A 60,948-nucleotide genomic window follows, 5' to 3' on the forward strand; every position below is an offset into this window, starting at 1 on the left:
GAATTAATGAATGAATGAATGAATGAATGAAAGAAAATATGTCTTAGGCATTCAAAGATATTTAAAATCGCTTCTGGATTAGAGAGAAAACATATCGTGAGTCTTCAGTAATTTGCAATTAACAGACAGGGTTGCCAACAGGATCTTCGGAAAGAAATACAGTGTTATTGCCGCCCTTTCCATGGATGAAGGATGGCCTGAAGGGACCGTCCAGCTATAATAATAATCACTTCGATGGCCACTGTCTCAAGAGCAGCTTGGATGCTTGAAAACAATTTAATCTATCTGCTTTTAGCATTCAAATTGTATTTGCATAATTAAACCTAATTATCTCCAAAGCCAAGGTCATCTCCAGTGTAATCCTTGCTTGAAATCATCCAGACTCTGCCATTAATGGGATGTTCTTCTATTTATGAAGTTCAAGTATAGCCACATGTATCAATAGACACAGCCAGAAATCGATGCTCGACCCAAGCTGGCTCAAACCAAGGAGACAGATGGGAAACTCTGAAAATCACTTTTCTTTTTGTTCGTTGGAAATGCAAACAGCCACTAATGCATAACGTGGGTAATGCCCTTCCCTGAGTAGATGGCTATCATCAGAAAGAATACCTGAGTTATTTAGCCACGGGCACATCAGAGGTACAGAGAGCACAAAAGAAAAAAGAGGAAAGGAAAGGAAAGGAAAGGAAAGGAAAGGAAAGGAAAGGAAAGGAAAGGAAAGGAAAGGAAAAGAGAAAAGAAAAGAGAAAAGAAAAGAAAAGAAAAGAAAAGAAAAGAAAAGAAAAGAGAGAAGAAAAGAAAAAAGAAAAGACAAGACCCTGACAATGATGTGCCATGTCAGGAGGCCCCACTGGACCGGATATTAAACCTTACTGGACGCATGATGGGGAGATCCAGGTGAGGGAACCCACAGCAGAGCAATGGGCAGGCCATGGGCTGGAGGGCTTTGGGTGGTAGATAACCCCCAGTCTTACAGAAGCGTTTCTGTGTTTTACTAACGGCGATGTCTACACCACCAGCTCTGGGCAGGAGCTCAGCCTTTCGGAATCCCACCTACTTCACAGATGGAGAAACTGAGGCTTAATGAGGGAAAGCGTGGACAAAGGCTCGTAAGCCAGTGGCAAGAGAACTGGCATTAGAACTCTAGTCCCTTTATTCTCAGACCCAACATGGATACTCTGTCACCACCCCTAAATTTCCCCCACAACTGTCACGAGACCCCAAATACTTGTCACTGGTGGGTATACCGGACCGGAACCTGTTCAGCGACTGTACCATTATAACAACGTCCATATGGCTAGAAAGAGGTGTTTTCCATCATGGAAAACCCAACTGGAATCTTTTTGTTATAGAATTATGCATCCTCACGAAGACCATTTTAAGGATCTCCCAACAGAGACCCTTGGGATCCTTGGGATATTCTGAAATGTCCTCCCAGGGTGAACCCCACCGCGTGTGATCTGTTTCATGAAAAGGAGGACCCACCTCAGTGACTCCTCCACGCGCCTGATATTCTAGCTATGAGACGCGATCATTACCTGAGTGTCCATACAGCCTGGGCAACAATTCAAGCTGACGTCACCAAGCAGTTCTGAGAACGCTTACCTTGTAAGATGTAGTTTTCATATTTGGTGACAATGGCCTGAAAAAGAAGCACATAATGATTCCCTGTGCGGAGGAGGCCCCTGCCAGTTATGTTTTAATTAATAACCCAACTATAATAGTGAAGCAGTGGGTGGCAATTCAGCTTCTACACTGCCATTTAATTATTGCTCCCTCAGCCACCAGGCTTGGGGAACACTTGAGGAGCAATTTAAGGAATTTGTTCTAGACTATACCCAGCTACAACATGATCCCAATTCCCTGTGTTTCTGACCTTGTGTCCCTGAAATGTTGAGGCAGGAATGTGTTGGGGGGGTGGTCAGGAATGAAGCAGTGAGTCCTGGGAAACCATCATGATTTGGGTGTAGTGGGATGGCACAGAATTGGTCCAGACGGGGACGGGCTACGGCGGTAAGGCTGGTGTGCCAAGCACAGTGTTCACCCGATGGATGGTTAACTGATCCTCAGCTCCAGAAATTTTGGGAGCGAGGATGGAAAGGGTGAATAATCTGCATGGATCATGGGGGGCTTCGGCTCAGGTCGTGATCTCCCAGTTTGTGAGTTGAAATGGGGCTCTGAGTTGACAGTATGGAGCCTGCTTGGGATCCTCTGTCTCTCCCTCTCTCTCCCCCTCCCCTGCTTGCACGTGCACTCTCTCTCTCAAAATAAATAAATAAACTTAAAAAATAATAATAATAAAAATAAGAAATGGGATGGGATTAGACCCTTGCATTTGTGACCTTGTAAATATAAATATACGCATAGGTGACCAACGCGTGTTTAGAAAATGCTAATCGTTCCGTACTTTTTTTTTTTTTTTTTACCGTTTTGTAGCCGTGTTTTCTTTCATTTAACAGTATATCGTGAACCCCTCTGTACCAGTGTTTGTTTGGTGTTTTGTCACTCTGTGATGCATGGTCTTGAAACGCATTTCATTAATTTTCTATCGTGGGACATTTGTTCCAAATTGTCGCTATGGGCTGAACATCTGTCTTCTGCCACTGACCCGCGATGTGGTTGCAACCACATACTAACATTCCCATAGATACAAGGGTTTATTGTACATTCTGTTCTGTTGTCTCCATCTCTCAAGCTATCTGTACATCAATCCTGTATTGTTTTACTTATTATAACTTTGTTATCCATGATTTTTATTTTATTTTTTTAAGTTTATTTATTTATTTTGAGAGTGAGAGAGAGAGAATGAGCAGGGGAGGGGCAGAGAGAGAGAGAGAGAGAGAAGCCCAAGCAGGCTCCACGCTGTCAGCTCAGAGCCCGATGTGGGGCTCAGACTCACGAACGGGGAGATCGTGACCTGAGCCCATTATCAAGAGGTGGATGCTCAACTGACTGAGCCGCCTGGGTGCCACCCTTTGATTGTTATTGTAAAATTTCTGGGCTGATCTTGTGCAATTTCTATTCCAGATGGACTTTTTCCCCCTCAGTTTAAAAGATCCTGTGAGTTCATATTGAAACCACTCTGTATTTATAGATTAATTTGTGTCGAATCAACCTATTAACGGTATGAGATTTCCCACCAGGAACACAATGAGCCTTTACAATATGCCTCTGTATATACACGTCTTCCTTTTTGTCCTTCTAGACAACTATAGAACTTTTCTTCATATCGAAAGTCTGACATTTTCTAATCAGCCACTCCTAGTATATAACAGCACTTTTGAATTTTTGAATGCTGCTCTTTGGTCCTGTTTTTTGTTTGTTTGTTTTTTGGTTTTTTTACTGGAGGGTTTGTCCTTTTTTTATTGGTTCAATTATTAATTAAGCTTTCTCAGGTTTCAAAGAGATAGTCACCGTTGGCGATGAGGTAAGTAGGTTGGAAACACAGGAATAGCCAAAGAGTTAGATCGTAGGGGACGGAAAGAAATTGACCCAGAATTCTAACTTCAAGGTCACTCAAATGACTTTGCATCATTTCAACACTCCAAGTGTCCTTCCCCCAGCCGTAGGTTCTGATCATTGCAGTCCCACACACCGCTATTGTGATCGAGTCTCTCTCTGATGTGACCAGCTTTTCTCTGCCTCGGGCATTTGCTAACGCAGAGCTAGCTCTGCCCTGTGTTTTTTTCTTCTGCCCTCACTACAACCACTAAGTTTTTCTATGTGTTTTGGATCCATACTCTCAGAGAGAGAGAGAGAGAGAGAGAGAGAGAGGGAGAGCTAAGTGCTTTTGTTTAATCAGAAGTGTCCCTGTCGATGGGGTCCCTGGGTGGCTCAGTCAGTTAAGCATCTGACCCTTGATTCTGGCTCAGGTCATGATCTCACAGTTCGTTGGATGGAGCCTGGCTTCGGGCTCTGCACTGACAGAGAGGAACCTGCTTTGGATTTTCTCTCTCTCCCTCTCTCTCTCTGCCTCTCTCTCTCTCTCTCTCTCTCTCTCTCTCTCTCTCACACACACACACACACACACACACACACTAAATAAATAAATAAACAGCAACAAAAAAGGGTATTTCCTTCCAAAGGCAAGAATAAAACCTTTATTTAATAAGGTTACTTTCTACCTACGGAACGATCAGCTATTTGGGAATGAGAAGTAGACCAGTGACCTCTAACAGGAAGAGACAAATTCTTGCTATTGTCTTTATTCAGATTCCTGAGAACTACATCCCCTGCGGTAGCCCGATTACACAACTATTTCAGGAAAATGTGATACATACTTTAAATCACACGATGTGATGGCCACCTGCTTCCCCGACACAGGTGAACATCTGGCCTGCTGTTTCATTGTCCATAAAATGGTATATTTCTCTATTCCTCTCTCAGAGGGGTTTCGAAGATCAAACAAGCAAATACTGCCTTAACCTCATTTGCCAGTGAGGTGGCCACGTGTGTCCAGTCGCTCTTTAAATACAAATTAATTAAAATTAAACAAAATTGAAAGAGTTAGTTCTTTGGTCCCGTTAGTCAAACGACTCATGACCACACGCTGCCGGTGGCCGTTGCACTGGCCAGCACATACAGAGGACATCTCGTCCTCACTGTCGAAAGTTTTATAACAGCTCCGTTCTCGGTGATAAAGCCTGGTGCGAATAATAACAAGTTATATTAAGATCACCATTACTGGATGGTGGAATTTTCATACTGGTGTGCATAATAACAAGTTATATTAAGATCACCATTACTGGATGGTGGAATTTTCATACACACATGAGGGAGGCACTCATTCCCCCAGCCACACGCCGCCAAGCATCTGGGGTATGGGACCGCCTCGGCGCTCGTATTCCGCCACCGCATCGAAGGCAGTCACGAGAGCGACGAACACAGAATTTGCAAAAAATAATCATAGGTGCCCTGCCTTCAGCAAACGTCACTGTCTGGACCACAGATAGGTAGCTTCCTGAACCTTCTAATTACAGTGGTCAAAAGAAAAACAAAAAAAAGAGAGAGAGAGTATTGTTTTCCCATAGAATTATGAGTTGAGATCAGCCATTTTATAAAAAAAAGGCGTGTTATCTTCTGGATTCTAATATCCTTTGCTCGTGTTCTGCGAGACTAGGACTCAAAAGTATGAGCAGCGGAGAGTGGGGATCTGCCACAGGACATCTGCTACGGCTGGAACCCCGCTCGGGGGTGCCTGGCAGACTCTGGTGCAATACAAGACAAGGTCGGTCATGAATAACACTCAGCCCCCAAGGACTTAAAGCAGCAGCTGAAAATAACAACACCAAGGCTCATACTAAATGCTTTATATACCTTCCTCTTGCCCAAAATACCAACGCAATGCATATTCGGCTCATTCTGATTTTACAGAGGTGAGACTAGGCTCAGAGAGGTTAAATCATTTGCCTGAGGTCACTTAATAAACAAGTATCAGAGTCAAAGGTAGAACTTAAGTATGCCTGACCCCAGAGCCCGTGCTCCTAAGTGCCCGTGTTCCCTGTCCCCGATCAGGATGGCCCCAGACGGAGGGAGGAATTTCTTTTGTTCCTTTGTGGAGAGAATGTTTGAGCTCTGGTCCGACCCCCCACCCCCATGTTTCCCACACTTGGCCCCGTCCTAAACTGCACGGGCCTCACCCGCTGTGTGGATACCCCCACCTCCAACTGCCTCTCCTATTCCCCATAAAAGACTCCACAGAAGCTCTAGAAGCCAGCTCAAGGCTGCTTGGATAGGGAATTGGGATGCCAAGTACCGAGAGTATGATCTAGGAGCAGGGGGCATGGACCCTTGACCCCACAGATGTCTTCCTCTTTGGGGAGGGGCACGACTGGAAGAGTCAGGGGAGGGTCCTCCAAAGAATCATTACTCAAAGTGGGGTCTCAGGATCAGCATCACCAACATCCCCGGGAAGCTGTTAGAAATGCAAATTCTGGGCCCCGCTACAGACCCGCATCAGAATCGACGAGGACAGGACCCAGTAATATAGCTTGACATCTTCTGTGCATTTCACAGATGCACACACATGCACATGTATGCACATGCAGATGTGTGCATGTATAAATACAAACATTATATGTGTGTATATATATCTGTGCATCTAAATATACATATAAAATGCCGTGCAGATTTATACAGCACTATATGAAGCATGTTACTTACCACCTCGTAGATTCCTAATTAGGGTGTGTGAATATATATTTGGTCTTTGTTCACTGTTTCTGGCACACAGCTCCTAAAGCTCTTAAAAAGTCTGGTGTGGTAAGAGTGACTTTTGTTTGCCAGTGGGGCGGACGATGCTTAAGAGCCCCCAGGAAGCTTCAGGATGGAAGAGGGCCTGGCGGGTGAGTTCAATCACTGATGCCTGATGATTTAACCAATCATACCCACGTAATGGAACCTCCTAGAATCCCTGACACAAAGAGGTTCAAAGAGCTTCTGGGTTGGTGAACGCACTGAGGTTTGGGGAGAGGAGTGCACCCGGAGAGGGCGTGGAAGTTCTGTGCGCCCCCGACCCACATGCCCACATCCCGTCCTGTGTATCTCTTCCATCCAGCTCTCCCTAAATTGCATCCTTTTTTATTTTTTTAGTGTTTATTTATTTTTGAGAGAGAGAGAGAGACAGACAGAGTGTGAGTAGGGGAGAGGCGGAGAGAGAGGGTGACACAGAAGCCGAAGCAGGCTCCAGGCTCTGAGCTGTCAGCACAGAGGCTGACGCAGGGCTCGAACCCATGAACTGCGAGATCATGACTTGAGCTGAGGTCAGACGCTTAACCGACTGAGCTTCCCAGGCACCCCAACTGCATCCTTTATAATAAACTGGTAAATGAAAGTAAAGTGTTTCTGTGAGCTCTGTGACCTGTTCTAACAAATTTTGAACCCAAGGAGGGTGCCATGAGAACCCACCATTTATAACTGGTTGGGCAGAGGTATGAGAGGCTCAGATGCCTACGACTGGCATCTAAAGTGGGGACCGTCTAGTGGGACCCAACTCTTAAATCTATGGAATCTGACACTAACTTCAGGTTAGTCCTCAGGGTCAGGATTGAATTGAATTGCTAGACACCCAGTTGGGTAGATTGGTTATTGGTGTTGGAAATCAGCTCAGGGGGTAGTTCAAAAGTTAAGTTTAATCTGCACGATCCCAGGGGTAATTTATACACTTGCCCTGAATCCCACGGTTAATTCAGAAGTATTTTGAGCTAAGTTACCAGGCACTATAATGATAGCTAAGGAACTTGCTAGCATGGGCTGAAGTTGTTGGCAGTGTTGCTATGTAATATCTTTCCTCTGCTTCTCTAAGGTTATTCTTTAGGTGGGGGAATTTGTGGAAACTGACGGGTGAGCTGAATTTCACAGCCGAGTTGGTACAGGGAGGATAAGACAAAGCACCTACAAGCCGATCACTAAGCTGCATTAATTCTGCTGAAGCATCTCCTGGAGCCTGGGGCAGGTGGGGCAGGGGAGGGGCGGGGAGGGGGGGAGCTTTGAGAGTTTGGACCACGAGATTATAAACCACACCTACAGCAGAAACACAGCTAATAGCAGAAATCGTAAGGAGGGCTTTGAATTTCCACAGCATTCTAGAATAAGCTTACCTGGATTTCAAGAAGCAAGGAGACCCAAGGACATGTTAGGACTTTGAAAGGCACTAGCCATCTTGATGTTTGGACACTTCTGATCTTACATCGTATTAAACTATGCCCATATGGAACATAATTCATATATAATGATGTGAGTGTCGAGTTGTGTTTTAGTACACTCAATGATTTAATGCTACCTTGGCAAAGACTTAATTAATCTTTTCTTTCTATGTTTGGGAGACGCTGTTTTAAACCCCAACAATTTCTGTGAACCTCGCAGGGTCCTGACACGGGGTCGGGGCGGGGGGTGGGGGGGGAGGCCCCGGACATGCGTCTAAAATGCTGAATCCACCCGTCCACCTGGATGGGAAGAGACAGTGTGCAAAAGTTGACAGCTTGGTAAATGCAGGGGTCAGACGCCAAGGTTGCATCCTCTGTAATGTTAGGGTCGGGGAAAATAGCACATCATAGCTGTGTGATTTCATCCTTATTCTTAGGACAGGGGTCCGGGATGCTACAAACACTGGCTGAAACTGTGTCATCCGTTTTGAGAATCTCACCAGGGAGGACAGCTTGAGTCCAACAGGCCCACCGAGAAATTAGTGCAAAAGGACACCTGAATGTCAATGAAAGCCAGCAACTGGCTTTTGCAGGACAGGATGGGGGCTTTATGGACTAAACAGGAAACGTCCATCCTTTGGGGGCGTAATCCATTGCAACAGTCCCCTCAAAGACCTTGGTGAGAGGATTCTCAGCAAAACAAATGACCTCATTAATTAAATGGGTTAATACTCTCCCCATGCTTTCCTTAATTGCTATTCTGACTTTCAGGAGAAGCATTTTCAAGGCAAATTGAGCACCCACAGTCCCCTGGAGCCAATGTCATCACAATAAGCCCTGTATGCTTTGCAAGCCATTACCAAGGTAACTGTAGGATGCGCGTGCCCCCACCTCCTAAGGGTCCGTGTGGGAACCCAATTCCTAAGGGCCCCACCCAACTGGCTTTGTCTTCCAGCCCAGCCAGAAAGCCAAGAAATCCCTTCATCATCATCTTCTCCCTACAGAAGACATTTTCTTCTAACTTGAAGACATGCTCTGTTTCCATTTTATTCATGGAGCACATATTATTTCTATACCTTTGATTCTGTTGAAAGCACAAGAGATGAAGCAGTAAACAGAACAGTCCAAGATCATGGCCCCGCGGGGCTTATATTGCATTTGGTGAGTTTCTTCTACAATCTTGATTGAGTGTTGTTTGTTTGTATGAGAAAGGGGTCCCTTTTCTGTCATATGCTGCCCAGTGAGCCTGAGGACAGGGACCTTTTTCTCATTCAAATTTATTTTTCCGATGCCCAGGACAATAACCGGTGCATAGAAGTTGCATCAGTTAGGAAGTGAAGCGGAGTATAAGTAACAAGGACCTCTCCCCTCCACTCCCCAACACCCTGGTTTAGATCAGATGATGATTCCTTTTTTTCCCATGATTTAGTCCACAAGTAGGAAGTGCCAAGCTGTCGTAGAGATTCCACAATGACATCAATGTCTAAGCTCCTTTTGTACCTGTTCCAATCCCTTCGCTGCTCCAAGAGCTTTCTTGCCATCCTCAAGACTTCCTTGCTGCCCCCAGATGGCCACTGCAGCAATGACAGTCTCGCTCATGGTCCAGACAGTCAGAAAGAGGAAGGTGAAGGGCAGAGGAACCAAGCGTGCCCATCCTTGAAGAAGATTTCCTGGAAGGCCTGTGCTGTGTCTTTACCACATCTCATTACCCCGAACTATGTCTCAGGGAGACCCCTTGCTTTAAGCGTGTGGTAATTTTAAAATATGTCCATGACTTCTTGAATAAACCACCTTTTGAGAAGCGAAGCCTAGTTTCTCTCTCTTTGCACGTGTGCTATACTTAAGGACTTGTTTCTAATAAATAGAAAGTGGCAGAAATGATGGTGTGCGATTTGTGAGAGTAGGTCATAAGTGGTATCATGGCTTCTCTCTGGGATCACTCATTCTTGGGTGTTGTGTTGGGTCTTGCCATGTTGTGAGGACAGGCAGGGGGCCCTAAGGAGAGGCTCACGTGGAGAGGAACTGAGGCTCCCTGCCAACCACCAGCATTCACCCCCACTGGTCCTTTGGAACTAGGAGTGGAGCCACTTTGGAAGCATACCCTCTAGCCTCAGGCAAGCCTGCACATGACTTGTGGACACCTTGCCACAACTTAACTTTGCCCTGACCAACCTGTTGACCACAACTTCAGGAGTAGCCCTGAGCCAGAAATGCCCAGCGAAGCTATTCCCAAATTCTCGACTCACAGAAACCTCGGGTGATAATAACTTTTTATTGTGCTACTCTGCTAAGTTTGGGGATACTTTGTTACACAGCAATAGATAACTAATACAGAGGGAGCCTATGAAACATAGACTTTGGTCAGCCCTGGCAGAGGCTGCTATTTTTCCACCAAAGTCTACTTACCACCTCTTTGAACACATGGCTAGACTACGTGTCTCATCCTTTCTTGCACTTAAATGTGGCCATGTGATAAGTGCCATCCAATGGAATATAAAAGGAGGTGATATATACCACTTCTTGGGTTGGCCAACAAACCTACATTTGCTCTTCCTACATTTTCTTCTTCCAAACTAACTATTTTCCTTCTAACGGCTCATTGCAGACAATAATGACACAGCCCTGAGAGACAGCACAGCCATAAGATGGGAGGAGCCTGGGGCCCCGAGTACCCATGTAGAAAAAAACTGCCACGACAAGCTAAGTACCTGCCAATTATTATTTCCAGAGCATGAAATAAACTTCTATTATGCTTAGCCACTGAAATTTTAAAATCTTGTTTTTTTCCAAGTCGAGACTGTATTCTACCAAATACAGAAATATTTCTGCCCAAACGCAACTGCAATTGTTACAAAAGAAGAGGGGCTAGTGGGTAGACCCTAGAAGTCTTTGGCACAGGAATAGTCTATAAACAGCTCCCCTAATGGATGAATATATGCAATGTCCACTGGCCTGTGTGCTGAAGGAGGTCTGTCTCTGAGGCCGTTTAAGCTACACAGAGGTGGGGGAGGGGGGCGGCATGATTGCCTGATCCCAGAGTCCCTACACCCTCGCCCCCATTATTAGGAACTCCTTGATGGAAACAGAGGGCATCCTGTGTCCTTCAACAAGCCATCTGGAACCAGACATGTCAAAAATATTGTGGGGCAACTCTTGGCCTCACTGGACTTGGAGTCCCCTCTCACCAGTTTGAGAGTTTCCACTGGGTTGGAACCCTGGCTTTGAGGTCAATGTCCCAGAAAAGGAAAGAGGGGGGACTGGAGCTTTAGGGGACCACACTTACTACATTACCACTCCCAGAGGCACCAAACACTGTAGTTAACTCAGCCTATCTCTACCCCGGCGTGTCCCCGGCCTTCCAAGAATCCTACGATCTGCCTTTGCCTGAACTTACCTCTTCCCCAAGCATACCTAGGAATATATCCTACCTTTCCCTCACTAGAACATTGCCACCACTGTATTGTTATCCTGAAACCCACACAGGGCGGCCTAAGGAAGGCCATCTTTTTGATAGTTCCTTCATTCATACATGGAAGCTAGCATTTGTTAAGACTCTGTTATGGTTTTATCCCAGCTTACAAGGTCCAGCCAGGTCTGACCCTGCTTGCAATTGCAGTCTCATCATGAGTCACTCTTGAGTCACACACCCCCCCACCCTCTGCTCTCCTACTACCTACCCCTCAAAGGAGTCAGGCTCCTCCAGGCTCTGGATTTTGGCATATGGTGTCCTCTCAGCCTGCAGGTCTGTACTGAAATGTCTCATTATTAGGAGAGCTTCCTTGATCCCCCATAATATGTCAGCCTCCTCCATGGCATAGCCTCATGGCTCTTGTACTTCTCCTTTCTAGTCTTTATTACAATGAAGTAACCTACTCAATGCCATTCTTCTAAATGCTTGCAGGGAGCAGGGGCTATACATGTTTCTGGTCTACCATGGAACAGAAGCATCTTGGAGCCTGGAGAAGAGCAGGTAGTGAGGAAGCACTCTTTGAATGAATTCATGTGCTACAGGTAGGGGAAGTGGGGGTGGAATCTTTCACCGCCCGTGCCCTTGAGGAGTTAAACCGACTAGGGGTAAAAGAACACTTGTGGACAAATTAGTGCAATAAAGTGTGACATTGGATGAACTTCATCCCTAGACTGGGCTTAAAAAGAAAATTGTATTATAACTAAAGTAATTCAACAACGCCGTCTTCAGGAAGCCTTTCTCATATGCCACTAAAAGGGAAGAGAAATGCCCTTGTTCATTATAATTATACATTTCCCCCTTCCCCATCCCAAAATATACTTAGAGATAATCGCAGGGGTCTAATGAAGGTGCTTTATTAATTTTTAGTGATAGAAACTGCTTGTACAATTTACCAGCCCTGTTTGTTCCTGGTGGTGGAATCCGTAAGAAATCATGGTGCAGATCCTTATTTGGGGAAAGAATCAGCAAAGAGAGACCTCTACACGCTATGTAGAAAGAACATCATTTTCCTGAGGGAATGAGTTAATAGAATGTTTTGGTTGTGTCGTCTGGTGGCTTGGTGAAGCCTGTCCCTGCCACTGCACTGCAGGACTCCGGAACTCATTTCTTTCCACTGCAAATTACAGAAATGCCCTTTTCAGTGGATTAAACAAGGACATAGATAATCTCACACAAGAAGTCCAGAGGTAAGTTGGCTTCAGGCCAATTTCAGTGGAGGATCTGGCCTCCACTCCACTTCTCTGCAAGTCTCTGGGCTCTGCCCAACACCAGGTGTCACTTCTTCCTTGGCCAAACTCCTTCTGTGGTCCCTGCCAGAGCCTTACCCCCATGGCACTTCGGAGACTCACCAAGGTCTAAGATCTTTCCGTGGCTAAGGTCCCAGTCCACAGCTTTTTTTTTGAAAGAGCTTAACACTGTTCCTTTTGCAAATATAATGCTGTGTTAATCTCAGAGTAGCAGGAATCGAGAGTCACTGTAATATTCCCCTCTATTGATGTGGCCCATTCTCCATGTGATGTGTTCGCTGTCGTTCTTGGCTAGAACCCATCTTGGCTGAGGTTCTTGGGCCCTGCCTATGGAAAAGCCAGGCCGGACTGGTGCACAGATGAGAATAAAAGGGCACGCCACACGAATGACACAGTCAAGAAAACAAGCCTTAAGAAGAGAGAAGCTTTCCCTACCAACAACTGCGTTATCCCACCACCCCACACCCAACAGTGGAAGAGGATTCCCTGAGTTGAGAGGAAGGAAGAGAAGCAGAAAGTATATTCGCCTGCTCAGGCTACTGTAACAAAGTACCATGACTGGGGGGCTCGAACAACAGAAATTTACTTTCTCACAGTTCTGGAGCCTGGAAGTCTAAGGTTAAGGTGTCGGCAGGAATGGTTTCTTCTGGAAGCGTCTCTCCCTGCCTTGCATATGACTGCCTTCTGTCTGTGTCCTCACGTGGTCTTTCGTCTGTGTGCACGTGTTCCTGGTGTCTCCTCCTCTTCTTCTACTGGGTTAGGGCCCCACGCTTATGACTGCATTTATCCCTATCTCCAATACAATCACATCGGAGGTTAGGGCTTCAACATAAGAACTTGGGGTTTGGCGGTGGGGTTGGGGGGGGGGGGAGACGCAATTTAGTCCGTAACATGGGACAAGGGAAGAAAACATAGACACGATTTCCAGAGACAGGGAGCCTGCACCCCACTGCCTGGCCTGAGAACCATACTGATGAAAACCTCAGCTATATTTGGGAGGAAATACAGCAGGCGAGACTGAAGTCCTTTCTCCACATGGAGCTCCAGAAAAGGGGTAGGAGGTGACCAGATGGTGACGAGAGGTGGCTGTTTGTATATCCAGAGAAATATCACCTTGTATGGCTGCTGGGCAATTTTTTTGCCCCCACCCCTGGGTAATGAGGAAGCAAGAGGGTTTCTGAGGATCCAAGAGTGACACAGAAGTAGAAGACCATGAAGGTAAAACCAGTAGACGCTTAGCAGTGACCTGCTTAGAAGAAGCATCTGTGGATGGCTTGAAGATCAGATGCTCCTTCTCCAAGCTCCGGCATCCCCCAAACTCAGAACAACCCTCCCCCAAAAGTGGAGAGGAAAACCGGATCGACTGATATTAAGTTTCTGTCACTGAAGCACACTGGTGGCTCAAGAGAGAAGTCAAATTGTTATTAAAAAAAAATAAATGAAAGGATGATGACAGTTCTGGCTTCCGTGAGTGGACTGAGATCTAAGCCCACACAAGTGGGTCAGGTGCAGGGCACAGACAGCCCTCCATACCCTGCCAGGGAAGGTGCACGTTAGCCAGGGGGGCAGTGGAAAATCACGGGGGACCGTTGTCCATCACTTAAGAACACACACTTCCTCGAAAGAAGGAGAAGACCCGCTACACACTGGAAGAAAAATCTTAGCAAGTCACATATCCAACCAAAGACTTGTATCCAGAACGTATAAAGAAATCTCCAAACTCGACAATGAGAAGCCACACTATCCAATGTAAAACTGGGCAAAGACAGCCACAGCCGACTTCACCCAAGAGGGCGTAAGGATGTCAAGTAAACCCGTGAAAAGACATTCAACATCGTGAGGTAGGAGGGGGTGTGAAACAGGGAAGAGATAAAACTACACCCCTGTTTGGCCAAAATAAAAGAAAAAAAAAACAACACCTGCTAATACCAAGGCCAGTGAGCACGCAATGGAGCTCTCATACACTGGGAATCCAAATGGAAACAGCTTAACATTTATAATGTTAATTTTACATGTACCGTATGACCCAGAAGGCTGGCCCCTGGAGAAAGGAAAACGTATGTGAACCCCCAAATCCTAGAAGCTAACGTTTCTAGAAGCTCTACCAGAAACTGTCACACACTGGACACAACTCAAATGCCCTTCAACAGGTGAATGGGTGAAGACACTGATGTCTCTATCGAAAGTGACACTACTCAGCACTAAAAGGGACAAAGTACTGTTACCTACAACAACTCAGATGAATCCTGAGGTCATCGTGCTGGGGGAAAGACGCCGGTCTCAGAAGTTTCCCTACCGTGCGATGCCACTTATATGACACTCTTGAAAAGACAGAACTACAGAGACGAGAAACATTTCAGGGATGGCCAGAGGACAGAGAGGTGCTATAAAGGGATGGCTTGAGGGAACACCGTGGGGTGAAGGGATCGTCCTTTATCCTGATTACGTAGTGGTTACACAAATCTATACGTCTGTTAAAAGTCATAAAACTACATCAGAAGGAAAGAAATTCAATTTCATCGTATAATCCGTCTTTAATGCAGGTATCCTGGGAAGGGTTTAACCTTCTACATCAGCCCAGCTGTGTTCAGTAAAAGCGTTCGAAATCAGAAAAAAAAACAATTAAGTGGTTCCTGCCTAGAAATCCTGTGCTCTCTCTCGAATGTGGGGTAGGTATCAGTAACACGCATGTGCCCTGTCGGGGTGGAGCTTTGGGGGCGGCTGGCAGCACCCGGAGGCCTGAGATGGACGGGGACAAAGGTAGGTGGAGCCAGACAGCAGCCAAGGGGGAAGGTACACAGAGGACTGGCCAGCTCAGGAGACCCTCTCTCCAAATATCCTAGAGCGGGGTGACTCCCAAAAGAGGAGGGCACGGAACAGATCCTTCTGTAGCCTCGGTAGGGTGACCTGTTGATGGTTGTTGGCACCTATTTACCTGTCTGTCTCCTCCCCTGAGGGCAGGGCTGGAATGTTATGTATCTTTGAATCACCAAAATGTCCAGTGTGAGGAAGGAAGGAAGGAAGGAAGGAAGGAAGGAAGGAAAGAAGGAAGGGGGAAGAAAAGAAGGAAGGAAGGGAGGGGAGGCAGGGAGGGGAGGGAGGAAGGGAGGAAGGAAGGAGGGAAGAGTGGGAGGAGGGAAGGAGGGAGGGAGAGACAAAAGGGAGGAAGGAAGAAAGGAAAAGAACAAACACATCCGATTCTTCCTGTGAGGAGGTCAGAAGAGGGTCCAGCTCAGGCAGGGAGAGCCTTGAGCAGCATGTACACGCACCCCTCACGGACTTGATCGCGGCCCCATCCCAATCACCCAAGGCACAGGAAGGTGCTGCTATTTTAGCGAGACACTGGGACGCGGTATAAATATTAACAGAAGAATTGCTTAAACATATTAAATAGAATTTCTTTGGGATCACTGCTAGCTCCCAAATTCCATAATACTAGTATTATTAATAGAAGACTTGGTTAAATAACATACTACAATATTTCTGTCGGATTCCTTATATTCACAACTGAGTGCTTCATAAAGGAGGAAGGGAAGGGTTTATGCTTTCCTACGGTCTTTTCCTTCCGTCTCCTGATCAAGGCCACCATCGCAGACTTTGCCTCTTGAACCAGGATCCCCTCCAGCCTCCCCCACCGCCCCCACTCCCACCCCACCTTCCCCTCCAGCCCCTCCACCTCTTTGCCAAAACCTACCTCCCCTCCATCATTCTTTTTCCTGATTCCTACGTGTCCTTCAAGACTCATCCTGGCCATCGCCTCCTTCGAGAAGCCTTTCCCTCCCATCTCAGTTGCCACTCCAGGCCAATCTGTGTTTAAGACGATCGTCCTTTGAATTCTCGAAGAGTTTTTCCTTCTGGATTGCTAGTGTTAGTTTACTTGCTTTTCTTTTGCCACAAAAATTGTACAGTTCGTTGAGGTCATCTCTTTATTTATAGTGCCTCGCCTAAAATATGCCCGGCGTGCAACAGGCACACAATAAATATTTGATGAAGCAATGAATGCATGAATCTTTTTAATCATTCAAAAACTAACAAGTCTTAATCCTTTGACATTTTGCAACTGTGGTGACTATTTTTTGTGACATTGCATTTATCAGCAAACCTCGTGAAGTCGACTTCTCCACCTGCACATCCAGTGTAATTTACACACCACCCGAAGATTGCTGCCGGCCAAGGAGGGCCACGGAACAATGGAAGTGAACTTCAAATGGTAACACTACCTCACATGCGCCACGAGATGGCAGCCGCAGCCCAGGAGCAGGCGGCTTCTGGCCTCTGACCGTGCCCTCACCCAGGAGGTGGGGTCTTTGGCCGGTGGCGGCCGTGGTCCCCCTCCCAGCACCTGCACAGCTCCTCCCCAGGGACTCAGGCTTCCTGGAGGGTCCGATGTCCCTGAGTCACCCCCCAGAAGATGTCCCTTCCTCCTGGCTCCTGTAAACTCTACAAGCCCCTTCAGGGGGCTCTTCAGGCCCCCACCCCTCCAGCCCCCACCCCACATTATAAAATTCCCTTTGCAGCAGGCGCTCCTGAATCCCCCCCTCACAGGACCTGGCCTGGCTGCTCCATTAATTTGTAAGGGACCAAGAAAGGGGGTGTAATAGCTCCTTGGCTGCCCCCCCTCCGCCGCCACCCAAGGAAAGGAGGACATCTTGAGAAGTGTCACAGACAAGAAGAAAGACGGATAGGTATAGACAAGGAAAAAGAGGGCCGGAAGAGACAAGAAGAAAGAGAGGAGCTGAGATGACGGTGGCTGGAGGAGAAGGCCTTAGTCACAGCCCTAGGCTCTGTGCAGATGCCTGAGCCAGCCGGAGGGACCGGGAGGGAGACGCCTTCAAGAGGACCAAGGCGCCGGACCGGGAGAGATGTGGGGCCATGGAACCCCATCTCGTTGGCTATGGTGCCCCCATGGAGCACAGGGGGTTCCTCTCTCCCACACCCACGGAACTGCCTTCCCTTTTACGTCCTCTACGTCCGTATCTGTCTTCTTTGCTCTTCCCTCGGGTACAGTCTGGGTCAGAAGCAACACTGGGGTGCTAATATCCTACTAGCATATTCTCCAAAAGCGATGGTGTTTGGGTTTTTTTCTTTCTTTTTTTTTTTTTAAGATAGCGAGCTGCCGTGATGGTTATGAAATCATAATAAAAAGACATGGAAGCGGGGCGCCTTGGTGGCTTAGTCGGTTAAGCATCCGACTTCGCTCAGGTCATGATCTCACGGTTCACGGGTTCGAGCCCCGCGTCGGGCTCTGTGTTGACCGCTCAGAGCCTGGATCCTGCTTCGGATTCTGTGTCTCCCTCTCTCCCTGCCCCTCCCCCGCTCACACTCTGTCTCTCTCTCTCTCAAAAAATAAATAAACATTAAAAAAATTAAAAAAAAAAGACATGGAAGCAAATAGTGTAAAAGACAGGGTGTCAACACAGACACCCCCTCATTAGTCTTGCAGCCCCGCAGCCAATGATACGCCCCTCCCTGCTTCCCTCCCCACATGAGGATCCAGCTCCCCATCTGGAGGGGCCCTGGCAGGAGCCACTCAGGGCCCCACGGCAGCTCCTAAGGGCTCAGAGGCCTGCGGCCCGCCTGAGAGTCCCTTTTAGGGAATCCCCGTGACACAATGGGGGACGCAGGGAGCGGAGGATGGAAATGATCGCTGCACCCGGGGTCGCCAGTCGCAGTGACCCATCCTACCGGCACGACCGAGGACTGAGAAGCACATACCCAACGCAGACCTGCCTGTGTCACGGGGCTGCCATGAGGACCCCGTGGCACGTAGGCAAAAGGCCTCCATACGTTGTCAGTGTTCCCTCAGCCATCTGTCCCACACTGACCGGGTGCCTCTTCCAGGCCAAGGCACCGTCCTGAGACCCCAGGCCACAGTGAACTGGAGATAAAGCCCTTGCAGAATGCAGGGAAATGTGTCGCGGCATCACGGAGGAGGCAGCCAGCCGAATCCAGAAGGCGGGGAGTTGGCTAAGTCAGACAGCCTGGCATCTTCGGGAACCGAACGGCGTGGGCAAGAACAGGGAGTGGCTGCCACAGAGGAAACGAAACTCGGGAGCATCGCCAGAAGGGCTGGCGCTGGCCAGGATCCCGCTTTCTGGACACCTGACCATCAAAAGGTGGTTTGGAGACAACCAGGGGCGTGTGAATGTGGATTGAGTGTTACCATTAAGTAGAGTGCTTACGTTTCACACGTGATTATGATGGCAGCTGTCAGCTGTAAAAAGAGCAAGGAAGGGAGGAAGGAAGTCCTCATCTGTTAAGAGATACACATCTCTCCTTGCAGGGATTAACTACAGGACAAAGGTCTGGATTTGCTTATAACACTAAAAAAAATGTAGGAGGGAGTTAAGCGGAACAGAAAAAGCGTTGATAATTGAGGCTGGACAGTGCATATATGAGGGCTCGTTAGAGAACTGTTTTCTCCATTTTGGGGTATGTTAAACTTTCCTTATTTTTCAAATCTTTATTTATTTATTTTGAGAGAGAGAGAGAGAGCAGGGGAGGGACAGAGAGACAGGGAGACAGAGAATCTCAAGCAGGCTCCGCACCATCCGTCCAGAGCCCGACACAGGGCTTGAATGTACGAACCACGAGATCATGACCTGAGCTGAAGCCAAGAGTCAGACACTCAACCGACTGAGCCACCCGGGCGCCCCTCCACAGTTGTTTTTTTTTAACGTTTATTTATTTTTGAGACAGAGAGAGACAGAGCATGAACAGGGGAGGAGCAGAGAGAGAGGGAGACACAGAATCTGAAACAGGCTCCAGGCTCTGAGCTGTCAGCACAGAGCCCGATGCGGGGCTCGAACTCACGGACCGTGAGATCATGACCTGAGCCGAAGTCAGACGCTTAACCGACCAAGCCACCCAGGCGCCCCCCCTCCACAGTTTTTTTATTTAAAAACGTGCGCCAACAAGTTTTGGAGGACTGTGGCAGGACAGATGATCATCAAGAACAGAAGAAAGGCTGTGGATGCCCAGAGGAGGAGATGTGGACCCAAGGAGGGGGGCTTGGGGAAGTTAGAGAAGAGGTGAGACCAGATCGGGTCCAAGTGGGCAGAAGGGACATTCCAGGCAAGGAGAGCCCATGTGTATGGGCACAGAGGCTCTGGATGCTTCTATTAAGGTAACTGGATGATCCTGCTTTGCTTGGAACTGGCCTGGTTTAGCACTGGAAGTCCCCGTGCTGTGTCCCAGAGACCTGGGTGGCTGGTTGCCCCACCAACCCCACCCTGGAGCATTGGGCTAGCCGGGCAAGAGAGAGCAGAGCTGAGCCGGAGTGGCTGGGAGCTTCGAGTTGCAGGATAAGAGGGCTGAGGGCCATCACCCAGGCAATGCCAGGCCAGCTTTCTGCCCCTTGCGTAGCACAAAGTTACAGCATCCCTTTCTGCGGGGATGGCTGGAGTCCACTGCCCGGGGAACCAAGCCGGCTTCTCATGCCTCCTCGACTGTCCCTCCGGCGATGAGGCTGCAGACAGCACGACTTCAACCCTGGACACTGTCTCCTGGACCCCAACGCCCCTTAATCTGCATACGTACTTATATGTGCACATACATACACACGAGCGCACAGACCTACGTGTATGTCGTATACGTGCACAGACGACATTACATAGCTTTGTTCATTAAGCACTTGCTATGTGCATTTGCTTATTCAATCCTCACATAAACCCCCTGGGGTAGTCATGAGCACATCTACTCAATGAGTGAAGGAATCAAGGCTCAGAGAAGTTGAGTGACTCATCCAAAGTCAAATATAAGGACAGCAACATACCTCATATGCCTACGTCAGAGGGCTCTGTGGGGCAAGCGGTGAATTATTACACATACAAAGCATGTATCCTGGCATCTGACGTAGACAAAAGTGCTCAGTAAGGGCCGATCTCGCCCATGACCATGTGACACCACATTCCCACACCCTGTGGACAGTGGAGGAAGCATAGGAGTCTGGACTCGGGGGAAGAAAATGAATGATTATTTGCGTTGCGGAATAATTCACCCCCGTGTGTCTTCATAGGAGAAACGGATCTTACATAGATTTGAGCGTAGAGGCGAGAGGCAGCGACAGAAGGGCATCCCCCAAAGCCTTCCGGTCAAGTTCCCATGGACACTCACCCCCTGAGAAGACCCCACGCGGCTCTCACAGTCTCTTGCCGTGTATTACACGGCCCACCCGGCCATCTGTCTGGGGTCTTTCCAGTCTGGAAATTTCCTGTTCATGTCAGGTGTACAGAAATCAACATGGCAGTCATGGAAGATTCCCACGCCTGCCTTGGTCTTGCGTTTGCCAGCTCACTCCTGGGGGAGCCTCTACGGGGGAGCATGGGGGAAGCCCCCCAGTGTACTGGGGCCAGTGGCAAGGACCCTCCCCGACCCTGAGCCGCACAGCCAGTGCAGAGCAATGGCTGCTCCCATCCTCCAGTTAGTGGAGAAGGGCAGGGCCAGTCTGGCGCTCAGGGTCTCGGGCAATTTTGTCAACTTCTGGGTGCCCTTCAGCACCTTGAGGGTGGCCAAGCCAACCCTTCGTAAGCAGCTTCTATAAGCCCAACTGCAAAGGTAGGAACACCGCCCCACCATTGCAAAGGCTGCCATCATCTTCTTTCCATCACTAACACAAAAAGCCACAGGGGCATAACCAGTTCAGAGATGCCTGGGCCTGGGGTGGGTCCCATATGTCGTCAACATATGGCACCCACCCACAGGCACTGGGCGGGGGGGTGGGTTGGTTCCCAGAGGCGTCCCTGCCACCTTGGAACCGAAGACGTTAAATAAGCATACACCTGCCCTCTCTGACTTCCAGAACAAACAGAGCTCCCAGATCTCATTGTCACGGCCTGCCCAGTAGAGCGCGTGCAGAGCCTCTGAGCCCACCCTCTGGTAGCCCCATTGCCATCTCCTCCACCACCATCACGCAGTCCACCGACCCAGAAACTCCAGCTCTCCCGATTCCCGAGAAGCAGCCCTGCCCAGAGACCAACCGAAGGCACATCTCCTCCAAAACTTGAAGACAGACCGCACAGAAGCTTCATTAATTTTGCACAAGATTCGTCTAATAGTGGCTGAGCAGAGAGGAGACAAAGCCACCGGACGTTGCCTCTGCCAGCAGCCCGCCAAGGGTTAACCCATTAGCCCATATCCTGGTGAGCTCATCCCCACTGGAGCCTGCTCAGTGGCTGGGATTCACTGCTCACCAGCTCCTGGAGGGGGCCGGGGAGGCTTTCTCCAGGGCTGGGATGAACAACTTGAACAGAAACTCATTGCCGGGTGCCTCCCCCACCGTGCAAGCTGCCTCTGATTCCCAGGTTCACCGTCCCCTCCGGGGACCCTGAGGACAGTAAGTAAGGAGGGGACTGGTCCCCTCTGCCCTTGCGTTTCCCCGGAGAAACGAGATGATTTTTCACTGTGCTTTAGAGCGTGTTCAGTCTTGGAACTGGAATTGGGAAGGCCGATGTGAATGAGGGGTAAAGGAGATGGGGGCCGTGCCTGGGGACGGGGGTGGGGGTGAAGCGGCCACGGGCAGGCTGGGGGGACCGCCCAGGGAGAGTGGTGGCAGGAGAGGAGGGGGCGCCCTGCTATGCACCTGGGAGAGCAGAAGCTGTGTGCAGACAGCTATATGTACAGCATCCAGCCTTTACCCCTGGCAGCTGGGAGGGGCGGGGAGGGCCGGGCAGGGACCTCAGTCTCAAACCTGGGCAGAGGCGGGAACAAAATCGCCAGACGGCCAAGCGCCAGGCTGCCCTCAGCTCCCAGAGTGCACGGGCGGGACCTCACGCCCAGAATGTCCTCCTGTGCATCCCAGATATCAGACCTCGGCGTCTGCCCGTCCCTCCCAGCCGCAGGTGCGGCAGGCGCGGAGGGCGGGTGCCAGGGAGACAAGGTGCAGCAAGCTGGCCGGGGCGGGCTTCGTCTCAAAAGGCGAAACCCGGACAGGAACGTGCAGGGTGAACGTGTGCCACGGGGACCAATCCTCCCCGTGAAAGGAGACGTTATCACCTGAGCTATTTTTTTCCACTTCGTTACTGGGCAGGGTCTGGACGCTGGCCTGGCGACATGAAGAGGGAGGTGAATGGCACTGTCTGGGTGGAGTATGGCCTTTGGGGAACTTCCCTTCCCAGAAGTGCTGTGAGCAGGTGACAGATGGGTGGCCGAGCCGTGGGGACAGCGGCAGTGCGTTCAGAAACGTTTGCTGTAGCCTCTACGTTATCAGCCCAGGCGCCGGGCCCCGCTCATCTCATCAGAAGGGGGTCACTGGTGGGGACTCCGGCGGAGAGAGAGAGCACGACCCTCCGTGTCTCAGGAATGTCACAGACAGACCCACGCTTGGGTCTTTCTCAGGAATAACCAATCGTGTTATTTCTGCCACTTGTATTTTGTGGCCTGCCCTCCCCCTCTTCTCCCACCGGGTGACCCTGCTCTCTGGCCCCAGCGTCCATCAAGGTGGGGGGGGCCCTCTCTCCGAGCTCTGCTTTCCGTCCTTACGCTTCCCAGAATAGCCCCAGCTCCTACCAGGGGAGGGACTGACAACTCCAGGCCCAAGCACAGCGGGGTCCCTTAGGAGGGTTCCGAGACTGCTTAGCGGGATGCCCAGCCCAGATCCAATTTCTCATAAACAACAAAAGAAACTTTTGGTGTCTGTCTCACGTGGGATAGCGCACATTCTTATACCCAAAAAAAAAAAAAAAGCACTTTTTTTTTTATCTGAAATTCAGATTTACTGGCACCCTGTCATTTTATTGGCGAAATCTAGCAACGTGACACTATGGACCGAGTTCTGGCACATTCAGAGAAGGGCGCGGCCAGCGAAGGGCCGAGGCGAGGATGTGCGGGAAGGCGCTGGTGGGAAGCCAGGAATGGGGGCAGCGAAGACGGGAGACGGGGAAAGACAGGGCACCCATCTCTGAGAAAGCATGGTCCAGGGTGTGGGGCCAGGCGGTTCTGGACCTTAGTTTCCCTATCTGTAAAATGGGAGGGATTGGAATAGTGCGGTCCCCCCCGAGAGCCAGGAGGCAAAGGGACCAGGCGTTTTAGCTCCATCTGAGTGACAGTGGCGGGGACTCTGTGTCCTCTCCGGCCGCTCCGGCCCCTGCTCAGGGGCCCCGGCTCCAGCCCCTGGCCTCCTCGATGGCGCTACCCAGCACCGCCAGGCCTTACCCGGCACCCAGTGCAGCCACCACTGGACTTCAGTGTGCTGCCTGGGCCCCATTCCCAGTGTCCTCCCCACTCACCGTTCCCTCGGTTTGGAAAGAACATTGAAACTGTCCCCAGGCGGAGCAGGATAGGCTTGAACTCAGGCTCTGGAGCCACCCAGACTCCCAAACTCCCCTTCTGACCCTGGCTCGCTACTCACCACTGAGTAACTTCGGGCAAGCCACTTAACCTCTCTGATGCTTAGCTTCCTCACCATTGACAGATGCCAGTCCATTAGAGGCCGGGGGTGGGGGCGTGGGCAGCATGCCCGCCTGGCCCCTCACAGCTGCCTCAGCGCCCCCCCCACCCCGCTTTGCCAATCCCACCCTACCAGCCCCGCTCAGGTTTAGGGGGTGTTGTTGACAACAATCGGTGGAAGAAACAGGACTGGGCACTTGATGCTGGCCAGTTCTCACCTTCCCCGCCCCCACGGTCCCAACCGGAGACAGGAAAGCAAGCAAATTCGCAGGGTGAGCTCCACTTGCCCGCAAAACCCTCTCCTCCTTCTCCTGCCAAAGCTCCCCTGTTTTTTGAATCATTTAACTTAACAAGCGTCTGCTGTGTCCCCAGACTCAGCAAAGCACCGAGCACTGAGCGAACCTGCTAGAGAGCGTAGGGAGTTGAGAAAGCCCCAGCCCCAGCCCCTCAAGGGATCTGGGAGGGGACAGAACGCTCTCAGTCCCAAAGAAGGTACAGACACTGTCTGCTCACCTCCAGGGCACTAATTCACTCACTTCCCTTCCAACCTCCATTCCCTACATTTCAGACGCTCAGGAAATCTGCTGGAGGACAAGTATTTGGTCCTTATTATCCAGGACACTCGCTGCCGCTCACCAGCTCGCATAATCCACACACACACACACACACACACACACACACACGGCACCAGACCATTTGCACGTTGGCGGATGAATAGGTGACCTCGTGAGAAAAAGCCCAAATCTTCCAGCCAGTTCTCTCCCCTCTCGCTGGAGACATCTCTTCACCTCATTTGTCAGAGACACCACTGAGCGAGCAACTATGTGCAGAAGAGTGAAGGAATGCGCACGCCCTGAGCTCCTCTGCAGGGAGGGAGACTGGCTTCCTAGTATCTAGCAGAGGATAGCACATGGGAGTTGTCGCAAAGCATTGTGGTGTTGGTGAGCACTGTTTGCGGAGCACTGCATAGCAACCTGGGGGATACGAGGTCAACAGCCCCACGCGGAAATGACACATGTAGACGGGATCTCCGAATAAGTGCACCATCACGAGCACGTGGTAGATGAGTAGACCAGCTCTAACAAGATTAAGGGATGGTCCTGTGGGTCCCTCCCTCCTGGAGAAGATCACTGAGGCCACTGGACCCAGTCTTTGCTCCATCCAGGGCCCCCTGGCTCACTGCAAGTCTGTGTTTCCCCTCAAGGGATGGTGTCTCTCCAGAAACAAGGTGGACAAACTCCTAGCTCTCTCTCTCTCTCATCTGCATTTTCTGTCCCAGTTCCTAATTTCTCCAAGAAGCACCTTCTCTACCTTTCTGGATTTCCTCTTCATCAATATCAATTATACAGTCTTTCCCGTAAGAGCCAAGTGACTCCCTCACCTTTCAGATCTCCCTATAACATCTCCACCCTATTCTGGGGTCATTTTGCCTCTGCCCACACCTCTCATTTTCCTGGGTAACATGTTTCACCCTATCTATCTATCTCTCTATCCATCCATCCATCCATCCATCCATCCATCCATCCACCTTATCTATCTATCTATCTATCTATCTATCTATCTATCTATCTACCTATCTATCCATCCATCCATCCATCCATCCATCTTATCTATCTATCCATCCATCCATCCATCCATCCATTTTATCTATCTATCTATCTATCTATCTATCTATCCATCCATCCATCCATCCATCTTATCTATCTATCCATCCATCCATCCATCTATCTATCCATCCATCCACCTTATCTATCCATCCATCCATCCATCCATTTTATCTATCTATCTATCTATCTTTCTATCCATCCATCCATCCATCTATCTTTCTATTTAGAGAGCACACGAGTGGGGGTGGGGTAGAGAGACAGAGAAAGAGAGACAGAGAGAGAATCCCAAGTAGGCTCCACATCCAGCCCAGCACAGAGCCAGACATGGGGCTCCAAGTCACAACTCCGAGATCATGACCTGAGCCGAAATCAAGAGTCGGCCGCTCAACCAATGGAGCCAACCAGGCACCCGCTTCTTTCTTGCTCACCCCCATTTGCTGGATTCCCACATTCCATCATTCGGCCTCAACCCTTATCGACATTCTGCCATTCTCGGTTCAGCTGTGTTTCCACCTACTCCCTACCATGACCCATCAATTATTTTTAGGGTTTTAATGGTCCTTTTATCTGTGGGGTGCAATTTACACACACGGAAACGCACAGGTCTTAGCGTGCTACATGGGCAAATGGGCTCCCCCACCACGAAACTCACACCAATGCACAGAACATTTCCGTTCGCTCCAGGGAAATCTATTAGTTCCTTCCTGCAATTAATTCCCTTCCCTACAATGACTGTTTTGAGTTTGTCGCCTTCAATTCATTCTTAGAAGCTTCCAGAATGTCCTATAAATGGAAATATACAACAAATGTCCTCTTTCATAAATCTGATTTCTTTCACCCGGCATGTCTATGAGACTCATCCATGCCGCATGTGTCTCAAAAGTTTTGTTCCTTTTCCTTGTTCGTTCCTTTTTATTGCCTGGCATTCCTCTGTATGGATCCGCACTTTGCTGTTGGGTTGTCTCTGGTTGGGGTGCTGTGGGCGAAGGTCCTGTATGAATATTCTTACACAAGTCATTTGTAGGCATAGGCTTTCGTGTCTTTTGGACAAATAATTAGCTGGGGGTGGAACTTCTAGGAGGAATAAGGTAGGTGTGCGTTTAACTTCATAAGAAACTCCCAAGCCTGTTTTCCAAAGTGCACCTGCCATGTTATGTCCCCGCCATCAGCATACGAGAGAGCTCTGATTGCTTCCCGGTTCAGTTTTAAATACTAACCATTCTAGTGAGCGTGTGGCTGTATCTCCTGGTGGTTTTAATTTGCATGTCCCTGTTGAGTATCAGCATCGAGCACTTTTTCATGGGGTTCTTGTCCATCTGTTTACCTCCCTTTGTAATGGTATGTCTAAATATTTTGCCCATTTTATTTATTTTTCAAAAATATTTTTTAATGTTTATTCATTTTTGAGAGAGAGACAGAGCTTGAGCGGGGGAGGGGCAGAGCGAGAGGGAGACACAGAATCGGAAGCAGGCTCCAGGCTCTGAGCTGTCAGCACAGAGCCGGACACGGGGATCGAACTCGAACCATGAGGTCAAGACCAGAGCTGAACTCGGACGCTTAACCGACTGAGCCACCCAGGGGCCCCTCTTCTCAGTGGCTTTTAATGAACAGGAGTTTTCAGTCACGATGAGGTCTTACTTGGTTCAGATTTCGTTCTTGGTTATGGCCTGCTCTGCCCTGAGGACGCTCGCCTGCCTCCAGATCACAACGGTATTCTCCTCTGTTTCCTCCTAGAATCTTTACAGTTTTAGCTTTTATGTTCAGGTTCTGCCCGTGATCTGTCTCAGATTAATTTTTTTGTTGATGCGGTGGGGTGGGGTCGAGTTTCATTTTTTTCCCTTTGGAACATCAGTTGGTCCACACTGTTTGTCCAAAGGACTTTCTTTTCCCAGTCGAATTGCTCCTGTTGTCAAAAGGCATTTGTCCTTGGTTATCGTCTAGCTTGCTGGGTCAGTTGCTAGAGACCGTGGCCTGACTTCCTAAAAGTCAGACTTACAGATACCAGGTTGGCTTCCTGGGCTGATTTTCTGCAGACTGTGGGTCAGAGTTCTGACTTTATATGTGGTCTGGTCATTGTCTATATGTATATTCAGACTCCCATTATCATAAGCTTTTGCAAACATACACAAAAGTAGAGAGGTAGTGTTATAATGAACTTCTAGATAGCCACCACCCAGATTTAATAATATTAAGCATTTTGTCATATTGCATCCAGAGTTTAATGTTTTTGTGTGAATCACAGCATCATAGCATTTCTCCCCTGTATGATGTTTCAAGACGCATCTCCGTATCTTTAAGACATTTGCTTTTGGGGGCGCCCTGGGTGGCTCAGTGGGTTGAGTGTCCAACTTTGGTTCAGGTCATGTTCTCGCAGTTCACAAGTTCGAGCCCCGTGTCAGGCTCTGTGAGGACAACTCAGAGCATAGATACTGCTTTGGATTCTGTCTCTCTCTCTCTCTCTCTCTCTCTCTGCCCCTCACCCACTCATGCTGTCTCTCTCTCAGAAATAAATAAACATTAAAAAAAATTTAAGACATTTGCTTTTGTGTCCACAATAGCGTTACCAAATACAAATTTTTATTTTTTAATTGTTTTCATTTTTATGTTTATTATTTTTGCGACAGAGAGAGTGCAAGTGGGGGAGGGGCAGAGAGAGGGGGACGGAAGATACGAAGCGGGTTCTGTGCTGACAGCAGCAAGCCCGATGCGGGGCTCGAACTCACGAACTGCAAGATCATGACCTGAACAGAAGTCAGATACTCAAGCAACTGAGCCACCCAGGCGCCCTGCAAATACAAATTTTTAATTCTTAGTGTCATCTAACCCAATCCAAATTCAAACTTCCTTAAAATTATCCCCAAATGTCTTTATATAATGGGTCTGTTCTAGTCAGAATCCAAAAAGGGGAACATGTTGCCCTTAGTTACGCCTTTTAATTATCTCTGTTTAAACATTTTATTGCTATTTAATGTGCACACAGAAAACTAGTCATATCATGAATATACAGCACAGATGCACCCATGTAACCCGCGGTAGCCAGACCAAGAATCAGAACATTACAGCACCCCAGAGGTTTCCATTGTGTCCCCCACCCGCTACCCCCACCAAAGGGAACCACTATCCCTAACTGCAAATAGCACAGATTTTGAATTTTATGTAAATGAAATCTCATGTTATGTAAATGGGGTTTTATGTAAACGGAGGTGTGTCTGGCTTCTCTCGGTCAGTGTTGTGTTTGGAGATAAGTGCATGTTCGTTCGTGCTTGGGCTTGTCAGCTCGTGATTCTTTCCTTCTCGCGGCTGTGTGGTCCCAATCCAGGGAGCCATCTTGGGCCAGCCTGCAGCCTGCCCAACCCCAATTGTGTGACTAAGTCTGCCTCCTGATGCTCCAAACATGGTCTCCAGGTTAGAGGGACCCATCCTCCCTCTCAGATGGCTGCTCTGAGGGCTGAGCCCCACATTCAAATCTCTGGTGAATCCAGAAGCCCCGGCATCTCCGGCCTTCCTTCCACTGTCTCCTCTGCCAGCCCAACTTTGGGGCCTCAGTCCTTGTCCACCTCTGAGATGTCAAGGACATTAAAGGTGGGTGTGTTCGTTTTGGGTGGGGGGTTGCTGTACTAAATTACCACAGACTCAGTCACTTAAAACAACGAAAGTTTATTCTCTCATGGTTCGGGAGGTCAGAGTACAAAATCAAGGTGACGTCGCAGCTGGTTCCTTCCAGAGGTTCTGAGGGAGAAGCCATGCCATGCCTCTCTCCTCGCTTCTGGCCACTGTTGCAATCCTTGGCTGTCCTTGGCCTGTGGAAGCATCACTTCGACCTCTCCCTCCGTCTTCAGGAAGGCTTCCCTCTGTATGTCAAATTTTCCTCTCCTTCCTCTTAGAAGGACGTGGTCATTGGACTGGTCTCTTTGAGAATGATCTCCTCTGCAGACCCTTGCCTTAATTACACCTGCAAAGACCTTTTATCCAAATAAGGTCACATTCTGAGGTTCTGGGTGGACAATTCAACCCACTGCAGGGAGGAAGGGACCCCCAGCATCCAAAGGCAGCACCCTTTGGGCTGGATCTTCACCGCCAAGTGGTGGAAATGACTACCCAGAGAGAAAATCCTACTGGGGACGTCAATACATCCACATAAGAAACCAGGCTGCACTAACTGGCACAAAGTCCCCTCGCTAGGACCTCATAACACGCTCTGTGATGCCCCTCCTTACCCCCAGCCCGTAGGGGAAAAGATCACTTTACAAACAGCTGCGTGGCTTATGCAAAGAGACCACAGGACCCAAGGGGAAGGGAACACCTGGGCGCCTTTACTTACAAAAGCACATCCGCCATATTCTTCAAAGTCGTTGGACACAGAGATCCAAATAGCCTCTCTCTAGATGAGCGTACATGAACGTGAATATCTATATTCTGAAGGCAAGGCAATTTTACAGCTCTTATTTCCTCCGTGGCAAAGGGGAGGGGTCTATGACCGCTTGTGGTAGGAAGGGGGAGCATTATGGTTCGGGGACGGGGACGTGGGGGACAACACCAGGTCCAGTGGTTCAGGCCTGAGCTGCTGCAGGGGGTGAGGGAGGATGGGAGGTGAGGGATTAAGTTTGAGATGAGCACCGGGAGGGAAGCGTTGGAGGAGAAACCATTTGCTTAGTGACGCTGCTGTTCGTGGAAGAGCCTTGATAAAGAGGAAGCAGAAGTTCCAGAGTGTTCCAAGCTCTGGACACCATCTCCTTTATCCCAAGTTGCCTTTTCTTTCTCTCTCTCTCTTTTTTTAAAGTTTATATTTATTTATTTTGAGAAAGAGATGGAGAGCAATCGGGGGGGAAGGACAGAGAGACAGAGAGAGAGAGAGAGAGGGAGGGAGAATCCCAAGCAGGCTCTGCACTGCCAGCACAGAGTCCGATGCAGGACTTGAACCCATGAACCGTGAGATCGTGACCCGAACCAAAATCAAGAGTCGGATGCTTAACCAACCGACTGAGCCAACCAGGGGCCCCTATCCCAAGCTACCTTTCACCCAGGGGCCAATACCATGATTTCCAGACACGCACCCCTCTCCGTATTTGGGTCTGACTCACCCTATTTGGTGGGGGGAGCCCACCGTGACTGGGATGAACTGCCCACCTTCCCCAACACACCTTTTGCTGTTGGAAATTGCTCTCTGGTGCCCCACTCACACAGAGTAAACCTGATTTGAGTGGGGCCTGATCCAACAGGACACAGAAGAAGAGGTCGGAGGAAGAGTCTCGGGCCACCTGGAGGAGGGAAAGGGCGGGAGCTGAGGACCAAAGACAGTGGATCCAAGGAGGGAGGAGAGCAGGGGCTGGAGAGAGCGCTGCTTGGAGAAAGTCACCCCAGGCGGGCAGGGGCCCTGCAGAGAACAGACGGAGAGTCTGTGGCTCTGGGGACCCGGGAGGACAGAGTGGCCAGCACGGTCCTAGAGCTCAGCTCTGCCTGGACTTCATGCGGGGAGGCTCCGGGCTCTGCCAGGAAGAACGGAGACGAGCAGTGTCGTAAAGAAACGCGGATTTAGGGGCGCCTGGGTGGCTCAGTCGGTTAAGCATCTGACTCTTGGTTTTGGCTCAGGTCATGATCTCACGGGTCATGAGATCCAGCCCATCCCTGCACTGACAGGGCAGAGCCTGCTTGGGATTCTCTCTCTCTCCCTCTCTCTCTCTCTCAAAATAAACATTACAAAAAAGTGGTGGGTTTATGCTCAGGATCATCGGGAGGGAGGGAGGAAGCAGAAAGGAAGTTGTCCTCTGACTTGCTCGCTCCCCGATGGGGATGTCGCATCTCTAGGGCACGAACCCTGCACCAGACCCTCTGGAGGCAAGTCAAGGACAGGAATCCGGGCGGTGACGGTGACTCGGTGGAGACCTCCCCTCCCCGCCCCCCGGTTCTCCCAGCCTCCCCTTCCTCCCACACACAAAAAGTACCTAAAATACCAGGAAAAGTATCTAAATCCAGCCATTCATATCTTAGTGCCTTATTGCAAATACATAGGCATTGGCACTCGAACTTGATAAAGGCTTTTTTTTTTTTTTTTTTTTTTTAAACGAAAGGTTTTAATGCTGCGTTCAAGGCCCCTGAGCTAGCACACCTCTGGCTTTCCTCCAGCTTTAGCTTTAGCCAGCTTTGGCTTTCCAGGTAAGTGGTGCCTCTCGGAAGCTCCAGAACTGCTCTGCACAGGTGACCAGCCAGGGGAGGAGAGGGCTCTGGTGACCGAGAGGTACACACACGGGTTCCGGATGCGAAATCCAAACAGGTGGTGGGATCGACTCCACTCCTTTACCCGCTAAAGAATGGGAAGGTAGGAATCTGATTTGATGTAACTCATGAGGAGGGTGGGGAAAGGGGGCATTTAGATATCAAAAAGGTCACACTCTGAGCCCGGGGCATGACTGTCCAGTGCTGAAAAAGCACATAAAATCCTGGGCTGTGCTGTTCTCCAGTCCATACACAGTCTGGTGTTTTAAGAGCAAGAGAGGGGTGCCTGCGAGGCTCAGTCGGTTAAGCGTCCGACTTCGGCTCAGGTCACGATCTCGCAGTTCGTGGGTTCGAGCCCCGCGTCAGGCTCTGTGCTGACAGCTCAGAGCCTGGAGCCTGCTTCAGATTCTGTGTCTCCCTCTCTCTGCCCCACCCACCATTTGTGCTTTGTCTCTCTCTCTCTCTCAAAAACAGATAAACATTAAAAAATTCTTAAAAAAAAAAAAAAAGGGAAAAAAAAGAGTAAGACAAAAAGCACGCCAGGGAGTGGTTTCTTATTTATGTGGATCTCGTCTGACTTTCTTTTTGGCTTTAGCACAAAGCCAGGCATCGCCCTCCGCTGAGAGCCAGGCTGCAGACGGATGCTGAGAACAGGAAGGGCGTGTGAGGACCGCTTTGGCTTCACCCCTGCTTCTAACTGTTGCGGGTACCGGGTGCCCAGTCCCGAGGAGCCGTGACAATGGAGGCTCTCCCCAGGGCCCTGGAGGTTGAGGAGAAGTCTCCGGAATCCAAGGACCTGCTGCCCAGCCAGACCGCCAGCTCCCTGTGCATCAGCTCCAGAAGTGAGTCTGTCTGGACCGCCACCCCCAGGAGTAACTGGGAAATCTACCGTAAACCCATCGTCATCATGTCGGTGGGGGGCGCCATCCTGCTCTTCGGCGTGGTCATCACCTGCCTGGCCTACACCCTGCACCTGGGCAACAACAGCCTTAAGGTCCTTAAGATGATAGGGCCCGCCTTCCTGTCGCTGGGACTCATGATGCTGGTGTGCGGGCTGGTGTGGGTGCCCATCATCAAAAAGAAACAGAAGCAGAGGCAGAAGTCCGTTTTCTTCCAGAGCCTCAAGTCCTTCTTCCTGAATCGCTGATGGCGGCCAACAGCTCTGTTCTCCCTGTCGCCCCGCCCCCTCCACCGGGAGGAGATCTGACAAGGACATCAACATCCCCATCTTCTTGGGGGTGGGGCTAGCCATAAAGCAGACCAGCGAAGCCTCTTCCTGGCCCTGCGGGGAAGAGCTCAGGGCTCCGGGTGCAGCTGGAGGGGGCTGCTGGCTATTCTCATTTAGGCTCTCTGTTTAGGCTCTCTGTAACTGCCCTGCCTCCCGTAGACGCTGGCCGCAGGCATCCCCTTTCAAGGCTCACTCCCTGCTCCTGCATCCAGGTACCAGCCATCTAACTCTCTCCGCGGAGCGCTATGCATGTTGGGAAATTCCTCCGGCCAGGCCGTGCCCCAAAGAGAGCCTCCTGTTTCTGCATCTGAGTGCCTGAGCTGGATTCGCCCATTTGCACCCGAACTGACTGGTAGAGGTCCCTCACAGAAGAGCCAGAAGACTGGTCTGGCTCCCTGTGTTCACCGGCCCCAGCTCTCTCTGTGGGCAAGATACTGATTGGCATTTCAAGAGACGAGACGAGTCACATGTATAAAACACGGCAGAGTGAACAGTAAGGGTGGCCAGGGAGAAACACTTTGGAAGAAGGCGCGTCCCCCCTCCCCCGACCCCAGAAAAGGCGCTGGGAGTCAGCCAGCTGAGGAAATTTAACTCCGGGTTATAGAGTTTTTACATCAGAGGCCGTGTGGGCTGGACTGGGGGTGCCACAGTTTGACCTTCTAGCTCCCCTGTGAACTTGACAATTGGCCAAGCACAAGTGCATGTTGCCCTGACTCCCCCTTTCCCCCTGTCTGTCTACCCGGCCCCACCCCCAATTCTAGAACAGCAAGACAGAGACCGCAGAGGGATTCTGTAAGATTGTTCTGTCCTTCAGCTCCATCAAGGACCAAAGACCATGCACCGCACCTGAATGGTCTGTGGGTTTCCAGAGAGAGAGGATTTGCTTTAGAAAAATCCCAATGTCTGGTCTCCCTGCCTATAGCCACCGAAGGAGCTAACATTTACTGGGCGCCCTTCTCCGGGGCCAGGCCCTGGGATGGGAACCGGCCAGACAACTTCGTTCCAAAGCGAGACATATGGCCAGGCCGAGGTGCGGCCACAACACCCATGCTGGGCGAGCTATGGGGGAAACTTGGCAGGTACAGGAACACAGAGGGGGCATCTCACCCAGACAGGGGAGAGGACGGAGGGATTGCGGGACTGTGCCATTGGAATGGAGGACAACAGGAAAGATAAGAGCTAGCAAAGGGGGCAGGGGGTGGAGGGGAGGCAATTTGGGGGGCAAAAGTCCAGGTGGGGGAAGGGGGAGGGGAGGGAGATTAACGAAATTAGGCAACTGCACGGCAACTTCCTGCCTCTTGGCCTGCTTCCCACCTGCTTCCCATCTGCCTTAGTGCAGCCTCTCCAGGGGCCACGATGAGGCCACAGACCGGAAGGGGGTTTCCAGGGGGCCCGCCAAGCAGAGAGCACCGTGAGGTAAGCGCTCCCTAAATCTGGGGCTTAGGGCGAGCAGAGGCTCTTAGGTGACAGACCAGGAGGCTGCCCTGGGCCGGGCCAGAGGTCCAGTGGAGAGCACAGATAACGAGGTGTGAAGGGAGGGCAGCCTCTCTGGGGTTTCTGGGCCCTGCTCCCCTGTCACCGTGGCAACCCCCCCCCCCCCCCCGCAACAAGCCTCCAGTATTTCCATCCTCTGTGGTAGTTCCAGATGCAGAGTCAGAACCTCACCTAGTTCCTTCTGCATCATGGGAAACTCCATGGAGGCAGGTACCCGTCCCAGGGGGCCACCCCTGCCCCACCCACCTGAGAAGCCAGAACTTGGGGGGGCCTGTGGCCTTTGGGGCTTCACCCAAAACGACCGTGTGTCTCATTCGGACAGCGTAGCCAGGTCCTCTAGCTGAACTGTCCCCTGCATAAGGCGGTCAAGTCCCGTCTGGGGTGCATTGCAAGTGCTTTGTCCTTAACTGTCGTTCTAGTGCCTCGAGTGACAGGGCTTACAGACCATCTCCCCGCCTTTCTCTGGCATGAATGCAGATTCTGCAGCGGCCCCTATACTATCACTCTCGCCTCCCCTGATGCTTTCTTACGTGAGAGTAAACAGGACGGGCTCTCAGCTCGCTCACTGGGAATCCACACTCCCTGTGTCTCCCTACGTCCGCCCCAAAGCTCGTGGTCTGGGCGCAGCTGTGGCAGAGAGGCCCATGCGGAGGCTACTGTTGTGTGCGTCTTGCTGGGAGTCTGGGGGCAGCCATGACTCCAGGAAGTATCCAAGGTCTGGACTCACCTGGAAGTTTCCAGCAATGCTTGCCCACGCGCCCTGCCCCTTAAGCTAGCATCTCAGCAAGAATAATGAGGAAACATCCCCGGAGCATCACTCATCACCACTGGGATCCCCGCACATGGGCGTGGACCAGGGAACATGCCAGCATCACGCTGAGGGGCTTTTGCCAAAGGCCATCGCCGCATGGGACGCTGGGGCGTCTGTGCACCTGGTCTGGAATGTGGCCCAGGCCAGGCGCCACATTTCTGGGGGAAAGCATCTCCACCGAGACTCTTCCGGTGCCCGTGGATCGGAGGACGAGACCGGCAGCCACGTGTCTCTGCTCTGCGGACTGTACCCTTCCACCCACAGCTGTTCTGTTCGGGAGATTTTGTTTTAATCTGAGTCCTTAAAGGAACTGACGTAATGTTGAATCGTGCGCTCTTTCTCGGTGTCCCCTGCGTTTTCATTCTGTCCCACCCGGAGTCCCAAGACTGTCCCCACGGGTCCTCGCCGCCCCCCCCCCCTACCCCCTGCCAGGAGCTGATAGCCCCTCTCTGAGATGCTAAGGTCACAGACAGAGCGAACGCCCCTGACTCTTTCTTTCCCCACAAGCCCAGCACTGAGACCAAAAAGAGATATGGGAAAAGAACCTTCCGGGATGAATCAGCGGGGCCAGGGTGAGGCAGGCGGCGACCTGGGGGTCAGCCTGTCGACGTCGCCGTGAACTCAGGACAGCGAGCACAGGAAGGGGGCACGTGGCCTCCCTCTGCCTCCTAAGTCCTTCTTCCTCCCTCCTGGCCCAGCCTCTTCTGCTTCTCTGGGTCTTACAACCTGGCCCTCTGCTACTTGGCCCCCGCACCAGATTCACCGTGTCCTTGATGTCCTGCCTGCCTTGTCCTTAACGGGAGAAGAAAGGCCGGCTCTGGGTCTGGATGAACACGCAGTGATGGATTCCTCTCTCGGTTCCTGCAGCGTCGCCAGACTCACGACACCTCGTCCCCGCCTGTCCCTGCTCCCCCCCCACGCCCATCACTTTGTCACTATCTCCAGAGGTGACTGGAAAACTACACCCCACAACCCCTGAACGTGTCTGATATGAGGTGTGCATGAGGGGACTGGCCAGACACGTGCCTGGTGAAGTTTCCGGGCTGTGGGGTGCGTCAGGGGAGGGCTCTGAGAAGGGGCAGGGGGAGCCGGTAAGTGTAGTGGGCAAGGACACTCTGGAGCGGGGTCTCTGAAGAGCAGAGGAAGGACCCAGGAGGAAAATAAAGGACATTTCTTGGGTGCTAACTGCATGCCGGAAACTGACCCAATCCTTCCCAAGACCCTGTTCTCAGGTGCTACTCTTATCATCAACCCCATCTTACAGATGAGATAAGTGAGGCACGGGGACACCAAGCTAGGAGCAGCAAGCCAGGATTCAAATCCAGAAGGCCTGGTTCCTGAGGCCACACCCATTACACCCCTTGCCCCCCATTCAGCTCTCCAGAGACCCCAGGGTCGCTGTGGTGGGCTCTGGGCTGCAAGGCAGGGAAAGCAGGAGTGCAGCTGGGGTTGGGAGACAGGAGGGGGGGAACACCCAGTAGGGGCCCAGAACGCCAAGCAGGGAAGTGGCCAGGCACCAAGAGGACAGACAGACGGAGCCACCAGCCAGGAAAGCAGCCAGCGTTCTGAGCATCTACTACCAGCCAGGCACAAATGCAGGGGGTGGGGATGGGGGTCTCCGGCTGCTGGCACGAGGTGATGCTGTCACAACAGGGTGGCCTTGGTACCTCCCAGGCCAGGCTCTTCTGCTGAGTGCTGAGAAGGATCTAACAAGGATCTAAGTCAAGAGCCAGTATCGCTTTTCCAGGAAGGACAGTGGCTGAGCTCCACGGCTTTCTGCAGGGAGAGAAGCTGGGGGCTTGTCCGCCCTTTCTCCAAAGAAAGACCCTCCTTGCTTCCTTTAAGACTAGAGTGGACTCCATGGGGCCCCTGAGTGGCTCAGTCGGTTGAGCGTCCGACTTCAGCTCAGGTCATGATCTCGAAGTTCGTGAGTGTGAGCCCCGCATCGGGCTCTGTGCTGATGGCTCAGGGCCTGGAGCCTGCTTTGGATTCTGTGTCTCCCTCTCTCTGCCCCTCCCCTGCTCACGCTCTGTCTCTCTCTCTCAAAAGAAAATAAAGACATAAAAAAAAAAAAAAAAAAGACTAGAGAGGACTCCCTGGTGAGCCTTGGGACTGGTCCCTCCTTGTCCCTGCTAAACCGGTGGCCACCCATCCAGGTCCTGTTTCCTGCTCCACCCCGGATCCCTGAGCCCGTGCCCTTAGCACCCACAGGATATGGCCGGTTCTTTCCCATCCCATCGGAGGCTTCTGTCTATGCAGACTGCTGTGCATGGCTCTGGGGGCTATGGGAGCTGAGCCAGGCCCTGGCCCTGTGCTGTCTGCTCCCTCAGATCGCCAGTGGGGGGGTTGCTGTACCCGAGGGACTGTGCTGTAGGTGCGGGAAGGAGGGGCGCTCCCAATCAGGTCTCCTACCAAGGAGAAAGCTGAGCAAGGGCCACCCCCCACTGCCCAGCAGGGCTCTCCAGCATGAGCGTCAAAAGTGACAGCCAACAGTCTCTCTGGTAATCACGTTGGTCTCACCCTCCATCCATAAAGAAGCGTGGGTGCAAATAATGGCCATTTTCCTGCAGGGCCGCACGGGAAGGAGGCCTGGAAGGGGAGGGACATAGGATTCTAACTATGGTGACAGTCGTCTGACTCGACGCCTGGCCCTTAGTCCCTCGCTTTCTCCGACCCCCTTCTCAGACACAACCTCTGGACCTGTGCCTTGGGAGTGGCCATTAGCCCAGTATTTCAATCTGTGCTAAGTGTGGAGCCTGCTTGGGATTCTCTCTCTCTCCCTCTTCCTCTGCCCCTCTCCCACTAGTGCTCTCTCATGGTTCATGGGTTCAAGCACGGTGTCAGGCTCTGTGCCGACAGCTCAGAGCCTGGAGCCTGCTTCAGATTCTGTGTCTCCCTCTCTCTCTGACCCTCCCCTGCTCATGCTCTGTCTCCCTCTCTGTTTCAAAAGTAAACATGAAAAAAAAAAAAAAAAAAAAAAAAAAGAATCCAGGGCAGAGCCTCATAAAACTCGGGGAAGGAACCCCAAGCGAATAATTCTGAGCACATCCGCCGAACACTCCGCTGATGCCCATTCACTGGGAGAGGGAAGAAAGGCTCCGTGAAAGGAGCCGGCAGTGATTGATGGGCCTGGGGAGAGGGTGTGTTCACTTTCGGGCTGGCGCAGGGCGACCCGACTAATGAGCGGCGCCCAGCGTGGGTGTGAGAGAGCCACAGTCAAGGCCAGGACAACCCTGTTCAGGTTCATCCCAACAACAGGATGGGGGAGGGAGGCGGGAAGGCTGGGGGCGGGGGAGAGGGGCGTGGCCGCCGCAGAAGGAGCTTGCCTGATGGCGTGGACGCCGGCCTGGGAAGGGCCTGGGATGGCTCACCAGGCCCTTTCACACGTGGTCCCTGAAAGACGACATTGTTCCCTTCATCCTTTCGACACGACGCTATTGAGCACCTTGGGAACGCTGCACTGGGAGTCGAGGGTGGGGGGTGGACCAAACAGAGCTTCCCCCCCACCCCCACTCCCTCCCAGAGGCACACAGGCCGTGAACAAGGCCATTGTCAAACGGACAAGCCGGTGTCAGAGACTGATGCGGGCCACGGAGGCAGGGAGGGGAGCTTTGTGTTGAGGCCTGACGAGAAGGAGGCCACGGAGGCAAGGCTGGGGGCAGAACATTCCAGAAGAGGACGTGGGAAAGGGGGGCCGAGGAAGGAAGCCGTGTGGGTGTTGGAGAAACCATCTCTCCTCCTCCTCCCCTCCCCGCTCTCCTCCCCACCCTCACCCGGGTGTAACTCCCACACCAACCCCCTCGGGAAGGGGACCTTGTGGGGAGGGGGCCCCATGCTGTCGGCCTGCAGCCTTGTTGGGTGGTGCCTGTCCTGTTGGTCCTTCTGCTGCTCTGGCGGCTCCCTGGCCACACACGCCCGTCCGGGACCCTCCTCCTCCTCCTCCTCATACCCACTCAGCCCTCCATCCCTCTGTGCTGGTCTCCCTCCCTCTGCCGTCACCCCCAGCCTCCCTTCTGCCTGTACCCCCCCCCCCCCCAGCTTCAGTCAATCACCCGAGTCGGCCGCTGCTGTGGACACCTGTGCTGAGCTCCAGACAGCACTCCCAACCCGGACAGCGCTCAACGCACACTGACCGGTGTTGGAAGAAGTCACTGTGTGTCCCCACATCGCTTCGTCCAGATCCACTTGTGTGTCAGCGGAGGGCAACCTCACCCACCAATCCCAAATCTGGGCTGGCCTCCCTCTCCCACACGCCCCACACGCAGTCTGTCTCCCAAGTACCTAGAGGTCCTTCCCTTCCCCTTCTCTCAAGTCCCAGTGCCCCTGGGTTAGGTCACCGGTGTCCCCATCAGCCTCTCCGCCCTCAGGCTCGTCCTGCTCCAATCCACTCCCCACATTCCAACCAGCTGTCTTTCTAGAAGGTGCTTCTCATCACGTCACCACTCGTGCTCCTGAACCTGCTCTCGTCCTATAACAAGATGGGACTCACACTCCCTCACTTAGCTGAGTCCTTCCCGCGGAGTCACGCTCCTCCCCCAGCCTACCTACTTCCCGGCCACTCGCCCTGTACCCCAGACCCACAGCTGAGTATCTCCCACGACGTCACGCCACTGCATGTTTCCATGTGCTCCTTCCTTGGCCTACAGCATTCTGATCCCCTTTTCCATCTAGCTGACTCCTAGCTCAAACGCTGCCTTTTCCAGGAAGTCCTCCTTAAAGTATCCTGGGGTCACAGGCCTTGCCGATTCTCCGTGCTTTATGTGTAAGTGAGTCCTCTCTGTAGTGAGAACTCTGTGCTTGTTAAGTGTAAGGGTAGTGACAGTCCTTACAACGGCTCTGCGTAGGAGTCACGCAGGTAAATATTACTGCTCCCATTTTACAGGCGAAGAAGCTGAAATTCAGACGTGCCCCAGGTTACAAGACATCATGCACAGAGGGACAAGGGACCCACGGAGAAGTGTGTTTCAGCCCCCACTCCCATCCTACCCCCGTTCCTTCTCCAGCAAGTAAAAGCAGCCGTTGGCTTGGTGAGGACAATGCTCTTAGGGCCTGGGAAGAGATATTCCACAATTCTTCGTGGGTTCAAGAGAGCAGGTCCCAAAGAACCCAGGGCAAGGCCACGGAGGCCAAGTGTCCTGAGCCCTGGGCCTCCTGCCCAGGACCTGGCATGGATGCCCAGGGAAGCTGAGGACCAACCCCTGGCTGTGTGGGGAGCAGCCTGCTCTGTAGATACCACCACAGATGGGTCTGAGCAGAGACGCCGGTCTCCTTCTGTTCCCCGCCCTTCCCTCCTTCTGTGTTGTGCGTGTAAACATTTGTTCAGAGGGCGGGCCTCGTGTTAAGCGTTCTTACCACTCACTCATTAGTTTTTATTAATTAACCCAACTCACTCATTAATTTTTATTAATTACTTAATAATTTATTGTTTTTATTAATTAATATACTACTGAGCTTTTCTAAATCCTTAAAGAAACATTCTTTGGCCACTATAGCTGAAATTCTGAAATCTCAGTGGCATTTTCAATATCCCACTGTAGAGGAATGCTCTTTGTTTTGTTTTCAAATCGTCCGAGTTAGCGCATTAGCCCGCCTGCTGGATTTCCCCCAGCTCTCCAGAGACCCTCCCCTCCAGGCTGGCACCTCAGGTCCCTGAAAGCTAGGCTCTTCAGGGTCCTGGGCATTTTGCTTCTTCCTGTAGACTCTCCATTATCTGTCTCCCAGCTCGCATTCATCCTACAGGTAAAAAAAAAAAAAAAAAAAAAAAATTCGCGTGCTGATTTCCTCTGGCTGGGCTCAGAAGGGTCAAAGCACTTGCTCAACCCCCCCCCCCCCCCCCAGCCCACCTGCCTGCAGCCCCAGCTGCCGACTGCTCAGGAGGACAACCAGCAGGTGTGTGGCACAAGGGAGGGGAAGATGAGGCCATCTGGAGGGGGAGGGATGAGGATCCCCCCTGCTGATTGAGCCCTGGGAAGGTATGTGAGCCGACTTGATCTTTCAAAGGCATTCAACACAACTGGCCACTCTGTTCTCTTTGAAACGTCCTCTTCCTTTGGATTCAAGTTAGAACCAGCCCGTGGTTTCTTCCCATCTCTCTAGGCATTCTGTTCCTGTCTCCTTAGCTGGCTCGTTCTACTCCACCCAGCCGTTAAATGGGGGAGATCGTCGAGACCCGGCCCGCGTCTTCTCGAACTGTGCGAGACCTCAAGGAGACGAGCAATCTCCTCCCCACCACCAATTTGCTGCGGACCCACAAGCCCATGTGCGTAGCCCAGAGCTCGAGCCCCCAGCCAGCGTATCATGGCTTCTCAGCCACCCCAGCCCCTCTTCCGGTGTAGCTCATCTCCGGAGGCACCTCTGGCATCCAGCCGTACAACACAGAAACCTGGTTGGTATTCAGCAGTGGCCCCCTCGCTTTCCCGCATCCCCGCATTGAATCTGTCGTCACGTCCTGTTGATTTCACCTCCCGGTTATCTCTCATATCCACTTCTTTTCATTCCTACTGTCACCAACCCCACCTCTTCCCTGCTCACTGCTTGCCAGGTGCCCATTCTTGGCCCCCTCCGTACTGCTCTCCCCACGGTAGCGGGAACCCTCTTTTAAAAATATGGATCCCTTCACCTTCTCCTCAGGACGCTCCAACGGGTCCCCGATGCTCTTGGGAGGAAGACGTTAACATGGCCCTTTATTTCCTCTTGCTCACTTAGCGCTGATTTTGCACCTAAAGATGCATCGGCAGCTCAAGAGAGCTGAGCCCGATTCCCAGCGGAGGCCATGAGTGGATGGGCAGGCCTGAGGCTCTGGCCCTGGGGCTCACCCAAGCAGAGTCCCTGGAGCTTGGTTCGGGACCTGGCTGGGAGAGGAAGGGGGTCACAGACAACCGAGCCCCGTACGGCTTAACCCTGGAGCCCTGCAAACAGGCTTTGCAGCTCATTGTTCCCAGGGCAGACAAGTCACGGCAAGAAAAACGCTAAACAGAAAAATGGATTCTGGCACCAAACCCAGCAGATACCCTGGTGGCGATGTCTGAGGATCCACAGCTCTGACATCTCTGACTACGTGCCCAGCAGTTAACTCAGAGCTGAGTGCCGGCAGAAATAGACAACAAAACTAAACGGGTGTGGGCAGCAACCAAGTAGGAGTGCAGTAGACCATTTTCCCTGCCTGATAAGGCTTCAAGGTATTCCCGTGGAGACGCTTTACTCTGGGAGGGGGGCTGCAGGAGCACTGCCTGCTTAGAAATGGGGAGGTGGGGGACGAAAGATACACAGGATCCAGGAGGAGCTGTAGCAACTCTGGTGAGACACTCAGCTTTCCCAAGAGCAGAGAGTCCTGGGAGTTATGAAAGGGACCATTCAATAAACACTGGGTGTTAGTTACAAGGAGGCGAGCTGCTCCCTGGCCAGGAAAGGTGTCCAGCCTGTGAATGAGGACCATGGAGAACTAGACAAACGACCTCCGCAAGTGTACCAGGTACTATTATAAAAGCAACTATCAAGTCAAATAGGAATCGACTTCTCACCCATTAGGATGGCTATTATCTAAACAACAATGACAAAAATAAGCAAAACAGAAGACAACAAGTGTTGGAGAGAATGTGGAGACCGGAGCCCTTCCGCACAGCTGGCGAGAATGGAAAATGGTGCAGCCATGGCGGAGAACGGTATGGCGGGTCCTTAAAAAAACTCAACATAGAGCTATCGAATTAATCCAGCAATTTCACTTTTAGGTAGGCACGCACCCCAAAGAACTGAAATCAGGGATTCATTGTACGGGTACCTGTGCACTCATGTTCACGGCAGGATTATTCACAATAGGCACAAAGTGGAAGCATCTCAGGCATCCAGTGACAGGTGGATGGATCCACAAAATGAGGTGTATGTACACCTATTACTCAGTCTTTAAAAGGAAGGAAGTTCTGACACACGCTCTGATGGGGATGAAACCTGAGGACCTCATGCTGAGCCAAATAAGCCAGTTACAAGCGGACAAATACTGCGTGATTCCACTCCTAACAGAGGAATCAAATTTTTAGAGTCAGAAAGTAGAAGGGTGGGGGCCGGGGGGGGGGGTGCTGGTGGAAAAGAGGGATGGGAAGTCCGTGTTCCCTGGGGACACAGTTTCATTTGGAGAGATGAAAACGTTCTGGAGACGCACAGCAGCACGAACGTACCTAAAGCCGCTGAGCCGCACAGTTAAAAAACAGTTGAAATGCTAAATTGGGGTTGTGCATATTTTGCTATAATTAAACGTTTGAGAATAAACTTTAAAGATTAAATGGAAATGAGAAAGAAACAAACTTGATTCTCCAGGGTGTTGGGGAGAGAGCCGGCCTGGGGACTGGGGGCAGAAAGAGAGGGAGGGGGGATATTTGCATTTAGAGGTCTGGATGGGAATGATGATGGCTTAGATCAGGACGGTGGGGAAGAAGACAGGAAGACCAGGGCAGAGAGCTGGAATGTTTGCTGAGCCTGTGGGTAGCAGCCAGATGGATTCTGGAAGGCCAGGATGTTCACTCCGGGGAAGTCTCTCAAGCATCCTTAACAGAGGAAGAATGAAGAGCTGTGAAAATTGTCAGACACTCCTCAGGTAAGCACGAACGTATTTCTGAAAATGCTGACCCTGAGAAAAAGCAAGAGCCTGTAAAGACTGATTGGTGACTGACTGATCAGTGTCAATGCTTTTCCAAATTCTAGCCCCGTACCCCCAGGGGCACATGAAACACATTTAGCTGGCACACAGGTTCACTTCAAAAGGCATAGCCATTTTAATTCTCATCCGGTCCTTTATAGGATTTCCAAGGACAAAACCTCTCAGTGACACGGCGCAAATATCCCCTCTGAAATATGTGAACTTCAGGCCTTTATTTGACAAAGAAAGTATAGGCCTTGGGTTCAGCACCTTCAGCTTGCAACAGCGGCTAGTTCAGGAGTTGATGAGTCTGGCCCACCGCCTGGTTTTATAAATAAAGTTTTATCGGAACACAGCCACACCATTCATTCGTATATTGTCCATGGCTCTTCTGCTACTATGGCAGAACTGAGTGGCTCTAACAGAGAGACCTTACGGCCCACAAAGTCTAAAATGTTTAATAATCTGGCCCATTACAGAAAAAGTTTGAGGACCTCTGGTCTAGTTTAATTACAGTGTTTTGTTTTCAGTGTGTATATTCTAAAATAGTTGCTGTCTATTCCAAGTAAGTTTTCCACTGATGGTGACAATAATTCATTGAAGTTAAAAAAAAAAAAGAACCATTTTAAGAAAATCATTAACAAGATACAGTAAAATTAACAAATCCTTGTAATGACACATTAACACATTAATATGATTTTCTATAACAAATGACAGAAGCAGACCGCAGCTGTGGCCAAATCCTGGGCGTAGCACGTGGATGCCAAGGGCTTGAGAAATGCCGGATTAGGCCAGTGGGCAATGTGGACAGATGTGAGAATGGGGCAGATAAAGAGACTGGGGACCGGAAGAGCATTTCATGAGAATAAGGGGTCCCCATCAAGGTCGCATCTGTGGCCGTAAGGATGGAGAGAGGGCTCAGGGTGTCCTAACTGGACCCACTGGGTAACAGGAGAGTCAGGAGAACAGGGGAAGCCAAGCTCGATCGAGGGGAGAAATGCTAGGGCAGGACAGTCAGTGTGGGTCAATTCCAACCTGGGGTTTTCCCTACAGAAGCGCCATCGTGGCAGAAGGAAGGCAAAGATGTCCTGACAACCACAACGGTAACACTTGTCAACGTCACCATGTGCAGGTTCTAAGCACACTTTACACCTGTGAACTCACGTAATCTTTCCAGTAACCCTGTGGGACAAGGGATCATTTTACAATAAGGAGACTGAGGCACAGAGAGGGCACGTGACTTGCCCAGGTCACACAGCTCGTGAGTGGCACAGGCTGGCGTGGCTATGCCCGCCCAACATCTGAGCCCTGACACTCGGGTGGTGACTGCGCCTCGGTCATTCAGATTGTCATGCCCCGGGAACTGACTCTGTGTCAGCTGAGCCTGCCAGGCTGGCCTGTCCCTGGTCCCTCGGTTCTCAGCCTGCCCTTGAGCATTCAGGTCACGCAAGCGCTGTCATCCTGGTGACATCACAGGGAGAGGACAGATCGTGATGACTTTCCACGGGAGCGACAAGGTGTCAGTTGCCAAGAGGAGGCAGATCTGTCCTTGGAGAGGACGAACCTCTCTGAGCCACAGAGGCAGCGACAGACCCCGCAGCCCGAGAAGTCTCAGAAGAGAGGGGGCCGAGGGGGCATCAGGGACCAAATCTAGAAGCCGCAGGCCAGGAGCGGGGCCCGTGGATGTGCCCCACACACTGTGTTCGTGCTTCGGAAGGCACACAGATGTCCGTTTGTCTCCTTGCGTTGTCTCCTAACTCTTCACGCTGTGTGTATCAGTCTCAGAGGCGCCTGGGGGGGCTCCGTCGGTTACGCGTCCGACTTTGGCTCGGGTCATGATCTCACGGTTCGCGGGATCGAGCCCCGCGTCAGACTTCGCGCTGACAGTGCAGAGCCTGCTGGGGATTCTCTCTCCATGTCTCTTTGCCTCTCTCTCAAAATAAATAAACTTAAAAAGAAAAAAAAGATGGGGTCAAACGACAGTAGAGTAGACCCCTCATCCAACATAACTGGTATCCTTATAAAAAGGGGAAATTTGGACACAGAGACAGGCACACAAAGAGAATGATGCTCGCATAGGACGGTGATGCACCTGTAAGTCAAGGAAAGCCCAACGCTGCCAGGAAACCCCCAGAAGCAAGGAGAGGGGCAGGGAACAGGTTCTCCCTCACAGCCCTTAGAGGGAACCCACCCTGCTGACGCCCAGAGCTCAGACTTCCCTCCTCTAGAAGTTTCTGTGGTTGAAGCCCCCACGTTGGCGTTCTGGGCCACCCAGGGACCTCACACAGCTATTTCCTACAGTGGCCACTACACCTGATGAGGGAACAGGGCCGGGAAGCTCTGTTAAAAGCGAGCACCGCAGACAGGGCTATGTCAATCAAGTCAAGTGAACGTTCCTGCTGGTGACCCGCCCCTGCTCTGGGCTGTGCCTGGCACTCTCAGTGTCCCCAGGGCCAGCCACGCCCTCCTTCCCCCTGCTAGTCCCATCTCCTCTTTGAGCGGCCCCACTCAGAGGGCTCCCTTGTCACCTGGCTTTCCACCAGCCATCCCTGTCTGTCCCAGCTGTGTAAACATCTAGAGGGCCTGGCACATGGGCGGAGCAGAGACGCGGAGGTGGGCGGTGCCCAGGGCTCTCACCACCTGGGTGGTCCCTCGGGCCCCCCGCCCCCCCGTTTAGCCCCGCGGAAGAACGGCCACGTGTTGGCCGCAGGACAGGGTGCACAACGCGGCCCCTTTCCCTAAGACGGAAGAGGGGTGTTTACGGTTCTGGAGGATAAATGCTAAGTGACGTGTGCTGGTTAGCTCTGGACACGAAATTGCGAGTGGTTTTGATTCGATTTTGTTCCTTTTGCTGGGGAATGTGTCAGAATCTGTTCCACTGGAAGTGTGTGTGTGTGTGTGTGTGCGTGCGTGTGTGTGTGTGTGTGCAGGCGTGCGAAAACAGTAGAAATAAACATGGTGAGAAGACCTGGGGTGCTGAGCTGGGGCTGAGTGGCAGAGTGGTCACCCGCTTCTCTCTGACCTGTCACCCGAAGTCAGACAGGATTACAGTGACCAACCACCTGATGGCCCGGGACTCAAGAGACTCTCCGGCACATAAAAGTCTTCATGGTAAAATCGTTCGCAGGCTCACGGGACTCCTCTGCAAAGGCACCCGGGAGCCTGCGGACAGCCAGACCTGCACACATGTACCCGGGGTTCCACGGCACAGACTCTTGGCCTGGCCCCCACAGGGCATTGCCCACCGTTCTTCCCGAGACACTTTCCGGGTCGGAGCTGGAGGCAGCAGATGGGAGGGCTGTCAGCCTCTCCAGCACTGGAGGTGCTCCTGTGTGGATACCTAACTGCCTCTGAGCATATATCCAGAAAAGGAGACAGACACCGGGGGGGGAGTAGCCTCAGCTACTTCTCACTTGGAGATGCTCCAGATCAGCTACTTGGCCTGAGTCAAGTCTCCTGGAGCTTTGGATCCTAAAATCTGTAACACGCTAATTCTCCTCCCCCTGCCCAGGACCTTTTTTCTGGAAGTTTCTCACTCCTCCTGGCCTATTTCACACTAGGGAACAAAGTCAGAGCTGTCTATTCATTCTCCTCAACCAGAGAAGGCAGGAGAAAGAGTGGAAATTATTTCTTCCAGTATGCCTGGGGGAAACCGAGTCCCAGAGATGTCTGGTGTATAGGCCAAGGCCCCGCAGTGAACCAGGGACAGAGGGGAGGCCGCACACCCTGTGAGCAGCCAGTGACATGGCAACATAACCCCTCGGGGATGTGAGCGAGCAGTGTCTGTGGGACATAAGGCAAATGTCGAGTCAGTCAGTCTGGAAAAGACGCAGAGAACCAACAGATATTTCTCGACTTCTGTCGCCTTTTGGTTCACGCCCGATGGACCACAGCCAGAGGCCAGAGGTCCCCCTGCCCCGCCCACTCTGCCCCATCCGTCTGTCCTCCCAGGTCCCCAGGTCTTCAGAATGGAGACCATCCACGAGGCACATCCACCTTCTCTGGGTCCCTATTTGGTCCCTAGAACTGACGGATTCTTACCGCACCATTTCAAACTCTATGTATGTCAACAGAGTCTCTTCCACGTCTTTTACTTAAAACCTCCCTCTGCACCAGGAAGAGGAGGGCGGACGGGTGAGGGGAACGAAACCCCACCACCAGCACAGGGCTCAGAAACCTGCCAGGACTTGCCAAGAACTCGAGAGGCACGGGACGAGGCACGGGACAGCCCCCCTCTCGGACACCGAAAATCCCTCCCGGGGCACCTGACCCCTCCCCGGCCACGTAACCCAGCGCTGACCAGTCCCATTAGCACTGATGTCAGTGTGTTTTGGTCCAGACCGCTCCTGAGTCACGAAGCAGTTAAGGAATAGCCTGCCCCACTGGCTGCCGTGCTCATAAAGCTGGCTCCGCGTGTACTTCCTTGTGGCTCCAGACAGCCTGACGTCTCCCTCGTTCGCTCACACCCAGCGGCCGGCCGGTGCGGGCGGCAGGAGGCAGAACCGCCACCCTCCCATGCAAATCAGCCCCAGGGGTGCAGCCGGGTTTCTCCCGCTGCTGCAGGGCAATGCTCCTGGGGAGGCGCTGGGGAAAATGCAACCTGGGGCGCTGTGTGCTCTTCCTGGCGCTGGCCCTGCTGCTCGACGCCGTGGGCCTGGTCCTTCTGCTGCTGGGCGTCTTCGCCTCCCTCGATTACTGGGACTTCTTGGTCTACACGGGGGCCCTGATCCTGGTGTTCAGCCTGCTCTTCTGGATCACCTGGTATTCCCTCAACATCGAGGTACCTCTTGAGAAGCTGGACTTGTAGTTTGGCCGTGGGCACAGGAGGAGGGCCGCAGGCTCCACAGGCAGCTGGCCGTGAACCTGGGGCTGCTGCGCGGCCGGAGGGGTAGGGGCGTGTTTCCACTCCCACCCAGAACGCCCCACGGGGGAGCAGGTGAGTGCACACGAGGCCCGCCTGGCGGGGTGGCTGGAGAGGCTGAGAAGGAACTGGAAGCCTGCACCCCGGCTGGGGGCTCTGCCCACCTGGGTGGGCACCTATGGTGGCCACAGGCTGTCCTCTCCCCCTCCGGGGCCCGTTGTCCTTATGGAGACCACAAAGAGGGTCTCCACGGCCCCCTCCATTTCTGAGACGCCAAGAGTGGTCCCGCCATGCAGAACAGGAAGTTATTCTGTCAGCTCAGAACTTTGGAGAGGAGAGCCCATCTTGATTCTCTGTTGGAAGTCCAGCCGGCTGCAGGGTGGGGAGGGGGATTAGCACTGGGAGAGAATGGAAAGCTCTCCAGTGGCCGTGTGTGTCCTAGCACGGATGGAGCGGTGGCGGAGAACCACCCAGAATGGCCCTTCTCCCTCCCTTCCTGCCTGTACCTGCAGGTGGAACACACACCACAGTGGGGAGGACCTGCCTCCACATCCTCCCTCGGGGCACCTGCCTCCTCTCTCAGCAGCGCCCCCCCCCGACACACTCCCATGCGGCCACCCCCACCCTTCACTCCCACCCCCACCCGGCCACGGCTGGCCTGGGAGCCTCAGTGCTCAGGAGACCATGGCGGACCATTTCACCCACCGAGCTGCACTTTCCAGCTGGGCCAGCTGCTTGGTTGACCGCATGTGACCAAGGAGGCAGATCATCGTTAAAGATGTTTCACAGGGACGTGAAGCACCAAGGATAGAGCCGGTCTGGCCCCCGTGACCCTGAATTACGGGCAGCTCTCCCCCAGGGGACTGGAAGGGGAGCCCTGGTTGGGATAACAATCATCATCTCCCCGCCCCCGGTGGCCAGGAAACTGGCACAGCCGGGCACTCCCTTCTAGCACTGGGTGTAAGGATAAAGGTCATTGCTGGGTTGGAAGGAGGAAATGATAATCCTGCCTCTTCTGGGGGATTCCATCTGACCTTTGGAACCAAGAGACCAGAGCAGCCGTTTGAAGAGGTTTTGGGGAGGGTAGCCTAAACCTGGTCCTGGCAGATGAAAGGAAGGAAAAGAGATGGGAAGTCCGAGTGCCTGGGTCCTGCTCTGAGTGCCACCGCTCAATCACTGGGTGACAGTGGACAGGCTGCAATGGGTAGTAGCCTCATCTGTAAAATGAGGACACCATGACCTGCCCTTGTGGTTGCAATGGCCAAAAAGAGGTAAGGCAGAAGAAGGCTTTTTGCACGCAATGTGGTTTTTACAAATGTCCTATGCCCTTACTAAACGCATAGGAGAGGGTAAGCAAACTGATCCAGGCTCCCAACTGAGAGCTGGGGGTACTGAGAGGAGCTGGGGTACCTCAAACTGGCAGTGAAGGGGTTAGTTTACACTTTGCATCATGGAACTTCGAAGCAAGAAGGAACCCCTAATGTGTTTGCTCATTCCCAAAGACACGCCGGGCCCCGTGCAAGGCACTGGGGATGCCCTGAAGGGTAAGATACACAAGGTCTCTACCCTCGAGGAGTTTCCCATCGAGGGAGACGTAGATAGTAAGCAAATAGTCCCACTAATGCAGGTACGATAACAGAGTCAGGTGAAGACTGGGAAGAGAAGGAGTATCACTTCACGGGAATGGTCAACAGAGACGCTGACCCAGAAAGTGGAGTCTCTCAGGAAGAGGTAATGGCTTGAGCAAAGGTCCTGGGGTACCAGGAAATAAAAAGACAGCAGGGAGACTGAAGGGCAGAGGAGGCAAGTGCAGGAGGAGGTTAGGGTCCTGCCTGCAGTAGGCAGAGGCCGGGTCAGGCAAAGCCTTGAAGGCCATCCTAAGGACTTTGATCATTATCTTAAGAAGAATAAGAAGTTATTAAGGAGATGTGAGCAGGGGTGGGAGCTTGACATAATTGGATCTATGTTTCCAAAAGACTACCCTGGCCATGGCATGGATGATGATGTTGTGATGGTGATGGTGAGGATGATGGTCACCAGTTCAAGCTCATCTGGGGAGCGAAATCACTTACCCAAACCACAAGGGGTCCCTAGTGTGAGGCTCCTTGCCCTTTACATCCTTTCCGCATTGAATAGAAAGAAGTCCAACGGACCAATGATGAAGAGCATGGGCCAAGACCCAGGCCGTGTGGTTTGAATCCAGTTCCATTCCTTACCAGCTTTGTTTGTGACCCGGTGCGAGCCACATCACGCCCCCATGCCCTACTTTCCAAATCTGTAAAATGTAGATGATGTTAAGGACAGCAGCCCCAGCTTCAGAGAGGATGGTAAGATTAGCCCTGCCTCATGACGATGTCGCATAGGTTAAGCGGACTAATGTGTGGACGGCACTCCAGGAGTGACGATTAAAGGCAGCAACGGACATTCCGTCACGACACTGGCGGCCGATGCATGGCAGAGGGGTAAGACCTTCCTCCGAGATAGACATACTTGAGGTGTTACGATCAATTCTTTTTTTTTTTTAATTTTTTTAGTGTTTATTTTTGAAAGAGAGAAAGAGAGCATAAGCAGGGGAAGGGCAGAGAGAGAGAGGGAAACAGAGAATCCGAAGCAGGCTCCAGGTTCTGAGCTGTCAGCACAGAGCCCTACGTGGGGCTCGAACTCACGAACCGTGAGCTCATGACCTGAGCCAAAGTCGGACACTTACCCAACTGAGCCACCCGAGCACCTGTGTTATGATCAATTCTTAAGACGGTGTATGGCATTAAAGTTTTTTCAGTAGTTACGTGAGAAAGCTGTCCCAGAACACGAGACTTTCGTCCAGGCTCAAAGGGACTTAAATGCTTGAGAACCACTGTACTTTCCACTAAACAGTCATGCAAATGTCTTCTTTTCAGTTCCCAAACTGCCATGTTCTGTGGGACCCTCAAAGCCAGTGTCCCTTGGTCCCTCCATCCCCTGCAATGCCTAGGGCTGGCCCAGAGTGACCAGTCAGTGTGGGCTAGGGCTGCTCAGGGAGGCTGCTCGCTTATGGAGCTACCCCCCGCCCCATGACTTTGGGCACATCCCATTACTTCCCTTTAGAGTAGGAGATTTGGGACCCATGGCAGGTTTGAACGGGGGTCCGAGTAGCCCCCTCAGGGGCTGGAGTGGGTGGACAGCAAGCAGGCAGGACTCATGCAGCCCTACCTGCCACACACATACCTCTAGAATAGTGGGGTTTCCACAGTTTTGTCTACTGAACTTTCACGGAAGGCTTCCTGTGAACACGGGTTCTGATGCTAAAACGTACTTCTTCTTTTTAAAAAAAAATTTTAATGTATATTTACTTTTGAGAGAGAGAGAGAGAGAGAGAGAGAGAGAGAGCATGAGTAGGAGAGGGACAGAGAGAGAGGGAGACAGAGAATCCAGGCAGGCTCCAGGCTCTGAGCTGTCAGCACAAAGCCCAATGCGGAGCTCAAACCCAAGAACCATGAGATCATGACCTGAGCTGAAGCAGGACGCCCAATCAAGTGAGCCACCCGGATGCCCCAACTAAAACGTATTTCAGAAAATGACTCATCCCAATCCCCTTACATTCTGTGACCTTTGGCCCGGGCACAATCTCCAACCATATTCATGATTGATGGGCAGTTCTCCAATTCTGAGAATGGAGTGAAAGGAAAGAGCACGGACCCCTTTAATTCAGAACCCGAATGTGCCATTCCAAGCTTGTCCTTGGACACTCCCCCCGCCCGCCGCCTCCCGAGATAAGCGGGTCCCACCCCTGGCGTGAGGTCTGGTATGGAACTCAGGGCAGGACAGGACAGGCTTGGCTGTCCCTCGAGCCCTGAGCCTGTGGCTTCCGTGGTTCTCCGGAGACCAGAGGGCAACCTGGGCCACTAAACCTCAAAGGTCAACCCTCCCCTCCACCCCCACAGGAGTTTCAGAACGAGTGTCTTGTTTTTATAGCTCAACTGTGTGTCAAGGGAGACAACCTGCCATTTGATTTTATCACTCAGTCGCCATATTCTCCTGAGATTTGCCTGCTCCGCATTTCACTTGCTGGGCATTTCTTGTAGATAGAGATAAGCCCCCAGGCAAAGTCAGGTGAGGATTCTTGTCCTTTTCCAGGAGGGTGCATGACTACACCACCCCCAAACACACACACACACACACACACACACACACACACACACACACACTCTCCCTCACACCTGCTACACACACCCCAGAAACAAACACACACTGGCAACAATCAAAGCCCAAGAGCATGCAAGGCTCACAGCTCCGAGCCCAGGAAAGTGAAACCTGTCCTTCACCGTCAACTTTTTCTAACTTTCCACCCACAGAGAGGCGGGTCGACTTGCCAAGTCAGCTGGGAGTAGAGCCAGGTGGAGAGGTGGGCAAGCCGGCCCGGCACACCGGTGCCATTTGCACACGCAGGGCTGGGGCTGCGTGGAGGGCCAAACATCTCTCTGATCCCTGGAGGAATGTTTAATCTAGAGGGAGAGATAAAGTAAGTACACAGGGCGTCACAAAAGCACACGGAAAATGCACGCCGCGAGATAAGCTCGGTCGGGTGCGTGGGCCCTGCGCACCCAGGTGAGGAGATCCTTTGGTTGTGGTGGGGCAGGGGTCTGTGTGTGACTTTGGACATCTGGCCTGGGTCCCGAGGAGCAGGAGAGAATGTGACAGGCAGAGAAGGCTCTTGGGGAGAGCCACAGGGAAGGACTGCAGAAAGGAAAAAAGAAAATGAAAGAATATTCCGGAAAGAGCGAGCAAGCACATGTGAGTGGGTCAGGGGTGTTCATTGGAGGACGTCAGGGGCAAGATGAGGATTCCAACACCTGGAAAGCAAGGAGGAGGCTTCGCTGACTTCAGGGACTGGAGAGGGACGTGGCCGGGCTCTGTTCAGTGATAGCAGGTGCAGGCAGGTGGGAGAGAGGTGCGGGGGCAGGGAGACCGCTCAGGAAGCTCGGCGGGCAGGTAGCAAGACGCGGGCAGGAGGTTAGGGCCACGGAAAGCAAAGGAGACACAGACAGCATGAGTGGGACCAGACAGACCCAGCGGACGGCCTGTCCTAGTGTCCTGCGACATCAAAGCTTTCGGAGAGCCCTGCCATGCCTGTGAGGACGGAGGTCAGGGGAGGGCACAGGTTTGCTTCCGAGGATGCGTCTTCCTTCGCACGGGAGGAGCCTGAGATGCAAATGGTACACGGGATGAGAACGGCCCAGTTGGCGTGGAACGTGCAGATTTTAGAGTCAGAAGGAAGATCGGGGCAGGAGGACGGAGTGAGGGGTTGGAGACCCGAGTGTGGATGAGATTGTACAGGGTGAGGAGGTAGACAGAGAGGGGAAGAAAACGGTGTGGGGGAGCGGGGAATAGAAGGAAGGGAGGAGGAGGGGGAACCCTGTTTCTCTGCACAAGATCCCATTCGGAAGTTACCGTGTCTGACATAATGGAACTAACGAGGGGTGGTGCCAGGCTGTGAAACCAAGCGAACCCGCCCGTAAGGTCCACAACCTCTGCACCAGGCCCGGGGATGGCCACGTCTGGCCCGGGGGGCCAAATCTGGCCCTTCTCCCGTTTTGTACGTCGCGTTTTACTGTGACGCAGCCACTCACTCACGTGTGCACTGTCTAAGGTGCTTTATGCGGTAACGCCAGAGCTCCGTGATCGCAGCAAAGACCGTATGGCCCCGTGATGCCTCCGATATCTTCTATCTGGCCTCTTACCGCGTAGTCTGCTGGCCTCTGGCCTGGCCGTCGTTACTTCCCACGGGAGCCAAAGCCAGAACCTTGAGCCGGGCTTGCTTTTGGGGAGTGGGGGGAGGGCAGGCAGGTTGGGAAGCCCACGGAGAGGTCCCCGGCGGTAATAAGGGAGCGACACCCTGCAGGTGACAAAGAGGATGACGGAGGGCATGGTGTCAAGATGGGGGACTGACCGTCGAAGGCCTCAGAGCCGTCAACAAGGCTGTAGTGGCCTGAGGAAAGTTGACTGCACTGGGCCGTGAGCCTTTGTCCTTAGATGGTGGGGACAGAATGGGACCAGCGCTGTGCACAGAGTGGCCGCTGGGATGCACAAAGGGACCAGCACAGATTCATCCCAATCCTCAGTCGTATCTAGAGATGATGAAATGACAGGAATCAGGCTCTGCTGGCCACGCTGATCTTGCAGTAGGATTTTTTTTTTTTTTTCAGAGGAGGGGGTTGAGAACATTGAACAGGAGGGTCAGGAGAGAGGAGGAGCCAGGAGAGAGGGGGAGAGGACACTGGAGTCACAGCCGAAGATAGACAGATGTCTGGCCACGTCCAAGGTGGGGTGGAATCCAGAGCCCGGGGAACGACTCCGTTAGCTTCGGGTGCAGGGAAGGGGGTGGGGAGAGGGAGCTCAGACTCGATGAGTGCCTCGGTGTTTACTGACCGATTTCTTATTTCCAGGACCTCAGCCGATGCTCACAGCTCAGTTAGGGGCTCAAACACCCATTTTACGGGTTGGGGAGACGGAGCCCCACAGTGGTTCACAACTAGCCCGCGGAAGGGGCGCTATGCAGGGGCAGCGCTAGAATCCAAACCTGAGTCCTGCTGACTCTCAGAACCACACACGGGTTTGAAATGACATAGTCAAGTCTCTGGCTGACAGCTTCCTTCATTTATTCAACACAGGTGCTGTCTGACAGAGTAGCATCAGAGCCCCGGGAAGATGTCTTCTCTTGGCCGCATGCCCTCTACTAAGTATCTGGGAGGAACCAGAGGCTTGCAAAGCACCCACCAGGACGCCCGCGAGTGGCATGGATGTCAGGCTTCCGGAAGGTTCCAGTCTCCACCAAGAGTCCGGCACCCCTGCGCCACGGCTGGCCCCCCAGCCGTTCGGGGATGGCCCCAGAAGCCTTCAAGTTCTCAAACTGGGGATCTGATGGGAGCGACCTTGCTGTGGGGTTCAGAGGCCAACTCTCGTCAAGGTCCCGTTAAGGACTAACAGCCAGAAGTGAGCACAGGAGTCCAGACGGGGCCTCCCGCAAGCACACATCAGGCCGTGTGGCTGCTGCTTCCCCTCCCCGGCTGTCTGGACGGGCCGTGTGAGCCCCTGAAGGGCTCCGCCTCACCCATCTCAGGACGGTGCAGGGTGGCCCAAGGGGCATATTCTAACACGCTGGCTGCAAAAGCAAAGCGTAGCTGATGCTGTGCGATGTGTGAGGGACGCCGCCCTCCTCTGTGCCTCACACGGTTTGCTATGAAGGCAGCCCCGTCCATTTGCACAGCCAGGCTGCCCGGGGGGCTCACATTGAGCTTTCAGTCAACGGAAGGCCTCCTCCAGGCGATACCCTGACAAAGGTAGCGAGGCCCGTGCTGTCCTCGTGTTCTCCGTTTTTCGATCCTAGCTAAGAGCAGGACTCTGTTTTTATCTTAAGTCAGTTGCGTCCAGTCAAACGCAGCCCGGCTCGGAGGCTCATCCGATGTGCGCTTGTCCCCAGGGCTCGGCCTGCCTATGTAATTTATGTTTCTCCTGGTCTAATTTTGTACTTTTTATTTATATTTCACCCCGAAAAGTGTGAGTGTTCCCTAGAAGCTGCCTCAGATGTTCTGTGCTATGAGGCGGGAACCTAGCTATAGAAGTCGGTTTGACCTTTGACCTTCTGCTTTAACAGGATGCGCCGTATTTCGGGGCGTGCATGCTCCCGCAAGAATCCTCCTCAACCGCCATAGCTTTACAGCATCCCCTGCTCAGAAGTTTAACCTGCTTCTGTGCAAGTCCTGGAATTCAACGTTGGGCACAGCACTGTGGATGGAGACAGTGCCTGGGTTGTCCTGACACCATGGAATCTTCTGGAACTTCTGTGCTTGAACACCAACCCAGCCTCTCAGAATGAGGCTGGGCTCGGAAGCCATCATGAAAGGAACATTCCAGATAAGCCATTAAGAAAAAAGATTCCCCTCCTACTCCAGAAGATTCCTTGACCATCTGCACATGTAATCCTACCGATTCTCCCGAGTGGACATTTCTTTGTGTTTCCAACCTGACTCCCCACGAGCGAGGAAGCACGTCCTCTTACCTCTGAGGTTACTAACGTAACCTCACTAACTTACTAACGTTACTGCTGAGGTTCTAACGTCAGCACGGAAGGAAAAGTCACCCGTGATCCACATCACCCTGAGCAGCTCCTTAGGAAGACGCTGTGTTGGAGGCCCCGTTCACTTCCTTTCCTTGGTTTTTTATCCTAGAAACGGAACGGGTTTCCCTTCCTTCCCTTGGAGCCAAATGCAACAGCTGGCTTTCATCTGCGTTGTTCGAGACAGGCAAATCTTGAAAGAGGGGGAGCACACGTTCTCAGAATCTGAGGGGCCGAAGGAACTGAGATGGGCAGAACAGCGGCGGGTTCTGGCCTCCCACATCACGCCCACTCCAGGGACCTGCACGCCGTACTGGGACCTTCCCCCACCGCCCTCGTTTTTGTGCACCTGCTATTGGGCAATTTAAATGCGTGCATGACGGTTCTCCATTTAAGTGCGCCTGTTGGTTCAACTCCTGGACCGTCTCCCAAATTAGAGGGCATGTTTCTGCGGGACGGGAGGTGTCTGACCGCTGCTTTTGGAGTAAATCTGTGATAACAGCTGTCGTGGGTGCAGCTGGCTACTTGCTGGCCCTGGAATTAGCCCCCCAGAAGAAAAGGGAGGTCCACGCGGGAGGGCATCAACCGTCCGGGATCCCTAACGAAGAGCCAGAATGGAGAGGGGCACAGTTAGACAACGCACGTGGAAACTGGGGGCAATCCCTCTGGGGCAAGTCTTGGTCCGCCACTGATTGTGTGCCAGGATGATACTCGGGGACCCATTAGGGTGCAGAATGAGAGAACACGAGAACAGAGCCCAATCTCAGAGAGCACGAGACCGGCACTTAAAATGTTGGCGGATCTCCGGGGGCTCTTGGTAAATGCAGATTCTGATTCAGGAGGTCTGGGGAGAGGCCAAAGGCTCTGCATTTCTAACAAGCTCCCGGGTGACGCCATGGCTGCTGGTCCACGTGACACACAGAAGCACAAAGATCAGGGCACCCGGGGGGGGGGGGGGGGGGGGCTTAGTCGGTTAAGCGTCTGACTTTTGGTTTCGGCTCAGGTCATGATCCCACGGTTCGTGAGCTCAAGCCCCGAATCAGGCTCTGTGCCAACCTCACGGAGTCTGCTTGGGATTCTCTCTGTCGCCTCTCTCTGCCCCTCCCCCGCTCGTGCACGCGTGCACTTTTTCTCTCGCTCTCACCCAAAATAAATAAATAAATAAATAAATAAATAAATAAATAAATAATCTTTAAAAAGAGAAAAAGAAGAGCAAAGATCTTGAGCAGCACCGTTATTTTGGAGATGGGCAGAGACTGAAGCCGGCGGGTGAAATGACTTTCCCAAGTTCAGGCAGCTGCAAAGCAGCAGATGCAGAACCGAAGCCCAGAGCCCAGAAGCCCAGATGCCCAGGTTACCCAGGCTGCCCCTTTCCCCTCCGTAAACTGCTGACTGGCTTCTCCAGGGCCCTGCTGAGCCTCGGGCACAACAAGCAATCAGGGCCGCCCCAGAGGAGGTGAGGCACCCTCGTGCTCAGGAGCCACTGTGCCTCGGGCCTCGACGTGGCTGTGCTGCGTGCCCAGGAACACTCTCCTGACCGACCGGGCGTCCACACTGCTCCGTGTCACTGCACATGCCAGAGCCGTGAGCGCATGAGTGCCTGTCACGCGAGGCGAGGCAAGGCGGGCCAGAGAGGGAGGAGGGAAACAGGAGGGGCCGAGTTTCTACGGGCGGGACCGCATGGAGCTGGGTTCGTCCTCCCAGAAAGTTCTCCCAAAGGGCTCTCCAGAACCATCCCTGCAGTCCCTCCTCCTTGGATGGCGGCTGGGCTTTTCCAGTGACCCAGACTCTCAGTGGAGTCTGCCACTGACAGACTGAGTGACCTTCTAGGTGATCCTTGCCTATTAGAGGGTAAAAATAATGGCATCACACACTCAAGGATCAAAGGTGACTGGGCATTCTTGGCCTTCTGGGAATCCCACAACCTCTTGAAGGGGCAGACACCATGGAGAGCATCTCTGCTCCTTGGTAGGAATCAACTGTAGAGCTGGAAATTTCAGACCCCTGATGATTCCAGGAACTTCGCACCTGTCATTTATAAAGCTATTTGAAGTCAAGTCTGGGGCCCCAGCGTGGCTCCGTTGGTTGAGCGTCCGACTCTTGATTCCAGCTCAGGTCATGATCCCAGGGTCGGGGGATCGAGCCTCACGTTGGGGTTGGGCTCCGCACTGAGCGTGGAGCCTGTTTAAGATTCTCTCCCTCTGCCCCTCTCTCCCCGCTCATATTCTCTCTCTCTAAATAAAACAATAAAAAATAAATAAAGTCAAATCTGCCACCAATAGGCAAGTCAGCAGTTCACACAGCCTTGGTGCTACAGTTTACTGTAGGGACCCGCAAACTCAGGGGAGCACGGGCATCCTTGGGGAAGGGTGGCTCCAGCCAGGCTCTGCAGCCCACCCACGGTCAGTAGCCTTGAGGCTCCCGGGAGTCAGCTCATTTCTCGGTGACGTTACGGTGCCGTGGCGAAAGGGGGAAAGTGATCCTGAGTCGGCCGCTGCTGAGGCCAGCCTGGAAAAACCTTTGCATGAGGGACCAAAGAGCCTTCTAGGTAAAAACCAACCCTAAGGGGAAAGGGAGGCTGACAGACAAGCTCAGGGTGGTAACAGAGACTGAATGTAGGTGTCCTCACCTTTGTTCATCCTTCAACAATCTCTCTTTGTTTGTGAGAGAAGGATTGTGAGACAGATTAGGCACTTTGGGGGCAGGTGGTAGGGGGAGGGCTGTTTGTGATACGGGGATTCACATCACAGCACCTAGAAGCATGTGGCATAGACTTGGGCTGTGTTAGTTCCCTGTAGACACGTGTTAGCGAGACAGTAGATGTTAATAGCTGTTTGCACTCATTTATGCTGGAAACCGAACGGTGCCGGGAATGCCGAGGTTTCACCGTATGACCAAGTGCTCTGTCTGTGTGTAAGGACCGGGCACCCAAGGCCCTCTGGCATCCTGCAGACGGCTCCTACTGGGAGATCCTTTAGCATCTGAAGTTGGTGACTTGCCGGGAAGGGAGGGGGAGATGAGGGACAGGGTGCCACGGCCTCCCCCCACTTCTCTGCAATGCCCCCACACTGCCGGGCTTGGTGCCCCCAAACTCCCCGAGTCGGCCTGTGAAGAAAGAACGTGCATACAGATGATACTTCACAGGCTGACCGCTTGGATGTGCATTTGGCCCACCTCTGCTTCCGGTTGACAAGCGTCTTCCGGCCTTTGCTTCTTTGCTTCTCCTCCTTCTCCAAGCTGACTGCTCCCATGTCAGCCCCCGCCACCAAATAGCCATTTTTCACCAGCTTCCCTTCCAGCCCAGGCCGCAGGCCTCTCCCCAGGTGACGTAGGCAGTGGGCCTCTGGAGTCTGTTCCCAGGGGCACTCCCCCCTCCACCCCGGCACACACAGCCTCGGCCCAATATCCTCTCGTTACGACTCCACCTTTCAGATCAGCCCTCCTGGGCCCCAGACCAATCCCTGACTTGTGGTCCAAGTTCCCACAACCACATCTACCTCCCCGACTAGAGCCCTCCGGAGTCTGAATTCTGGCCCCTGCTCAGGGCCTCTCCTTGTCTAGGCCGCCCGAACTGTGTCTCTGCAGCTGCCTGGGACCAGCAGCGTCAGCCTCGCCCGGGAACTCCTTGGAAGGGCAGTGTCTCCGGCCCTGGTTGTGTTACCAGCTCATCCGGGTTCACCTGCCCCCATCCAGGGGGTTCCAGTTCCAGACCTACAAAGTGAGAGGCTGTGGGGTGGGCCCAGCAACCACATTGACCAAGCTCTCCGGCGCATTCTGATGCACGCGTGCTCAAGCCTGAGATCTTCTACGGGGACAGATCTTTGAAGCTGAACTGGGAGCCTGGAGGCTGTCCTCCAGGTGACCCCGTCTCCTACATCTCCCCAGGCACCAGAGAGCAAACCTTACCCACCGTCACATGGCGTCCTGCCGGGCTGCACCAGCCCTAGGTGGCTCTATCAATCAGCTGTGGGGAACTCTGCGTGCTGGCCAGCCCATACTGTCCCCAGTGGCCTGTGACTAGTGTCCTTTCCTGGCCAGGGAGTTGGACTGGTTTTTCTTCCAGTCTTGTCTGCATTTCAGTCTTCAAGAAACTCAGGTTTCCCATTGCTTAGGAAGAGAGGCGGGGGTCGGGGTCGGGGGGGCGCCTGGGTGGCTCAGTAGGGTTGAGCATCTGACTCTGGGTTTCGGCTCAGGTCATGATCTCATGGTTCAGGAGTTTGAGCCCCGCGTTGGGCTCTGTGCTGACAGTGTAGAGCCTGCTTGGGA

At 52.4% G+C, this 60,948-nt stretch overlaps 2 protein-coding genes and 1 long non-coding RNA gene across 4 annotated transcripts; 2 read left to right on the top strand and 1 right to left on the bottom strand.

The window, feature by feature from the left end:
• Positions 1–21,138: 21,138 nt before the first annotated feature.
• PIRT (phosphoinositide interacting regulator of transient receptor potential channels) lies at positions 21,139–32,915 on the top strand. 2 transcript variants are annotated; one of them, XM_019413421.2, is made up of 2 exons: positions 21,139–21,696; positions 32,163–32,915. In XM_019413421.2, the coding sequence occupies exon 2, from the start codon at positions 32,307–32,309 to the stop codon at positions 32,712–32,714; it is 408 nt and encodes a 135-aa protein (XP_019268966.1). In that variant the 5' UTR covers positions 21,139–21,696; positions 32,163–32,306; the 3' UTR covers positions 32,715–32,915. The 2 variants fall into 2 exon arrangements, with proteins under 2 accessions (XP_019268966.1, XP_053748846.1); XM_053892871.1 differs by lacking the exon at positions 21,139–21,696 and adding an exon at positions 27,997–28,936.
• A 15,227-nt stretch (positions 32,916–48,142) lies between these two features.
• Positions 48,143–56,620, top strand: TMEM238L (transmembrane protein 238 like). Its single transcript, XM_053892872.1, has 2 exons — positions 48,143–48,665; positions 55,238–56,620. Exon 1 carries the CDS (start codon positions 48,297–48,299, stop codon positions 48,534–48,536), a length of 240 nt encoding a protein of 79 aa, XP_053748847.1. The 5' UTR covers positions 48,143–48,296; the 3' UTR covers positions 48,537–48,665; positions 55,238–56,620.
• Positions 55,720–57,765, bottom strand: LOC128774243 (uncharacterized). Its single transcript, XR_008418760.1, has 2 exons — positions 56,664–57,765; positions 55,720–56,618 (listed from the first exon to the last, which is right to left on the bottom strand). It is a non-coding gene; the product is annotated as an uncharacterized LOC128774243 (long non-coding RNA).
• Between the last annotated feature and the right edge of the window lie 3,183 nt (positions 57,766–60,948).

Source organism: Panthera pardus, unplaced genomic scaffold, assembly GCF_024362965.1.
Source record: "Panthera pardus isolate Hobbes unplaced genomic scaffold, ASM2436296v1 HiC_scaffold_3, whole genome shotgun sequence".
Classification (NCBI taxonomy): Eukaryota; Metazoa; Chordata; class Mammalia; order Carnivora; family Felidae; genus Panthera; species Panthera pardus.

Coding starts and splice junctions, on each gene's coding strand:
- TMEM238L (XM_053892872.1), top strand. CDS start 48,297: ATGCTCCTGGGGAGGCGCTGGGGAAAATGCAACCTGGGGCGCTGTGTG.
- PIRT (XM_019413421.2), top strand. CDS start 32,307: ATGGAGGCTCTCCCCAGGGCCCTGGAGGTTGAGGAGAAGTCTCCGGAA.